The sequence below is a fragment of the Diadema setosum genome, chromosome 14 (assembly GCF_964275005.1).
Source record: "Diadema setosum chromosome 14, eeDiaSeto1, whole genome shotgun sequence".
Lineage (NCBI taxonomy): Eukaryota > Metazoa > Echinodermata > Echinoidea > Diadematoida > Diadematidae > Diadema > Diadema setosum.
Window position 1 is genome coordinate 14,943,392 of NC_092698.1, and position 72,089 is coordinate 15,015,480.

The following is a 72,089-nucleotide window of genomic DNA, read 5'->3' on the forward strand; positions in this document are numbered from 1 at the left end:
TCGACCATGAACGCGAAAAATAAACTTATTTTTCGCGTTCAATCAATCTATTGAACGCGAAAATAAATTTACCTAGAACACCTTGATTAGAGGCTATCATACTGCGTTCGGTGGTGCCACCTTGGCCGCTTGCCAATCGCGAGCGAAGTCCATGTGCAATGCAAGCACTGCATGCTCTGCGCTATATCTAGGGATAAACGACCACAGGCTCGATGCTGTCTCATCTGCGGCATCTCTCCGGCCCAGCGATACTTCGTTGTTTACCTAGACCTCGACTAGCTCCTCCTTTGGCTTCGCATCGAAAAGCTGCACTGTGGTTTAGAAGCCATCCCGTCCCGATATACACCTCCTGTAGAAACAGTGGCATTAATATGGCAACAGCAGCTCCGAAGAAAGTTTGTATCGTAGGCTCCGGTAATTGGTAAGTAACATTTTCAGACACAGTAAACGTTAGAGCTTGTACTCGGAGGATAGAGATGAGAGCTACAAGACTCACTGGCAGTGAGCCGCCAGTATCAGATGCACAGTCGTGCCTTGAGCCACGGGCGGGGGAGTCTACACACCTGCGTGCGCGAGCGGCGCGGCGAATTTGAAGTTTCTTCAGTGATTCTATTATTCAGATGTCATTTTGTAAACTTTGCTGGCCAAAAAAGAAAAAGAAATTCAGATGAATAGGGATAGGCCCCAGTATTTTATTTCCAAGCTAGCTGCCTCTGCAGGACTGTAGTCCATGGTCATGGAACTAGTAGAGACAGTAGACTTGCACAAAATTTATATTCACTTGATAGTCTTGTATGGAAAAGTGAGAGAATGCAGATTCGTTGGATTTATAAAAACTATGATTGTGAAATCTTTCCTGTTTAGTGTAAAAAAGCTGTTTTTGTTTGATTTTGTTCAGCAGTTCAGGTTGAGAACTTGTCTTAGTGCCTGAGTCTGGATCCGTACCCACCCACGTGGCATTTCTTTATTCTTGAGTGCATCTAGATGGCAGTTAGGCCTATGTGATAGACTGTGATATGTGGTGGGACATAGATATGAATTATGATTGTATGATTCATATCTCGAAAAGACTTCCTTGTGTTACTCCCCCCCCCCCCACTAATTTTGCCTTACCACTCTACCCTACCTTACCCTTGCCTTGTTTGATAAATACTCATACAGTTGGTATGCAGGGATGCATTTGCATGCATGCACTTTTGGCAAGTTGTGGGAACAGCACAGTGTGTCCTGTAGTACGCAAGCTAGCAACAATAAGGTAACGTAACTACTGCTATGTAGGCTGGTTCCTGGCAAAATAAGTAGGGGGACATGGAAGTCTTTCTATCTGCTGAAACAAAGAAATTCATCCTGTTTATTTTGTATATTCCAAACTGTAAGGATGTAAGTACTCGTAGTTTGTCCATTCAAGTGAACTCATCTTGTTTAAGATGAAACGCCAAGATGCAGTATTGACGTCCACATTGTCTCTCCAAAGATCTATCTGTGATCAACCGTTCAGTTCAAATAAAGGGGATTTGTGTGTTACATGCATGGTTCATGTCATGATTACCCTCTTCCTCCAGAGAAGATGGCTTTACATTGTCTTATCTTTTTTTTGTGTGTGTTATTGTCGCCAGGGGGTCTGCGATTGCGAGAATCGTCGGAAAAAATGCCAAGAGGCATCCGGAGTTCCAGGACGAGGTCACAATGTGGGTCTTTGAGGAGATGGTGAATGGCAAAAAGCTGACAGAAATCATCAATGAGACACACATCAATGAGAAGTACCTCCCAGGACATGTCATCCCAGACAATGTGGTATGTAGTAACCATCCTACATGAGTATACTCTGCCTGAGAAGGTGTTTTTAACACCTCTGCTAATGACTTTTAAAGTTGGAGTCATACTAATTTACCGAAACAGGTACTTACCCACTGCAGAAACCGCCTGATCCGATGTGCCAGATGCCCACAGATTTCCTCGGTTAGTTAGGAAGTTCGTCCAGGAGTAATTCAGACCAGTCCTTAAGCGTCGTGTCAAGTCCATTGGGGGTCTGTCGTCACCTGACGGGGTCGAATGTTGTCACTTGTCAGTCATGTGACCGCGCAGTCGGGTTAAAGGGATGCATTCATTCGGCGTCCGTCATCTGTCATGTGTCGTGCGTATATGACCGATTTTCACCAAACTTAGCAGGTAGCATCCCTAGGGGGATAGGATCTCAATTTGTTTAAATGGGCTCCATGCCCCCTCCCCCCCCCCCCAAAAAAAAAAAAAATAATAATAATAAATAAATAAATAAATAAATAAAAAAAATAAAAAAAATTAAGGAATCTTAAAAAATCTCCTTCTCTAGGACCAGAAGTGATAGAGCGAAGTTATTGCTATATGAGATAGTACATTGATGACTGTAGTTTCGGGTTTGCTCATGGTGGAATCAGGGGTGCCCCCCCCCCCCCCCCCCCCCCCTTGTCGTTGATTTTTTTTTTGGGGGGGGGGGATGAGTCCAAATGGGGACTTACATTGTACATGCTCATATTCTTCTTGAAAACCCCTTGATGGATTTATACCAAACTTGGCAGGTAGCATGCCTAGGGGGTTAAGATCTCAATTTGTTCAACTGGGTACCATGCTCCCCAAGGGGGGGGGGGGGGGGGAGGGGGAGGGGGAGGGGGAGGGAGAGGGATCTAAATGCCGGCCTAAATTGTACATTTTTATCTTCTACTTGAAAACAAGATGATGGATTTTTTACCAAACTAGGCAAGTGGCATTCCTAAGGGGGTAGAATATCAATTGTTTGAATGGGCACCATGTTCCCCATTGGCCAAACCTCCTAAATTAAGAAATATTATATTTATAAATATTCTTCTCTAGAATCAGAAGTGATTGAGCCTTTTTTTTCCCAAACTGCATGGTCAGACTTTCTAAGTACAGTGTACTTTGTAGACCTGTATTTTTACCAGTGTGATGATATGCAAATTGACACCATGCCCCCAGCTCCTAAAGCTGACCCCCATATCCACCCCCTCCAAGCTTGCAATGTTCTCAGGTAAAAGTGCAAGAATGTGAGGAAGGTGAACTTTCGATAATCAGGTGAGCGCGAGGTCCCCCCCCCCCCCCCTCTTGTTTTGTCTAACCAAGGAGGGTTGAGAAATGGAGTTCCAACTGGCTGTAAACATTCAAACAGCTGTCAGTTTTCTTTTGACGTACAAAAGAATTCCACAGGTGCATTTGTGACTTTGATGATCGGGGTTCGATGCCACCATCTTTCCGAGCAAAGAGATGATTCATTTGGAATGCTAACATAATGTCGGCTAAATTTTGTTTGTTTTTTGTATTAAAGGAAATTAAATTTCAGCTAATGTAAGGCATATGAAAATGTAAGTAACTCCTGTCTAGGATTATGTCAGAAAGTGTAAATCTGAGTCCTACATTATGAAAATATTTGCTCTGCACCCCTACTGGAAAGTTGATTTTATCATCTTTCCAATCACTTTCGACAAATGAAACTGAGGTGGTATAATCTTCAAGTGTAGTTCTTTATTCAGTAAATATGTTAGATTAGTGTAAAAAAGATGTAAAGTCAGGTAATTTTAATTCTTATTTCATCATTTTTTGTGGAATTTTTATTCGCACATCCCTGTGTCTGAACCTTTATGTACCGCTCATGTTTCATAAATAGGGACAGCAAAAAGTAATTACCATCATAAAGATCATCCTTTGAGAGAGACAAGTCATGATGCAATGCCACAAGAATCATTTGTCTTCCTATCTGTGGGTAGCTTCAGTTTAGCACATACTTCAAATGTTTCTTAGTGGCGGCATTAAACATGGGATCAAAGGGAATAACACTGTTGTTACTCCATCTCTTGAACCTCCTTGGTCTAACATTCTAACATAAGTCATTTGTATTTTGATGTGAAAAAGACTTGATTCAAAAAAGACAAACACTCTACATGGTACTCTGTTGATGCATGCAAATTCTAAATTTGATTCCAGGAGTAATATGGCACATCACTGCCTCATAATTGCCTATATCACACAATTATTTAAGAAATATTTAATGCTATTTTGTGAAAGGTAACATGGACAAAGTACAGTAGGACAATGAAATAACCATGATGTGCACGGCATGTGTGCTGATGTAACTGCAAGACATCAGATCAGTTACATTGTGTCTTGATGGTTATGGCACAGTTGAAGATCAAGTTTAAAGATTTTGTCTGGATGCCAAAACAAGGATATCAGTTCATTGAAATATTTACATTGGTGTAGTATGACAGCTGAAGACTGTCGAGATTTGATACAGTGTAGTGAGCAAAGATGGCAGTATGTTGCTCTTTATTTAGTTCATTTCCCCCACTGTGTTAGCAGTTTTAATTGTTATCAACTGCACACAACTTGGATAGAATAGTCCCAAGATTTTTTTTTTTTTTTTTTGTTGGTCAAACTACTGTGTATTGTAGTTTGGAATACTGTCTTGTTTGCCTCATATTTTACTTGATGTCTCTCAAAAGGTAAATTTGAGATAATTTGGAATACATGAAATGTGTTGTGGGTCAAACTGTTTGGTTCTGCAATAGAGAATTTTGCAATGAAGTGTAAATGGTTGTTAACTTTACTAATCTGTATGTTTATGTTTGGGTTAACATGCCAAGGGTAGAATACCAAGTTCATGTGCTTCTGCAGTAATAACAGAATTTCTCTAGAGTGCCCCACAGGATTGTGTGATAATAGTTACGTTCAGACGGCAGGCCCTAACCTCGAGGTTAGGAAACCTTGAGGTTTAGCTCTTGCCCCCTAGCTACGACGTGTGTCCAAACGACGAATCTTAACCTCGAAGTTACGAAACCTCGAGGTTAAGCTTCTGCCCCCCTCCCCCCCCCCCCCCCCGTAACTACGAGTGGGTCCCACTCGATGTTAAAACCACAAAACCGGAAGTTTCAGCCCACACTGCTAACAAGGCGTCTATTTATTCTTTAGTCCAACCCTGTCGAACTCGCTTACAGGTACTCTTTTTCTCTGTCATGGTATGCAGAGATAGCACTACACTGATGACTTTATGCCTTTATGAAGATATTCGTCGAAAACATGTTTTTATCGTCGGAGAAGAATATAGAATACAGTAGCGAGTTTGACGTGTTCAGTTTCAGAAATCAAGCGCATGGGAAGAAAAGATGATGTTGTGTCGTGCGTCATAGGTTTTTCACATGTAGTGTATTTGTGGTGTACGTTTGGGAGGTTGACCCAGAAGCAGAGGGAAATTGTGGGGGCTGGAGTTTACGGCGAGGTCACTCTTAACTTAGAGTTCGTTGTTTTTTGTGTCCACACGGTGCTTAACTACGAGTGGGGACCCCCCGCGGCTCGTGGTTAGAGCGCTAACCATAAGATTTCTCGTGGCTCGAAACATCGAGAAAACCTCGAGGTTTGCTAACTATGAGTGCGTCTTCACGGTCCCTACCTACAAGCTCTAACCTCGAAGTTTCCTAACTTCGAGGTTAAGGGCTTCCGTATGAACGTAACTTATGTTGTAGACACAAGCAGTATCAGGCCATTAATTAAATGCCCTTAGATTAGTGGGTGAGGATGAATAAAGTTATCACTACTTCATTGACTGCTCATATAAACTAGAAAAGCACTCTCTTCCCACCTCCCTGCTGAGAGAGTACAGACCTCCGCCAAGCAGCTGATTTCTACCCATGTACAGTAATGCTAAAAATGGCCCTATTTCCCAATGATATAGAAACCTTTCCGAGTGTCTCTACCTAAGTTAGTTTCCTGCTGCATCTCAAGTGCACTATCAGTGTTCATTATGCACACCTAAAATACGCGCAGCTTGAATTCCCTCATTCGTTGGCCCTATTTCCCGGTGATTAAAAATTGTTCAAAAACTCAACATATTTCCTGAATCTGCAGATGGTGATCCAGATTAACACCCAAATTCCATCTTTTGTTCCTTGTATCATTATCAACTTTTCTCAAAATTTAATTCAAATCTGTTCATAGCATTTGAGTTATTTTGAACACAGAAAAACAAACTAACACCAACAACCCAAAACACTCTTTGGTGGAGGTATTTATATTTCCAATGTCATTTTTAAAAATATACAGTAATTTATGCATATATATATATATATATATATATATTATTCTTTTTATTTTTTGCAATAACTTTGAGAATCTCTTCATGTAGAGATTCTTGCCATTGTATACTGGGCATTAAAAGCATTTTTGTTTACTACTAGTAAAGTTCCTGGCACTTTGGAAAGTTAACTTTGCTGAAGACTTCAAACTTACTTTTGAATAGTCAAGGGTATGTGTACCAGTACCAGTACCAGTACCAGTACCAGTGCATTCCAACCTTCTACCCTGCTCCTGCTTTCTGATGCTGAAAAAGGACATGTTCTGGGTGTGTGTGTGTATGTGCTTGTCAAGGGAAAATTCATATAGCAACCTGCCCCCTAGCTTGACCTCAAATGACAGGGACACCCTACCCTGACAAGGTGATTTATGATGAATCAAGCCTACTGTACGTCACCATCTAGCAGCAAGGTTAGCTGTTGTAGCCCGACCATACCCTGGTTGGAGGGATCTCATGTTGCACAGTTGTGTAGTCAGACTCACTGCATGCTGATTTTTATGGCTGGGCAGGTTTTGACAATTCTTTGCACCCAATCATTTTGCAACTTTCTGAAGATTAAAATGATTTGTAGACTATTATAAAACCTTCAGTTTGTGGGTGACCAGTTTCTAAATGCGACTCTGTTTGGGATGTGCCTTTGATAAATAATCAACAAATTTATTCATGGTGCACAAGGTATTCATGTCTTGGCATCTGCAATTCCAAGTAAGATCACTTTTTCAGCTAGTCCCTTCTAGGCACCCTGAAATTTGGAGGTAAAACAAACATAAGCACACATTAATCAACAGCAAGTTTGTAGTCATAATGCAAAATCTTTTGTCAATTATATTCAAAATAGTAACATGGAAATGTGCAAGTTTTGTTCAGTCTGGGAGCAGGTGAGATTCAACATATGTTTTGAAATTATAGGCCTATTAGTAATTTAACAGTGATAGGCAGTTGATGTGCAATGATAACAAAATCTTGGTTTGGAAGAATTATGTGGGCATAGCCAAGAAATCTGAAGAAAAATAGTACAATATCATTGTAAAACATTCAGTACAAATTTAGATATCTATTTGGCACATTTTGATTTGACCACCTACCGGTACATTGTAAGTGATGTGTTGCTGAGGGTATTATACAAAAGATGCACAGGATTCGCCTCGTGCATGTTTCACAATTGTAAATGCCCTCGAGTGCGCTACGTCTCCACTAACGCGACAAAATAATCGTGTGCATCATTTGTTTTATAAAATGGGTCGAAAACTAACAGCATTTTTCACGTACCTTTGTGAATCAAGATGTCCGAAGATGTTCGTCCCAAACATTTACGCATGTCGCGCTCGGAAATCCCGCACATATGTACTGTGCGTATAAGAGTATACGTGCGCCACACTAAATGCACAAGAAAGGCCGGCCGGCAGCGCGAACTAGAAGTTGTTTACAGGATTGACAGCGCGTATAATAGTGCGCGACGCACTTGTAACAACTGATTGAGTGCGCACTGCTAGTGTAAGCATTGTGACGTCAGGCCGCATGCATGTTAGTGAGAAATTAATACAAGCACACGTGACTCATTTCAGCGCTTCCAATTGGCTACATTCTTGAACCCATTTTATAACATAAATTAACACAAGTGAAGATGCCAGGGCTGCCAACTCTCACTCATTGAGAGTGAGACTCACTCATTTTGGTCCTTTCTCACTCTAAAACTTTATTTCATTTGCATGCACTTCTATTGATCTCACTCATTTTGACTCCTAAATTATAGCATTGGCCTATGGGAGTCTCACTCTCAACTAGTTTCCATTGTTGGCAGCCCTGAGATGCACTGGCATTGCACTGGTTCTTTAAAGGACAAGGTCACCTTCATATACATGTATGTGGATGGAGATAATGCAGCAAAATAAGTGGAACACATCAGTGAAAATTTGAGGAAAATTAGATAAACTGTTCGAAAGTTATGAATTTTTAAAGTTTCTGTGCACTCACTGCTGGATGAGAAGACTACTGCAGTTGATGATGTCACATACATAGAACAATAAAAGGAAAATATAAAGAGAATTCCACAAAATTTAATTTTTTGGAAAAAAGTACACATTCCCTCCACTCGTAACTGACATGTTTTGGGTATTATTACTCCCCCTGCCTTCTGAAAGATGCAGTTCATCTGCTCTTTTATCATGTGAGAAAAGTGAAAATATGTTGAATTGTCTTTATGGGCATTTCCGTGAGTTGTGCGACATGACCACCAAAATTTTGTTTGCATATTTCAGGACAACTGATAATCTTACTTTGTTAGCCATAGTTTGAAGTGTGTGAAACCAACTTTACCTTTAAGAAAAGTTCCCTTTTGTGCATTTTTATACGTTTTGAAACCAGAAAGCATTTTTTGACCTAAAAATCCCTAAAAATGCATTTTTGTTGGTCTTTGTGATTATTTTTAATATTTGAGGCTCAAATCAAAATTTGTTTGGTTTTACAAATCCAAAAAATATATTAATCTAGCAGTAAATAAAGTGGAGACCTCGATAGAAGATATTACTTCGGACACCAGCGTGCTCTTACATAGCTCGAGAAGCTGCTGTAACGTGAGTTACCGAAACATGAACTTTTTAACCTAGCAATTTTACTATGCCCAACTGAGACATGGTATTTTGGATTATCAAATGACTATGCAGCACACATCCAAGAAATATGATGGGACTTATAGTCTTTGCTTCAAATTCTCATAACAGAGGTCTTAAAATTGTAACGTGAGTTACCATGTAACGTGAGTTACCACAATGTAACGTGAGTTACCGACATGATTTTTCTTTAATACCAAGAAATGATATGAAGGTTGTGATTGTAAGTAACCAATAAGTACATGATTACTGAACTCTTGTATTAAGATTCTATTTCCAGTAGATTGTTATTCTCTTGGTCTCTCTCTGTCACCAAACCAACTGGTCTACATGTACGATGTATTAATTACACATCACTTGTTCATCACATGTTAACTTCTGAAAGAAACTGTTCCATATTTACTATTTAATATTACAGTGCATGTATACTGATCTGTTACGAAAGTTGTTAAAAGACATTTCTTCTAAAGCTGCATGGACCTTGTTCCAGCAAATCATCAAAATTTTGTGATAACTATTAATAGCCTCCTGATTGGGATAATCACTGCATGATAACTCTTGAAAAGTTCTTGTTTTTGTAATTCAAGTGATTACTATTTGACATTTCATAGTTTATACCTACCTGTATAGACCAAAGCCATTGTTTATGAGGCTGAAACATTTACATGTATGAACAGAATTTTAAGATTGGAGCTCGCTTCCTGCTGTTTTTTCTGAGATTTTTGAGAACTGAACATTGTGAATTTGACACGCTTATGTGTTTTATACTATTCTACTCTGAGGTTTTAGCTATATTGTTGCAAAATCCTACAATGATACTTTTCCATGTTTACTGTAATTTACTTTACATGCTGATCTATTACCAAAAACTTGTTGAATGTGAACCTCATTATCAGACATTTTCTTTAAGAGCTGGACAGTCATGTACCTTAAAGCAAACTATCAACATTTTGTGATATTAATAGTTAGCCTCCTGATCACAAAATATTTACTATTCATGTTTTTCATTGGGATTTACTGCTTCAGTCTGCTTGATTACTCTAGAAGATACTGGTATACTTTTTACATGTTATGTACAATTTAAATAATGGCTACTTGACATTTCATAGACCAAAACCATTGTTTTTTAAGGCTTAAACATTTATGAACATGTTTTATTAAACTGATCAATACTGGTAGCAGATAACTAAAATTTATCTGCAGTTTCTGTTATTCAATTCTAATTTCTGTACCAGTTTAGTATAAAAATTTGTACATAAATCAAACATTCAAACAATTGATTATTGAGTAATTCAAACAATTACCAAATAATTGGAATATAAATTGCGTTTAAAAGTTAAAAGATTTATTGAAATATTCATTTCTGAACCTTTAAACTCTCCACAGACTACATGTACAGGTCTCTAGTCTCGTGACTCTGTGTATTAAATGGAATAGTTTAGGTATGACTTGTTTTATCTACATGTAGATAGCCTGAAATCCATTTAAATCTAGTAAAATAAAAAAACAATCAAATCAAATTCTCGATTAAATCCTCAATTTCTGATGCATTTGTTAACTGGAAAAGAGTGTAATCTAATGAAATAGACTCCGTTTCATATCATTTTGTTGAATAAAATTTTTGTCTCGGTACAAATGAAAGCTTGGAAAACGACTCAATTAAAAATGAAATTTATCTTCAAGTTGGTATTCTAAATGTAAAGTTTCCTGCCTTTTGGTAATCTCATGGATAAAATGGGATTAATTACTGTCAGATCAATGTTCAAATCAATTTAGATTCTTTGTTTGTGAAAAAAAAAAAGTTGTCTTGGTAAGTTTTCTTTGGATTATTAAGACAAAAAATCGTCTTGTGATCATGCGGACAAACTGTAATGTGAGTTACCATAACGTGAGTTACCACTTCACATGACGATACCTGGAGAATGTAAGACAATTTGAATTTTTACCATACTCGGTGATGTATGTTGTTAGTCCATGACTTTGACACAATAGACTTTAAAGTCTCTCTGTTTCTTGTTTGAGGAAACTTTTGAATGCCAAATTTTTGCATGTCCAAATTATGTAACGTGAGTTACCGACATTTGTAGTGTTTTTTCTCATAGTTCTCATAAGAGTCTGTGGATGTAATGTTGCTGTGAGGTAGGATGGAGGTGCATGATACTCATTCACATATAGTAACTCATATCACTAATTAGGTTTTAAGGATATTGATCTCAACGACCTAATTTTGAGTTTAAAATGTAACGTGAGTTACCGTGGAAATGCCCTTATATTTTCTTTATATCATTCTACACATATGACATCACAAGCTGTAGTTAGTCTTCACATCCAGCAATTGCAGAACTGAAAGTTTAAAAATTCATACCTTTTAGACGGATTGTCCAATTTTACTCATCTCAAACTTTCACGTGTGTGTGGTACTAATATTGTTGCATTCTCTCAATCCAAATGTTTATGAAGGTGGACTTGTCCTTTAAAGGTAGGGAATCCCATTTGCATGCCTTAAATGAAGAGTTGTATAAATACAGTGGTATGTTGAAGAGAGTATCATTTTAGAAACTCCCATAAAGTATTGAAAGTGGAAGGTAACATTTAGTACATTTTTATTGACCGTTAGATTTTGAATTGAATTTTTTTCGGGGCTCACCGTAAATTCCAGTACATTACTAGGCTACCTTTGCAGACCCTTGCACTGCATGTGTGTCCATCATGTATATTTTGTGAAGAAAGTTCATCAAAACTTACAAACATTTCTGTATACATTCTTGCCACACACTCTATATGTTTCTACATCAGCTCTTATACTTTTAGATTTGTGTTTATAGATAAAGAATACAGAAGACTGCAACAAAAAGGCTTAAGTGTGGCTGACACACAGAACTACTGAGTAGTTGAGTTTTGTGCATTATTCAAATTGTAGATAACTGTTGACTTCCAAATTTCTCAGCAGTGGCCTAAACAAGTCCCCTGGGGTTCATATTTAATGTTTTGCTGCATTTTGGGAGGTCTGAAAAAGGTATCCCCTACCTTTAAGGCTGGATAAGCAACGCCCCTTCTCTCCAACTGTCCTCCTTGTACAGCATCTCAAAAACAATAATTGCCTAGACATAGCATTTAGTCTCAACTGTCATAACAATGGAACATCTGTCATAGGAGACTATTCACATGGGCTCGCAGGGGCTTGGATTCTGCGGATGACAAGCATGTTAATTACAACACTGTTCAGTGCACAGTCAATGTGGTATGCCAGACATCCAGCCGGACTGTGGAGAATTGTAAAGTGTAGAGTATGTATACAAATGTCAAGAGAGGACCTCCCAATCACATTATTTTCACCAAGTGATAACAGATAGAACTGTATTTAAATTGCATCTGTGATAAAATTGCAATTTGTAATCACTAGAACTGGAAACAGACCAGATACTAATACAGTTGAACCTCTCGTATCCGGACAAGTCGGACCGGGGCTCATCCGGATAAGGGATTTGCCCAGATACGGGAGACTCAATGCTTTATACATGTACATAATATACATACACATGTACTGAAGTAGCCCATTGTAGTACCACATGTACAGTAATGTGTATACTGCAACCTTTTCATTGTTACACTCAGTAATAGACCCCAAAATAGAGGTTCGTGTTTGCAAGAATGAAATCATTTTCTTTTATAATTTCTTGAGATTATTTACCTAAATAATTATTAAGAAATGTATCAAGTATATGTAATTCATGTGTGTTTGTGTAGGAGTTCTCAAGGAGTTGGGAATCCCCCTTTCCTCCCGTAATTATTTAAAAAAAAATCACGGCGAGATTGCGTCCGTATAATAGAGATATCCGGATAAAGGGAGGCCGGATAAGAGAGGTTCAACTGTACTGATTATACACAGTGCACAAAAAAAGAAATGATGTGTGTATTCAATATTGTCTGTACATTATCCCTCCCAAGTAAATTCAGTGTGTGACAAATCATTATTTCTAGTCATTTTCCTGTCCACTGTGATACCAGATACATGTAGCTGTCCCCCTGTTTGGCTTGTACAATGCCAGGCCTCTTGCACATGCGTTTGTGCCCATTTGCACACAAACACACAAAACATCATTGTGCGTCTGCACAGATTAATATTGATTTTTTGTTGTTCACTACTCCCATAGCAATACATTTGCAATTGATATTACAAGGCTTTATTCTAATATCAGGATGCAGTTGGCAGATGCTTTTATGCCTTAACTGCAATTAGAAATCAGACTGAATGGACAATTCACATTAAATTTTATTTGTGAGAGTGTTATTCAGGTCATTGCTTTCCAGTGCATCTTAACCAGAGACAATGGTGTGAAGGTACAGTATAACTGTATGACAAGGTTCCTTCCCCCCCCCCCCTTATGGAAAACCTGGCAAAGTCATCGGAATTGGACAGCAGATTTGCAGGTGTGGAGAGAGGTCATGAAAGAACTTAACAAGTCGTAAACTTGTTTTTACCAAAATTTACCAATTTGTGATTCCCCAAATTATGATTTGACTTTGTTTCCACCTTAGCTATATAATGTTGTTTTTATGTTGTTGTTTTTGTCTCGCCCGTATAGCGGAAGTGAGACACAGGCATCAATTTTCTGTCGTTGGCATCGTCGGCATATAGTTAACAATTTGGTGTACTCTCTCTAATTTTCCACAGCTTTGATCTATTAGGCCTACCACCAAACTCACACCACAGGTACATAACCCCAAAATGCTGGTCATGTTTGAATATGGGTGAAGTCTGAAAAGGTCAAAAGGTTTATGAACTTGCCATGATCAGCACTGCATGCGCAGTATTGTTTTGTACTCTCAGTTTTCCACAGCTTTGAGCTATGACCACAAAACACACACCACATGTACATCACCTGGTATATCACCTGGAGATGCTGGTCAATGTTTGGACAAGGTCAAATGTCAAAGTTCAATGAACTTACATGAAAAAAAAAACCATTATAATCACAAACTGCAATACAACCATGTGAGACATAGCCTGACATTTGACTTGTTTGAAAGCTGCACTCCCAAGTTTATATGGTGTTTCTGGAAAGTTTTAAAGCCCCTGTTTACCATTGGGAGCAGTAATTCATTTTTTTTTTTTTTCGAGTTATCACATTTGATGCCTGTGTGTAGGTCAACTATATCACAAAACATCCTACCACACAAAAATTTTGCAATAAAGCCTATGATAGAAGGAGATATCACTACTTTTAGCTCACCTGAGCCAAAGGCTCAAGTGAGCTACAACGTTTTGTATTGCCCTTCGTCCGGCGTCCGTCGTCCGTCGTCCGTCGTCCGTCGTGCGTAAACTTTTTACATTTTCATCTTCTTCTTGAAAATCCCAGGACCGATTTTCATCAAACTTGGAAGGTAGCATCCCTAGGGGGCTAGGAACTCAATTTGTTAAAATGGGCACCATGCCCCAACCAGAGGGCCCCCAGGGGGGCCCAAACCCTCCAAAATTAAGGAATCTGTAAAAATCTTCTTCTCTAGTACCAGAAGTGATAGAGCTAAGTTAATACTATGAGTTAGTACATTGATGACTGTAGTTTCAAGTTTGTTCATGGCAGGATCAGGGGTGCCCCCTTGGGACCCAGGGGAGGGGGTTGGGAGGGGTTCTAATGGGGCCTAAATTGTACATTTTCATCTTCTTCTTGAGAACCCCATGACCCATTTTTACCAAACTTGGCAGGTGGCATCCCTAGGGGGTTAGGAACTCAATTTGTTAAAATGGGCACCATGCCCCACCCAGGGGGCCCCCAGGGGGGCAAACCCCCCCCCCCCAAATTAAGGAATCTTTAAAAATGTTCTTCTCTAGAACCAGAAGTGATGGAGCTAAGTTAGTACTATGAGTTAGTACATTGATGACTGTAGTTTCAAGTTTGTTCATGGCAGAATCAGGGGTGCCCCCCTTGGGACCCAGGGGAGGGGGGTGAGGAGGGGTCCTAATGGGGCCTAAATTGTACATTTTTATCTTCTTCTTTAGAACCCCATGACCCATTTTCACCAAACTTGGCAGGTAGCATCCCTAAGGGGTTAGGATCTCAATTTGTTAAAATGGGCACCATGCCCCACCCAGGGGGCCCCCAGGGGGGCCCAAACCCCCAAAATGAAGGAATCTTTAAAAATCTTCTCTAGAATCAGAAGTTATAGAGCTAAGATAATACTATGAGTGAGTACATTAATGACTGTAGTTTTGAGTTTGTTCATAGGAGATCCAGGGGTGCCCCTCTTGGGGGCAGGGGGGGGGGGGGGTGGGGGTGGTTGGGAAGGTCCAAATGGGGGCCTGAATTGTACATTTTCATCTTCTTCTTGAAAACCTCATGATGGATTTTCGTCAAACTTGGCAGGTAGCATCCCTAGGGGGTCAGGATCTAAATTTATCACAATGGGCACCATGCCCCACCCAGAGGGCCCCAGGGGGCCCCAATCCCCAATAATTAAGGAATCTTAAAAAATTTGGGCCCTTATTGTACATTTTCATCTTCTACTTGAGAATGCCTGGTCAAATTTTGGTAGAGCTGTGAATAATTTAGATTAGTGACTGCGTGAAAGGTGAACTTGCGATACTCAGGTGAGCGCTAGACCCGCGGGTCTCTTGTTCTCTATACGCTGTGAATCATAACTGTAGACAGCTTAATCTGTAAACAATTTTAATAAAACTTTTGTTCACATTTTGTATATTTAACAACACTTATTATTGATTATACTGATTAACATTTTTACATTGGTTGTTTCTATCCCTTCACATTTTAGAACTATGTTGAATCACTAAAGCTGGGTTTTTGTTTCATCTGCAAATGGTAAATAGTGCCTTTGACCATATTTTCTTACATCTAATTTGTAGGTGGCCATTCCAGATGTCGCGGAGGCAGCCAAGGGAGCAAACATCCTCGTCTTCGTTCTTCCACATCAGTTTGTTCCAAAGATTTGCGAGACGCTCAAGGGAAAAATTGATGGTGATGTAATGGCTATCTCACTTATCAAGGTACTATTAAACTTCTGTGCATGTCTGTGTGCTTTTCTTTTATTTGTGTTTGTTTGTGTGTGTGTGTGTGTGTGTGTATGTGTTGCTGATCTCAGTTATTTTGTTGGTTGAATGTAGCCTTTCTGATGCAAGACAAAATGTTAATAGTTTATGGTTTGAATAATTCTAAGATACAAACAAGTGAGTTTTATGAGTGAAATATCAAGTATTGTACTCAATCCTGCCATTAGCATGGATACATTATACTTTTTATTGAAATAAAGCTGATTGGCTGGTACTGAAGAATAAAAAAAAAACAAACAAAAAATAATGGGGTAGTTTGATCAAAGCATACCAGAGACTGTGAATGCCCAGTAAGAATGTTTATGTGAAACCATGGACCTAAAGGTCCATGGTGAAACCAACCAAGAAAAGGAAACATTGATCAGATTGAATCAGCTTATAATGTCAGATAAACTGCTGTCAATTTTTTTTTCTTCAGATTTTCATACATATTTGGTGCTAGAATTGAAGGATGCATTTATCGGATTGTTGAGCAAAATTTGTGTTCTGCAGTGCATATTTTATTCATTTTGATTAAGGGGCTATAAATTCTATGTGATTTAATCTAAGTAATTCTTGTGATTTCCTTTTTTTTAATGTCAAATTAAAGAGGCACCTTCCAGCCTTAAAGAACAATTGTATTCTATTATTTCTTATCATCTTTCAGTAGCATGATGTGCTTTCAGCAAAAGAGGGTTAAGTTCACAAGGAGCCTGTCCCATTTTTATGGACCGCATCCATATCCTACGATTTCTTAAACCAGTGGAAAGGACCACTTCAGAGGCTGGGAGCCTTGATGTGGAAAGAAGTGCATTTGCCTTGAATGATTCACACAAGTAAATCTTGTTTTCTTGCAGGGTGCTACAAGTGCACTTGCCCGCTTCCCAAGGGCAACTAAATCCTGTTTGGCAAGTGATATGTGTATATGTGGGTGCTTACCTGGTGATATGCTCTTGCACAAATGTCCATCCGGGCAAGGGAGAGAAATATACTTTTTAGTGCTCCGCTATTGTGCAGCATTTTTTTTTTTTTTTTTTTAAAGAAGATTATGCAAAGGTATTTGATGAATGTTCTTCCATATTCAGTGTCCAAGATGTCTACTGCCATAATCTTTCCAATCAAAATCACCTGGAACCAAGCATCACTATTCATCCAATTGTGATATATTTATTTTTCTACAATTTAGGGTCTTGTTCCCCCTGATATAAACTTAAGTCTTCAGAAAGAGGTAAACTATCTCCAGAATCTAATCTCTGTAGTCATGGATTTTATCCTGATCTCTCTGCTGGGAGTTATTTAATCCAGAGAAATGGGTTACTTTGAAAGAAAGCAGTGAAGTATGAGCAACAGATCGTGTGAGTTTCTACGAATGTCAAGATATTTGGAACCATTCATCTGTGGGCACTTTAGAATTATGTTATTTTTCTCTCTCCAACTACATAGAAAGTGTCTGAATTCTTGCATTCATCTTTAGAGGAGTTACCTCGCCCCTTCTTGGCGATATGCAAAGATTGTAATGTTCTTTACCTGTCTGTTGAAAATTGTTTCAAGGAGATTGACAAGTAGTGATTCTTGATGTTCACAACATGCATTTTGTCCAGTAGATGTACTCACATTTTTTTATCGGAGCAAGATTGCTACCATAAGAGATATCTTCTTGATGTTACGAAAGATGACTTGGTTACATTTTAAATGGTCGTAACCTTTTGTCATCATAGCCATATTTCCCCAAACCTTGCCTCAGATCTGTTGCTGCTCATGTGTTGCTGCTCTCATTCAAAATGGCTCCATTTCTTTCTGCCCTGGGTGAACCTAACAAGGAAGGGAGACTCTATAGAACTTCCAAGTCTCTGATCCTGTCTTTCTGGACGGCTCTGCATGCAAGCGCGTTCTTGCATGTGCAGTTTCTTTTCATGTGGTTCACAATTGAAGATTAACAGCATCAGTCACATTCATGATTGCACACTACCCCCATTATGTATTGACTCAAGTGGGTTTTTTTTTTCAGTATCTACGTGAAATAACTGATCAGATTTAGTACTGACAACCACATGGTATTTACTTATGTGAGACCATTATTCAGTGGCATGATATCCCCCGTTACGCTCTGAATGTACTGTATATGTTTGACTGCTTGTCACATGCAGTGTGAGTGAAAGTCTTTGTTGTGTGGTCACAACAAATATGCCGTGTGCAAATCAGACCATTCGTTTGTGATTATGTGTGTCTTTGAAAGTATGTTTGCATCTGTGTGACTACATCAAAGCATGTGTGTGTGGTGCCAAAATATCAATATTTTCAGGATTGACGTTGAGCGTTTTCTGAGCAGTAAACCTGCTACATGTGTGTTTGTGTGTGTGTGTGTGTGCAAATTCAGACTGCTTTGATATCAAAGTATTACAAGGACTATGTAAACAAGTTGTCATAAGTAGGCATTTTTACTCACATCTCTACCACATCCTGATGTTAGAGGCACAGTACGAGACCTTGTGTTCTTGGTCAGCAGAATGAAATTTGCACCCTTATACCCCGTTTATACTGCTAGCGGGTTTCAGAGCCTCCTCGAGGAGGTTCGAAAGCCCACTCTGAAAAAGCAGCCTCTTGTCTGTTCATACTGCTCGCCAAAAGCTGACCCTAGCAGGCCCTCGCAGGCCCAACCTTCTCCTCTCCTCTGATTTATGGCGCGAGCTTTTGAGTGACAGTGTGCAAGTTGAAAGGCTTTCTGCAGCGGGGATTGGTCGAGATGGCTGGGTTGTTTATGTAAGCAGGTGATGACCTTCAGCAATTACCTCCGGTCGGCCAAAAAGCGGCTTCTCAAACCCCCTTTGCGTTTATACTGCAGTCGAACCTCCTCGAGCCTGCTATAGCGGGTTCTGAAACCTCCCCCCATAGGAGGTTTCAGAACCCGACCCGACCCGACCCGATCAGATCGCCTTTTCTGAATTCTGTCTGTTTATACTGAGCTGAAAGCCTGCTCGAAGCGGCTACAGGGGGTTTCAGAACCCCCTTTTCCCTTAGTATAAACGGGGTATTAGTGTTGCTAGCATTCTGCTCCTTTGGGGCCTTCCAGCCAAGCTAGCACTCGCCAGGACACACATACTAGACCCAAATATGATAGCATTTAATCGGGTACCCATAATTCATCGTCGCTTGGGTGACAAGACCACGTATCTGCAAAATTTCAAATGTTCAGGAGAGCAAACAAACATGGCAGCCAAAGCTCTGTATCAAATGGGAGAGCCTTTCCTTTGACATGCTGTGGTGGCTTCATTTTTTTTTTTTGTGGTAAGACAGTCAGGATTTGGACAGAACATCACATTATCTGACCATTAATCCAAAAAGTCATTTTCACCAAAATTTCAGATACCTGATACGAGGTCTTGTCGCCCAAGTGACGTTATAATTCTTAGTAGAGAAGTGTATTGTGGTCGGAGTGCCTTGCTCAATAGAAAGATTCCCATGACAACAGGGCCTTGAAAACTGGACATACAATGTACAGATTGAAAGTGCAGTGCACAATCCACAAACCACAGCGCCCATAGCCTTACATAAGAGCCTGCCGTTTATCTCGAATGGCAGATTTGGCATTTCCTTATTTTCTTTCCCTCTTTGTGCCTAATTAAAGCAAACATACAATGTATATTTTATGAATGTCACGCTGAGATCTTCCTGTGTTCGATAATTAACCAGACGGACTTGAATTTTGACCAGTCTATCACAATTTTCAGTCATTTGTGATTTTCTAGCCATTGTAGTCAGGAAGTTAATCATTTGATGGTAAGCAGATCACTAACAGGCATTCAGATGCAAAAACTTTATACCAGAACGGTATAGGGCTCAGTTACAATGAATTTATACATCAGAACGCTGACTGACGAAACGACGTATGACGTTTATAGCGAAACGACGGTCAGAGTATCGTTTTGAACTAGAACTGGATAACGAATTAGCATTCCAATGTGTCCATTGCGCGTCTGAACGAATGGCGACCATAGAACGGTATAACTGGGCGGGGCTTGATAGGAGCAAGCACGAAAGGTGACCTTATACCCGTCACTCATAACCATAACAACATGTGCAGTGAGAAACTGCACATCTATATAGACATTTTTCCGGAATGGTCGAAATTAGCGTCTGAACGGTCTGTCAGCTGTCCGATGATTCTTTATATGCCATTTCTTTATCAAGTTTTGGTATAAACGGGCTTGCATCTGAAAAGGGGGTAACTCGTGTCAAATTCCAAACTACTGCAGATGATGAAGAAGAATAACTACAGTGAACCTTGAAACTAGCATCCCTGGGATATTTTTATGGCTTTATATTTGACTGAGATTTACTGTTGTGGGGGGGGGGGGGCTGAGATTAGAGTGGAATGAAGAGCTATTGTCTGCTCACAAATTGAACATGTGTATGCTTTACTTATAGATCTTTGTGGGTAGAATTTATGTTTGGCTTAGCGTGCGGATATTTCTTGGGAGCAATTGTTTCATGAGCAAATGCCATGAAACAGTTTCAGATGCTGAAATGACTCTCCTTGATAAGTGAGGACCGTGACACAAACTTACTGGCCTTTAAAACAAAATGTAACTTTTGAAATGCTAACATTAAGCGTAAAGAAGGCACCATAGTGGAAGTGAACACAGGATCAAGCTGAACGTCATTTTTGGAATTAGCTTTTGGAGGTCAAACCATTCAGATTCCAAGTATGCACCCCAAATTTAGTAAATATATGCTTAATTCAAAAAGACCTCAAAATCGAATTATGATTGGCACAAATGTTATAAAAGAAGGTGTTTGGGAGAAACATGACTCATGATTGCTTTCAAATTTACAATTGCAACTTATTTGCCAACAATTAAGATCTTTTGTAAACATGAAAGCAGTCACATTTTCATCTGGATGCTGCAATATTTAGGTAAAGTTCCAAATCCCTTCTTTGCATTCTGAGTGTAAATGAAAATGAAATTTGTGTCATGCAATTTCATATGCATTTTACAATTAGAACCTAAATCAACCTAACCATGCAGTATCTATGAGGAGTAACAGATTTTTCCTGAATTTGCAGTTTAGTCTTCGGAAGTACCGGTCACCTTTTGGTCATCTTTTGGTCACTTGTAATGTATATTTCAGCCACTCACTCATGAGATCAGCACTTTAACACACCATTGACATCGTATGGAGTGATGTTTCTAGTGGCAACGACAGTTGAATCAGTTTTCTATGATCCAGGTAGTCACACACTCCCCCTGCATCCCACAGTTTGAGACTTTTGGGATCTGTCTGACCACTTGTACTGTTGATATTATGTATTATATAGTATGGAGCTTAGAGTTGTTGAAGGTTTACCTGTCCCCTCCCCCGCCATTCCCCTCCCCCACACATACACACATAATCTCCAGTAAATTATGAGGGTTCGTACCATTCACATTCATTAGGGTATTGGTACCAGCATATAACCTCATTATATTATACCCAGCATGTGTGCAGTAAGAAGAAAGTACAGCACAGTGAGGATAAAAAACAAATCAAAAATGTAAGAAGTCAGCACTACCACAAGAGTATTTGTGTGATGGTCACAGGTGGTGTGATCTTAGTCTTTACACAAGTATGGACTTTGTGTTTATGTGAGAACAACAATAGATCAGAACTTTCGTCGATATGATTTTTTGCATGCATACACCGAATGTACATATGACATTGATAGTGGCCAAGATTGTATTGAGTGGAGGGTTCATACAGAAAAAAATGGGATGAGATCAAATATTTGCAGTGCCGTCGTACCATTGCCTTGTCTCTCCCTCAGTGAACCACCCCTCGAGCCATTGTCGCTGGGGGCTTTCTGGAGTTTTTAGGTGGTTATCATTGGGGCTTTGAGTTTAAAAATAGGGAGGGAGTCATTATAAATTGCACTACTTTAGTGCGCTGCTTCTTCAGTGATAGTACTGGTACCATGTTTAATTTGTTCTTTGCAGGGAAAAAAAAAGCTGAAGTACTGAACTTTACAATATTGTGTTGTGGATTAGTTTTCTGTCCTAAATACAGGATATTTCCAATACCAGTTGTACTTTGATTCCATGGTGCAGCATTAATTAGTTTGCTGAGCAAGAGTCTGTCATTTCCTGTCACTGCTTGCAATTTGCAACCACTGTATGATTTGGTAGGGATTAATTTGAGTCTTAAGTCGTAATAGATGTTGTAGGTTTTACTTAAAGACCCAGTGGTATGGTATGGGGATACCATAGTGGGAAGGCTGGTCCGGTTTGGATTATTCGAGAATTCCCATTACAAATTGTGTATAGCTTGATTGGAATCAGCTGTTAACAATGAGCATAGGCTTAGATACATTCGATGCATATATGTGCAGACAGGGAATGGAATAGGGAATGGATCAAGCCACCCATGAGTTTAGACCCCGTTTTCAGTGAGTGAAAAGGCCGGGCTCAGGCCGGGCTCAGCCCGGCCTTCTTTCACTGTAAATGCTCAAAAGGCCAGATGCGGTACCAAAAATGGCCGCGCATTTGGCCAAGCTCTGGAGGTAAACAATGTAGTCTCGGCCTGGCCTTTTCTCACTGTAAACGCAAACTTGGCCAAATGCAGTACCAAATTGCGACCGGCGCGCTCCCAATAGTAGTCGTTTGTTTACAAGCAGAGCGCCACTATGACAAAATATTGAAAGCCCGGGCCGAGCCCTCCACTGTAAACGGACAGAATTGCGGGGCTGAGTACTGAAATTGAGGCAGGGCTCAGCCCAGCCCTGCACTGTAAAGTGGGTCTAACATGCTAACTGGGTCTTTAAAACCTTTAGCATGCTCTTTTCACACCTTAGTTTAAATTAGGGGGCAGTGAAATTGTCATCATACTTCATAATATTTCATTCACTACGTGGCCGTAATGATTGTATAGCTCTTTACTTTGTTCAGCTGTGTTCATAGTATCAACGTGTGGTACATTTCATTGATAGCAATATCTTCATACTATTAATCCTGGCTGATGTGGTATAGACTAGTAGGTTGCCTACTGTGGGAATGAAACACCTGTTGATGACTACCCTTTCTCTCACAGGAAGAAAGGCCTGCATATATTGGACATCTTGAAACATACACCAAACGGGGTGACATACACCAAATGGGGTAATATCGAGTCATGCTGTTTTAAACAGTACTTTGAGATTGTATCACATGAAGTTGAAGGTACATGTACAGTAATTTACATTGGAGGTATTGAATGGGACAGATGCCATATTCAATGACTAATGAATTCTTTGCTAACAGCATTCATGATATGACTTAAATTGTTCAAGGTTTGTCATCATTATCATGGCTCAACTAATATTATATTGTGTAGTATTATACATATATTTATAATATATCACAGTCATTACAGTTCATTCTTTTTGTGAATAAATTTGTACACCATTGGTTGAAGTGAGGTTAAAGGGGCATTCCGGACGATTTTCATAATTTCACATCATGTAGTACATAAATCAACAGCTTCATGTATAGATTTGTAGAATTTATTGTGGTTCTTGAGCAGAGAAACAGTAATTTCAAAAACCTTAAACAAATTACACTGAACAAAGATGATGACATAGGAGCCTCACATATCTCAGAAATGTAGCAGTGTCATTCCATTACAATACCCCATGCTTGCAAGCTCACCTGTGTGTAATCTATGCATGCCTTCTTCTTTTGTGCTGCTTCCTTGAGCCACATCTCATGCATTCTTATGGTGAGGCTGCCATGTCATCATCCTTGTTCATTGCAATTTGTTATAAACTTCGAAAACATTCTTATTTTTCATCCCAATCATTATAAATCCTGAAACTCTGTACCCAGTATAACTAATTTATACATGTTCAAATGTAAAAATTTGAAAATCATGCGGAGGTCTCCTTTAAAAAGAAATGTCTTCTGGGGCATTTGATGACATAAATGGTATCCCGGGGTACCAAATAAAAATCAGCCATTTTGTTGAATTATTTATTTTTTTAAAAAGGTTGTACCCTGGGTGCCAAAAAGAGGAAATTATTTTGGCGCTGGAGCTATCGCGCGCTAGCCACTCCACTGCACTGCACTAAAGCACACGCTAGTAGTATAAACATGCAGTGGCATGGGAATGACTATGTACACACACACTCAGTGCATGCATTTTTCTCTGGCTGTCCTCGAGTGGACGTGAGGTGGCGCTACACAACGCGGTAACCCCAGTTACTACAGTACCCCGGGGTAACGCGTGATGCATCATTTATTGAACTCATATTATCCTCAGTGGTGCATAATAAAAACACTGTTTTCCATTATGTCATTGTCCCTGTATCCTGGATATAAGGGTACTGGAATTTTAATAACAACAACAATAACTTATTCAGTAAACTTCAATTTCATTTATGTGGGTGAATGGTGCATTTATTTCTGACATGTATGAAGTAAATTCCTTGTTAAGTAACCACCATAATGTATACATTTAAGATATACTCATCAAATTACTACTGTTTTACACTGCAATGAATATTCAGTCTTGTTGCACAAACAGCCACATTTTTTCTAGCAGGAGTTAGAGGTGTAATCTTTAAATTTTGCATGAGAAAAATTTGTTGTGCATCAGTGGCTGATGATACCCCCCCCCCAAGGAAAAATACCACACACACCAAGAAACAGATAAACAGTACCTTCTTCTTTGTCTTGTCTAAAGCTAATTGTGTGCATCATCAGCAATATTTCCTTAAAGGTCCAGTTTACCTTTGGGAGCACTGATTTCAAAACTGTTCAAGATATCACATTTGATGCATATGTGTAGGTCTGTTGTATCACAAAACATCCTACCATATAAAATTTTTGCAATAAAGCCTAAAATATGAGGAGATATCAGCATTTTTCTCAATAAACCATAACTGTATACGGTTTAGTCTGAAAGTGTTCTTATTATAACTATTGTTCACATTTTCTGTATTTAACGATACTTAACATCGATTATACGGATTCAAATTTTTACAGTGGTTGTTTTTATCCCTAACTCTCATTTTAAAACTATTTTAAAGCACTAATGTTGGGTTTTTGTTTCATCTGCAAATGGTAAATTATGCCTTTAATATACTAACCTCCAAACCTTCACATTTATAAAGGTATATCATTTGGCAGGGCAGGGATTTGAACAGATACAAGTTTTAAATAGGCCATTGTTCATCTATCAGTGGTGAAAATGCAACAATCCACAAAGTTTCTTTATATAATGCCATGGAAGGACAGTGATTTCTTACATGTGCCTGTATGAGTACAATAGCTAGTTATAAGATACAGATATTGTCGCTCCTTTTGTCCTCAGGGGTATGATTTACATTGCCACACCTTTGATTGGCCCTGACTGACTCTAAAGTGAAGATTGATTGGTCTGTCTGGGCACTGTAAAGATACATAGGCTTTGTAATTCTATAACAACATACATAATTGATAGGTTTGTCATCGACTAATAAGTGCCACAGATGTATAGCAATGTATGTCTAATACCCCGCTTATAGTCCCCCACAATACAGCACAACTTCCGGAGGTTGTGCCATGTTTATCTCAGCTGCCTGGGACTCTAAACAGACATGACACAAAAGTACATGTCTGGAATGAGTCTGGAGTGAGTCTGAGGTAAAAGTGCAGCTTAGTACCAGCAATGCTCGACACTAACTTATTTTTTGGTTGCCCGACAATGCTCACCAAAACACAGTTTTTAAACAGTGGTGACAAGGCATCTATTTCTACTGGACCACTGCTATTGTCGAGCCTGGATGAGTCTGAGCTAACATCGATCCTGAGGTTGTGCTGTGTTTATCACAGACAAGGGGACTCTAAACAGTCACAGGGTAAACATGGCACTCACTTCAAGTGACCTGCACTGTCTGTGGCACGAGCGGGCATATGCACATACTGAGAATGCTCGCCTCTCTTCAGGATAAATGCGCGGCCACCGCCATAAAAACATATGCCGACTTCATGCTAGACAGCGGGGAACTCTGAACAGAGGGTCTCTTTCACCTTGATGTATACAAGGTTGGGATCCTTGCAGCTTGTTCATTGTGAAGCATTTAGATGATTCCTCTTTTTTTTTTTTTTTTTTTAGTGGTCAAGTTATAGAACAAATAATCCAAATGCAAATGCATCACTTACGTTACAACTCTTGGGAGTATGAGGCCCCCTACAGGCCATTGAGTGCTACCTCCTTGTTTGATATCTCCACTGCCTCGGGTTATCAACCTCTTGGAAGTATATTTTTAGGGAAATAATACATCACAATTGTGCTTGATGTCTTCGTAACCACAGGGCGTGCACATCAAAGACAATGGGCTGGAGTTGATATCGGAGCTGATCTCAGGCTACCTTGGGGGAATTCCCTGCCACGTGCTGATGGGGGCCAACCTCGCGCCAGAAGTAGCCGCGGAGAAGTTTTGCGAGACTACCATTGGTGAGTGCGGGGGCTGTCTTTACACAAGATGCCCGAAGTTGCACTGAAAGCTACATATCATCAGGGGATCCACTTCATATTTTGATGACAATATGGCATGTATGGTGATTACATGATAGTGATAGATTCTAACAGTTCTTGTAAAGGTCACATGTTCAGTTTTATGAAGAGTATGCATGAACCAGCTTTCTCTTGCTATATCTCACTTATTTTGTCTAGATGTCTCATACAATTTGGTAGATATGAAAATGAGCATGGTTACCATGAGGGACTAGTCTTTGCAAAATTAAACATCAGAAGTATACTGTTTCATCTGTATTTCGTGTGTGTGTGTGTGTGTGTGTTTGTTTGTTTGTTTGTTTGTTTTATTTTTTTTTATTTATTTATTTATTTATTTATTTTATTATTATTATTTTTTTTTTTTTGGGGGGGGGGGGGGGGGGGACTAGCAGGTCCTTTATGGTCTGATGCATTCAACATATCATGACCCGCCACGTCAAAACGATCCGAAAGTCGCTGACGGCTGAGCCGAGAAAATCGAGTTTGAAGTCAGATCATCAAAATTGGTCAAAACCATTGACTTTCTGTTTTTTGACATAATTTTGTATTCTAATGTTTCATCTATCATCTGCCAAAATTAAGGAGGTAAATGATCAAAGGAAATGGAAGAAATTAGCATTTTTGTGGGCCATTATTTCCAAAGTTGAAACGGAGCAGAATGTGTCCGAAGATTTGGATTTAGCGCTGCAGATAGACTCTGCCCCTTACAACGAGGGAGTAATTTTATTGGTGAGTGTATAGCATCCTGGTTACTGATTGGTTGTGCATAAACCGCTGGTGCTAAGCTTGAAAGAACATCGCGGAGGTTGCTAGGGGCATACTTTTTATTGTCAACAGGTGAAAACTGTCTTACCTCCCCCTTGATCACGATAGCGTCGGAAGGAAAACTTTGAAGGCGGTTTTCTCAAAATGCTGATCACTCGACATGCTCTCTTAAAATCATCGATATCTCCGCAACCGAGTACTTTCGTGAGTTATGTTATGTATGCAATTAAAGCAGAAGAGGAAGGGCATAATGTCATGTCATTTTCAGAAAGTCGACCTCCCCCGACTTTCGGGCCCTTTTGTTGTAGTGGGTCACATATATTCAACCAGTGTCAGGTGTGAAGTGAGGTTCTCCAGTGTCCCTCCCCCTCTGTTCCCATGCATAGCTGTTAGTGGCTGCTCTGAAATAACATTCATATTTCTTGTTTGTTTTCATCACAAATATCTTGTGTTATTCTCAGGATGTAAGGACAAAGAGAAGGGAAAGCTCCTCAAGCTGCTGTTTGAGGTCGATTACTTCAGGATTGTTGTCGTGGAAGACAAAGACACCGTCGAGCTGTGTGGTGCTCTAAAGGTTGGTCCTTGCTTGCATGCTCAGCCTTTTAATATTGTATGTGCGTTTAAAGGTGCATGGTCCCGGTGTTTTAGTCAAATGTGTACGCGGGCGCACGGCGCAAGTTTCCTATAGAGACCTACGCTATCGCCTTCTCTTTGGCGCTTACGCTTTGGCCCACTTTCCCCGAGTGCGAAGAAGTCCGATTCACTGTAGTCAGTGGTCCGATCACAGTTCAGCTCATGATTCGGCTGAGGAGGATGACAGCTTAAGCAAACTTCTTTTGTGATGTCATAATAACAAGCACATATGCACGCACCCTGGCATTACTACAGACTGCGCGATGCGCAAAGAAGACAACAAAGGCAACGTTACTTAGCAACACCTACGCACTTTATTCTTGATGACAGCTCAACTTCGGTAACCTTCGTATCAATGCTAACGGTGATCGGCAGTATCATCAACAGCGCCATCTATACTACCGGGACTATGCCCCTTTAACTTCCATGCTACTGTGTATTGTCTTTTAAGTTACAGATTTCCCCTTAACGAGAACTGCAGATCAGTCCTTGTGGACCCTTTGCTGTTTAGAAAAATGCATTTTCTTCAAGGAAGAGCTGCGGTAATTTGCTGTGTAAACTTTATTTTTACTGTTCATTGGAGCATGATTTAAGTAGTTTATGTAAAGTACTCACCTATATCTGAAGCAGGAATGTAGTTTTATTGACATATGTGTGAGTTGTTTCATTGTACAATAGAGACTATGAAGCCTTGTTAGTATTACCAAAAAGAAAGGGATAGGATGTATCCACAAGTCAGGCTGAGTCTGACTCTCAGTCAGAGGACTTGAGCTAGAATCCAGTCCAGTGCATATGTCCTTGGACAAAATGTTTTTACGCACCGTGTACCTCTCAACCCAGGTGTATGAATAGATACCTGGCAATTCTAGGGTAATCATGACATCAGGGCCCTCTGGTAGAACAGTAGCAATACCGAAGAGGCTACCCTGGATAAAGACGATCATATTATCATTGTTGTTATTATATTGAAGTGTGCTAATCAAAGTAGTACTTGATGGTAAATAATGCCGATATATTCCTGCCTGTGTTCATCTGTGCTCATAGAATATTGTGGCAGTCGGTGCAGGTATCATCGACGGACTCAAACTTGGCGACAACACAAAGGCGGCCATCATCCGCCTCGGCCTGATGGAGATGGTGTCCTTTGCCGAGACGTTCTACAAGAACGTTCAGAAGTCGACATTCCTGGAGAGCTGCGGCGTGGCCGATCTCATCACAACCTGCTACGGCGGGAGGAATCGTCGTGTCGCAGAGGCCTTCGTACTTACTGGGAAGGTACCGTGAAAAATTGTAATTTAGTGTTTCCTGTCATCTATACCTGTACACAGATGGACTCTCTAGGAAAGTAGCTACATAATGATTGGGTGGTTTGCCAATGAGGAAAGAGTGACGGTTGGCACAGACAATTTATTGGAAATGAAAGCTTGAAAATATCCTGAAACCAGTGTTCATTTCATAAAGCCACTTTATCCTTGCTTGGAAAAACTTGCAAATTCAGCATTATGGACCAAAACTCTCCATTGTGTATTCAATACTTATTATGAGGACACATTGCAAGGTAACAATCCTGTAGCAATTTCATGACAATATTTGCCATAATTCATTAATGTATATAAATTGAAAGTAAAAAAAAAAAAATGGAAAAAAAATCAGGTTTGTACTGCAAATGAATTGTTTTGATGCACAGAGCTGCTTGGAACATTGATGTCTATAAAACTTCTTGGGACTCTGTTTATTCATGTCTTTAATGTAACTTCATTGTTCTACAAAGATGAAATGATGTTGTTGTTGTTCGTTTTTTGTGTCTTACCAGACCATTGAGGAGCTGGAACAAGAAATGTTAAATGGTCAGAAACTCCAAGGACCGCAGACGGCGTACGAGGTCCACCAGATGCTCAAGTCAAAGAACCTGACAAATAGGTAAGGAACAGTTCACTTGTTGTACTTTACCCTGCCCCGCCCCTATCCCTTCTCCTTTCCCATCTCCATTCCCCTCCCCTCCATTTTACCCCTCTCCCCTACACTCCCCTCTTCCCTTTCTTGTCCCCTCCTCTCTCCCATCACCTCATCTCTTCCCTGCACACTCTTCTTCCCTCCTCTCTCCTTTTCCCCTCGTCTGTCCCCTGCCTTCATCCCTGTCCTATCCCTTTACACTCCACTCCCCTCCCTTCTCCCTTCCCTTTTCACCTCTTCTGTCACCTCCCCTTGTCCCCATTTCCCCTCTCCCCTACACTCCCCTCTTCTCTCCCCTCTCCCGTCTTCTTTCCCCTCCACTTGTTCCTTCTCATGCCCACTTCTTTTCCCTTCACCCCCTCTCCTACCTCTCCTATCCCTTTACCCCTCTCCTGTCCCCCCTCCCTCATCCCTTCCCTATCCTTTCCCCTCCCACCTACACTTCTTTTTCCCCTTCCCTCTTCCATTCCCTTCACCCCCTCTCCTACCTCTCCTATCCCTTTACCCCTCTCCTGTCCCCCCTCCCTCATCCCTTCCCTATCCTTTCCCCTCCCACCTACACTTCTTTTTCCCCTTCCCTCTTCCATTCCCTTCACCCCCTCTCCTACCTCTCCTATCCCTTTACCCCTCTCCTGTCCCCCCTCCCTCATCCCTTCCCTATCCTTTCCCCTCCCACCTACACTTCTTTTTCCCCTTCCCCCTTCCATTCCCTTCACCCCCTCTCCTACCTCTCCTATCCCTTTACCCCTCTCCTGTCCCCCCTCCCTCATCCCTTCCCTATCCTTCCCCTCCCACCTACACTTCTTTTTCCCCTTCCCTCTTCCATTCCCTTCACCCCCTCTCCTACCTCTCCTATCCCTTTACCCCTCTCCTGTCCCCCCTCCCTCATCCCTTCCCTATCCTTCCCCTCCCACCTACACTTCTTTTTCCCCTTCCCTCTTCCATTCCCTTCACCCCCTCTCCTACCTCTCCCATCCCTTTACCCCTCTCCTGTCCCCCCTCCCTCATCCCTTCCCTATCCTTTCCCCTCCCACCTACACTTCTTTTTCCCCTTCCCTCTTCCATTCCCTTCACCCCCTCTCCTACCTCTCCTATCCCTTTACCCCTCTCCTGTCCCCCCTCCCTCATCCCTTCCCTATCCTTCCCCTCCCACCTACACTTCTTTTTCCCCTTCCCTCTTCCATTCCCTTCACCCCCTCTCCTGCCTCTCCCATCCCATCCCTATCCTTTCCCCTCCCACCTACACTTCTTTTTCCCCTTCCTTCTTCCCTCCCCTTCCCTCCCCCCTCCTCCCTCTCCCATCCCCTTTCCCCTCTCGCCTAAACTTTTCCCTTTCAAACCCTCCCAGCCCACTCCCTTCTCTCCTTCGTCCTTCCTTCTGTCCACTAAACTGTACTCTAAAATATGCTAACTTACGACACTGCAGGTATTGCTACTTTGATGTAGTTGTCAACTCGGCACTGACATTACATTATCAATGAATTAAAGCCATATTTTTGCCAACTGAGCTGATGTACTTGTAATGATTAAATGTATTTCACTGCTTTTGAGCATGTATCTTTTGTAAGTGCTGTGATAGAGTTGAACTGTGATACAGTTGAACTGTGTATAGGGTATTTGAATGCCCAGTAGTAATAGTAATAATAACATACTTTGGTTAAACTTTGGACAGCAACTTCCAACTGATATCATTGTCACTGAGTACTGTAAAACACGATATATTCACAGCATGAAAATTTCGCGAATTGGAGCTGACGGCCTTTCTCGCAGCATGAAACTTTCACGACTTGCCACTGGCATCCAATGCATATTGTGTGGGCAAGAACTTTCGCGTGCATTTTAATTTCGCAAATGTTGCCGCTCGCGAAATTCGCGAAATTAAAATGCATCCGAAAATTCCTCATTTCACAGTAAAGTGTTGCTGATACCCTTGATTTCCTTGCAATCTCCAGGTACCCGCTCTTCACGGCCATCTACAATATTTGCTACGAGGGCCTGGCACCGTCGAAGCTCATCGAGTCTCTCCATGACCATCCAGAGCACATGTAAATCCGTAAAACTACCCCCTCATCACTACCACCGTTGCCATTCTCTTCCATGGAGTGTTTACCATTGCTGGCACTCATCCATTTCAGCTTCTACGACTTCTTCCTCTGTGAGGAGGAGACTTATTCAATAGGACCAGGAAATAAGATGATTTTTGTACCAATCGGGACAAGGGAATGAGCTGTAATGAGAAGGGTTATTTCCTGATAAAGTAGTGGCCCATGAGCCCTATAGAGTATAGGAATTTGCAATGGTCTGTAATGCATGATGATTGCTACCAAACATGATAGCAACACAGAAGGTGCTTAGAGCCGATTAATTTTCTACTGGTCATGAATTCTCATAAATCCTTCCTGAAACACGTCTAGATGTAGATGTGTGGATGATCTGTTTCTTGGCACAAGCCGGAGCTCTAACAGTGCAGGCTTTTGTACTCTCTACTTTCATGCATCGCACAAAGTTGTTGTGACTCCCAAGCATATAACAACATCCCATTTCCACCACTAACGTTTGGCCGTTACATACACCTCTTCAGTACAGATGTGTGATTTGATGTGTGTGTTCATGTGTATAATGTGTGTGCATAGTCTGAATTCCAGACTCATTTGTTTCACTTGCCTAACTCATGTAATTGCTAGTCAGATATTATTACAGTGTCAGGCAGTAATAGCATTTCTTCCAACAGCTGTTTGACCACTTGTGCCAAGGGTCAAACAGCTGTTGAAGGTCAAGGACTCAGTTGGTCCACCTTGCAGTGGTAGAGGGAATCAGGTTTAGAAGATGATCTACCTCACAGCAATGAAGAGGGACAGGTCTGAGATCCCAAGACTAATGCACAAATATCTGATAAAGAATGGACAGTAACTGAATGTACTACATTTATCCACTGACCCCATATTGTGACGTTGATGTGACACCAGTTTCCGGTGGAGATTTTCTTCTTCTTCTTCTTCTTCTTCTTCTTCTTTTTTTCAATTCCATTGCTGTAGCAGAACAATAAGCAAATCTATCTATCTATCTATCAATCTATCAATCTATCAATCTATCAATCTATCAATCTATCAATCAATAAATCAATCTATCTATCTATCTATCTATCTATCTATCTATCTATCTATCTATTTATCTATCTATCTATCTATCTAAGTTATCTAAAGCTTGATAAGCAGAGTCTTTTTCTATTCTGATTGCTCCACGTTGCATGAAACTCAGGGGATGATGATGGTCTGGCAGTAGTGAACCCTGACCTTTATTGAAGCTTCATTCAACCCAATACATTAAAGAGAATACAATGATCAAGTTGTTTTTGTTGTGTTGTTTATAGAGCATGGCTTGATATCTGAGCCATGATGTATTCATAACACGTTGTCATGTTCACTTCATGTTTATATGCTCTGAGGTAATGTTTTATAATGGGTACGTATGCTGAAAAGGGTCTTCAACCCAACCAGCTTTATCCATTTAATCTTCAACAGAAGAGTGGCTTGCATTTAATGGGTGGAGTCTTTCAGGATAAGATTAGATGCTGCGGTAGCAAAGTGACAGGGAATATATTACGTCTCAGCCTCTAAAAGATGCCATGTATATAATCCCTTGAGCAAAGAATATACCCCAGATTTACATATCTGTAACTTTATAGTTTACATGCCAAAATTTTACAGTAGCAATAGAATTAATTGTAATGCACATAAAATGGATTGATATGTTACATTTATCTCTTCTTCTTTTTTCCACAACGGATGATTTCTTTCATGCAATGTTTATAAAAATATGGACAGACTTTGTAATGGAAAATGTAGACATGGAGAATGGACTTTCTGGAAAATTTAGTTTTGTATCTTGTGTTATCCATCACCATATTGCTCATAGAGAGTTGCCAACATATATTTACAGACCTTTACCCCAGAAAATCGACAAAATGGGTGATGTGAATGAACAATAGGAAATATGACATCTGTTCTTAAATTAAAGTGCAATCCTTAAGCATATTATGTCTGGACATCAAAGCTTATTGAAGAATATTTAAAGATTCAAAACTTGTTAGTTTTCAGAAAGGAGATTAATTGGGGCATTCTAATTTGACTACCACATGGAAATACCAAGTCTAATGTATACCTAATCTAAACTTAAGAGATTTTTTCAAAACTATCAAGTTTATCTAATTGCGAGCTTTCGTACCATTTCTGTGGTAAGGATTTGGGGTTAGAATGGGACAAATCACATATCTGAAAATATCATAGTCTGGAGAGTTTTGAAACAGCAAAATTAGGAAATCAGTTTGCAGTGACAGCTTCATTAAGTTTCCATGCTGCTGGGCAACGTATGCCATTATTTGTCATGTGTTTAAATCCTATTCAAGATGATAATGGGTACTGTATAAGCTATTATTTTATGCAAGGGTTTAATTTCTGTGAATTTTGGGAATCACAGTTGCGTCTTGAATTTAACAATACGTGAAAATGTTGCCTTGCGCTAGGGTAATAAAGCAGGTGTGTTAGCGTTGGCGTCAGCTGGAGAAAACATCTCGCAAAAATGTCTATGACTTCCTCATTCGCAAAAATATCTGTAGGCCCTATGCCAAAATAACAGCTTAAATAGTAGACTCAGTGGTATCACGAAAAGTACTTATAAAGTATACCCCATCTAAAAATAAATTCAAGATCTCCCCCCACCACATTCATTTTCAAAGGGTACTGTAAAAGTGGGGGAAAAGTCAGTCTACCAGGGTGAATTTGTGTGATTTTGACTGTTATGTCCACTTTTTGCTAGTCGTAGTATAATTTCACATGGGCAGAACAGAGTAAGCAAAACGTTTTTGCATTTTTCCGCTAATGCCAGTATCACAGAATGAGAAATGCCGCAAAATGTCTGCTTCATGAAATACAAGGTACATAATGTTTACCTACAGTTGATGGTTACCTTATAGCTGGTTATAAGGGATGATGCTCATAGCCAATACTGTAAAAGTGGATATTTTCGTGCAACTAAGAAGAATTTCGCGTGTTTTTAATTCCGCAGAATCAAGACATGAACTACTTGAACATATGGCAAGCAAAAATATTCACATGCTTTTATTTTCGCGCTAGTTTCTGGTTGCGCGAAATGCGCGAAAATTTCAACACCATGAAAATTTCCACATTTACAGTAGAAGATGCTGTAGAGAATTGATAAGAAACTGAGAAGTACTGTACTCTTCCCTCTATCTCTCTCTCTCTCTCTGTCTCTTTCTCAGGAATGTGAAATTTCTATGTCTGTTTCACCAGTGTAGTCAAGGAATGTTTGCATGATATTCAAATACACAATGTCAGGGTTCGAGAGAATGTAATGTCAAGTGTGTATTTAATAAAGAAATAGATACACATGATATAAGGAGGACTTTGTGTACTTTGTTGATCTTTTCTGTCTAACATCGGTTCTGTGGTTGAATTAATGCAAATTTGTTCTCTATTATTGCCTGTTTCTCTCACTGCTAAAGCTTATTCTGCATAACAGTGATAGTGCATGAGGAAGTGCATAGCAAAGACAAAGAGTTAAAGAGTATGAGTAAACATCTTATGGTGTACCATATGAGCTGAAATGAGCTGAAATTTTCTAGGTGGTTTTATTTTCGCAAATTTCGAAAATCACCTATAAACTGCCAAAATAACAAGTGAATAATAAAAAATTCACTGAAACAACAACATGTAAGAAAAAACAGATAAAGCCATGCCAGTGTTGGATCACATGCAATTACAGTGTAGTCACTAAAGTCTAGCATGCTGTGGGGGCCATGATATAACAATATCTTGGACATGACAACAGGCTAGTACAGTACAAGTACAGTACAAGTATTGTTGCTTGTTACTCAAGTTTATTTCGTGCTGGGTGAAGTAACTAGACCCTTGCAACTGCAAAATTAGCACACGAAAATGTCAGACAAGTAGCAATTCACGAAAATATCTGTACGCGAAGATTTCAGCTCGTACAGTATTATTTCAATGATCCAGAAGAGAAAATAGGAATAGATTATGGGTTGTGATGTCGTATTTGTCTGAAATCCTGCTGTGCCAGGAATCTTACTGCATGTATGGTTCAGCAGAATCACAAATCGTGTGTATTATGTTGCAGTGCTACTCGGCAGTCAAAATCCTCAGCTAAGGGGTTTGAATTCTCGTCAGAATGCACATGACATGTCTGCTTCTTAATCAAGATGACCATTTGATGAAAGAGCGGGCAGATCGTTTTCTTCTTCTGTTTCCTTGTGTTCTTGTGGAATTTCAACTGCCATGAAGAGGGATATATGGCAGACCTTTGTATATAGTGCATTACCTCCACCAAGCACTCTTTTGACTGTACTGTTCAGAACTTTATGCAGGTACCGTACAGACTTTATCATCGTCATCATCAATATACACTGTCGTGATGTTTTCAAAGCCTACTGACTTCAAGCATGTATCACCCAATCAAGAAGGCTGGTAATGCTAACACAGGTCTAGAAATGATTAGACATAATATCGTCGGCTAAGAACTAGAAGGGCGCTATCGCTTTCTAAGATTTGAGCATGGATAAAAACGAAACAATCAATTGTCGTGAAATATATAGCTTATTAAATCAAAAGCGGGTAGAATTATAAGCATTGTTTCAAATACAATGTATTGGGTAAACAAGCACCCTTGTTCCATTGATTTTTAACATTTTACCAAAAATGAAAATAATTAAAATCGACACCGTTAATGTAAAGAAGATCGAGCTCTACAATGTGATACCAATAACTGCATACTCCCCCCCCCCCCCGCAAAAAAAGAAAAAAAGAAAAATTGCAATAGCTCCCTTATGGTTCTCAGCCGACAATATGGTGGATGCCAGGATGATTACTGGCTGCCTTTGAACATACAAGTTACATCTTCTGATCTCCAACTGTCAGCAGCTCTGTAACTTTGGCCCACCTGTATAGCCTTACATCAAATGATATCAGATGTCTAGATGCTACTGTTTTTCAGTTTACCTGTCATTCTGTCTGCTAGTTCATATGTGTCTTTAGTTTGTCATCCATAAGAAAGAATAGTACATCACACTTTATCTTAATTTTACCAAGTTCTTGGCCATTAACATGACAGATGAATCACTTGATTAGACAGTGGAAAAATTAATATTCAGAAGATGAGAGGTCAAAGATAAAAGTCAAATTATTAATTGTGACTGTATATGCAAAAGCTCAAATGGACATAATTTCAACTGTTGAGGATGCAGGATGACATTATTTAGAAAAAAAAAGAACTAAAGAAGTTTTGGCAAAATGAAGAAAAAAATCAACAAACATTGGGCTTTTTTATCCACAACATGATGGAATGTCACTGCTTGGTAAAGATACAACCCAGTGTTCTTATTACAGGGTCAAAGGTCAGGATCAGTGTATTGGCATTGTTCTCAAGAGTACTGCCTTGATAAATTGACAGTATACAGAAACTGGTTGCCAATGGTTACAATAGTGAGAGGAGTATTTTTTTTTCCTGAATATCATCCATCTGTGTATGTGGATGCAATGTATGAATTATATTGTACTAATAAAGTATCATTGTAAGTTAATCACAAAAATTAGGATAAAATGAAATGTAGATGACTGAAGAGATAAGAATGGAATAATAACATGCTACAATTTGAGGTCATACAGTGATCCGCTTCATCCCACATACTCTGTTACTCGCACCTTAGCCGGTGATAGGACATTTACTGTGTCTGCTTCAAAGCACTGGAACAATTTACCACTTACCGTTAGACAGTCTCCATCAGTCAGTGTTTTCAAAAAAGCCTTGAAAACACATCTTTTTAGTAGCAACTAGTTCGTAGCTGTAACATATATCCAATTACATATACTGTCGTACGTGCTTTGAATTGATTGTAAGCGCTTTTGGCCTTGTGGGAAAAGCGCATTATAAATAATAGTAATAATGATAATAATAATACATCAAGGCATATTGATCAATGTTGCAATATTATAATTTTCAGTTGATACTTCTTCCTTTCATTTGTTTTTTCTTGTGGGGGTCGGTAAGATCGTGGGTGGACTTCTGAGATGGTCCTTCATGCATCCCGAAACCTCATAAATAGCTCCTTACATTTTCTCTCAGTTGTTCCTGTTGTTAGAAACCACATGCCCAGAGGAAAACAGGAAAGCTATTCGCATTACAAGGATGTGAATGCTTCTTTAGAATATAGTAAGAGAAACTGAACATCGATATCTTTTATCAAATTTTCGTACCTCCACCAAATTTTGATTACAGTGTGCTTGTGACAAGTTTTAACAGAAAGTGTCAAGCCCTTATTCCTGCTTTCCTTTTGCAGTGGTTTCCCTTGTTCGTATCTTCTTGAAATGTTTAAGCAGGTATTCACATTTGTCACCACATGGTAGTCATATTGTGCATTTATTTTACATTGTTGCAGTATTTGAAGCTACTTTGTAGAGGACCAGTTTCCCCTTTTATACAACCTAAGGTTAGATGAAAGTGTACCTGAAATATGCATTTTGAAAATCAGTGAAATTGATTTTTATGTTATATATTAAAACTTTTGCAGAATGATTTGATGTGTATAATTAAGTAAAACAGTTTTATAGCTGAGTATATTGGACATTTGCTGTGTACCATATTCACTGTTTTGTTATGTCCCTGCCTTATTCCTATCGTACTGTCAAACAGACTAGGATCATGAGAAGAGCTAACCAGGATGGCTGGTGTTTCCTTTCATAGTTTGCTTCATTAAACAATGATCAATGACCTGTTGAATTTGTGTTTATAAAACCTCTGGCATTCTCAAAGAGAGTGCATGTGCTTGATTGGATGTGGTTGGTAAAAATGCTTCACTATTTAATAGATAATAAAAAAGGAACACTTGCATTTTTTAATTTTTCTTGTGATACCGTGCAAGCAGTGGTATCATGGTTTTTTATTAGTGTTGGTTATATCGTACCCCACTTTTTTTTTTGTGCATACCACAAACTATTGACAAAAATTAAATTATTTAGTTTGTTGATTTTGACACAATTTTTTAATGAAATTCTCATTTATGTTCTATTTCTTAGTTGCTTCAAATAAGAGATTTGCCTTTGTCCAAAACTTTTTTAAAAAATGCATACATCATTGGTGAATTCCTCTCAGTTACTTTACATGACATGTGTATGCTAATGTTTGTCCACTTGCATAGTGTCTACTAGTGGGAAAGATTGAGGTGTTGCACAATGAAGTATCCTTTCAATTCGGTTGTTTTATTTTTTCATACTACTAGTGCTCTTTTGAAAGTAATTTCCATTTTCCATAGCTATAGAGCAAGCATGAGGCTAAAGTGATATAAAATCCCTTTGTGCAGTGTTTTAACACTTGGTCATCCTTTTATATATCATTCATGTTGGCATATCCTCCAGTCAGTTGCATCTCTGCCTGTTCAAACTAAAATAGTGTTGTTGTCTTTTTAATCTTCTTTGGCATGGGTGGAGAGTGTGTTTTGTTTCAATTCCCCTTTGAAGCCTATAAATTGCAGTTCAAAGGTTAGGGAACAACAGTTGCTGTTTTAGGAGGAACAGCTCAATAGTACTGCCTGAAACATGAGAGATGAAACATTTAGACAAAGATTGATGTGTATTGGCAGTGGGGTAGTAGAGCAGGTGCTGAAAGGAATCCTTTTATTCCACTTCTGAGTAGAACAGGAAATACTGGAAGAGCAAACTGCCCTGTGCTTAAGAAAACAACGGTGGCTACTATGTGATAGCTAAGCCGTGTGACCAACAGACCTCTCTGTAGTTGTGGGCAACTTTTCTTGTACACTTGATTTAAGTCTCGAGAGACCAATATTCTTCAAGTTCTGAAGGTTTTTATCAGACATGACTTTTCCTGGTTCTAAACATTCGCTTTGCATTTCAAACCGATGCTGGTGTAAACCAGGTACCTAAATACGAAACCACTGTTGATCGAATGAGCCAGCAAAAAAAAAAAAATATTGAATATGACTTTTGTATTTAAATGTATGTTGGATCAGACATAACAAAAGTTGTGGTGCACACAGTAAAATAAAGTAAATTTTACCACAAGTCACAGTGATTATACTTTGTCTCTTTCATTATTGAAATCATTCTATGAATAATTGTTTTTCTCTATGAGTGTCAGTGAGGGTGTCTTGTAAGTTGTGTATTCCTTGTGTCTAGCCTTCACTCAAGATAATGAACATTATTTCTCATAGACGTTGGACAAATTTGTCAAATGAAGTTTTCATTTGAGTTCATCAGGGCTGTATTTTGATGAAATGTAAATTGCAATTATCAGCCCACTATAACCAATCAAAGTCATTGACTGGGTAATGGCAGAAATTTATGCGTGCAGGATTTTGTGATGTGGTTTTATTTACTTTGTATTTCCATTTTAATAATCAATCTTTCAGAGAAATTATTAATACACAAAATTCATTTTCCAAGTTTTGAAGATGACAAATGATGCGTGCAGATTTGAAAAGTCCCAATTTCTATCCCAATAAGATTACATCTATTTTTCATAATTTCTGCATTGTTGATGTGATTGCATGGATGTGCAGCATTTTCAGACACTGCTAAGCATGTCATCATTCCCACAGCACAGTTGATGCAGTCTGCACAAGTCATGTATCATTTTAGGGCACATGATTATCATTTTGCTCTTTTTTTTTTTTGGTATCTTTGTTCATTTTTCTTTCTGTGAAGTTGATTATATACTATCTGTTGAGAAAGCAGGGCTTAGGATGTCCAAAACTTGGGGGAAAGTTTTGTGTGGATACATCTAAAAAAAACAGATGGAAACAGAATGACATTAAAAGGGTTACTTTCATTATGCACAGAGCCTGCTGCTTGAGCAATGTTATTAAAGCCTTATTCATGCCTTTCACACCCCCTTTGTGCCTTTGATTGTTTTGTGTTCTAGTGCATCTATTGTACATTCCGAGAGAGAGATATTCGAGATATAGAGGGAGATAGGAAAAAAAAAATAAGGGGGGGGGGGGGGAAGAGAGGAGGAGGAGGAGGAGAGAGAGTTTGACATTGCATGACTTCATTCAGTGTAGACAATTTATGTCTTGGAATGCGTACAAACATTTTAGCACATTGATGATGGTTATCTTTCAACATGAATCAAAAGTTGTCCTCATTGATGACAAGCCCAAGAGGTGTAGATTGCGTAGGACATTGTTTCTTACCAAAAAGGATTTTGTTTTGGTACTGTGTGCTGTTTTCTTAGGTCTTTCTTAGCTCACTCTTAATTAACTATTAACACGTGCTTTATCATTATGTAAGCATCAAACCATAATGACCAATAGTGACATTTCATTTTTCTTTTTTGTTCAATATGTGTAGATGAAAAAATGTTGTGATATACTTAAATGTGTGTTGTGACTCTTTTACCAAGAGTTGTTTTTCTTTGCTTTCTGCTTTGTCTCCCTCTATAGTTACGGCTTCAAGTTTGGCCAACCCAACACCATCTCTCACTTGTAAACAGACTACCAAAGAGGAGACAAGAATCTTGCAAAACATTTTTTTTTTTAATTTAAGTCAGCAGACATTATGCACAACACTACAATTTGTAAAACTGTATCCTGTGTGGCTGCAGGCATTTGATGGGTCTAGGGCAATTACGCCCTGGACAAATACCCCAGACCCTTCCCCTGACCGTAACCCTAATTCTAATTCTGAACCTAATCCCAACCCTGAAACCCAAACTCTAACCCTAAACCTAACCCTAAAATTGCCCTGACATGCATAGCTACATCATTAGTCAGAAATAAGTATATATACCTTCAGAAGCTGGGATGATAGAGGGAATAAAAGTTACCAACTAGAGGAGCTCTCCAATATAGCAGACCTCCACTGCACAACATGGTTAAAATATTGCCATTTCTTAGGCAGTATCTTCACACAAACATTGACTTACAGGGACATTTACTTGTTCATTACATTTATGGCGAAAATCCTCCACTGCGCAACATGGTTAAAATATTGCCATTTCTTAGGCAGTATCTTCACACAAACCTTGGCTTACAGGGACATTTACTTGTTCATTACATTTATGGTGAAAATCGGATTATTCATTGTTGAGTTTATTTGATGTCCTTTATGACTCCCTTGACCTCAAGACCCCTAATTTAATTGTTTCTTCCTTACCTCACACTCAATTTATCATGGACGCAAACAGACAAGCAGACAGACAAACATTCAGAATTGAAAGCATAACCTCTGACGGCCATGGGTTTCACCTACTAGCGTACTAGGTAAATATGGCTACTTGGGGGGAAACCCAACCACCATTCTCAAGAACACTCAATGTTGCAACGAAATTATCCAGGCACAGTTGATGGGCCAGTGGCAGATCCAGAGGGGGGCACATTGGGCGCGTGCCCCCTTTATCTTTTTGCTAAAGTAAAAGAAATAAGAAAAATGGGGGAGGGGGCATGCGCCCCCTTTGATATTGAAAAGGTGCCTCCCCTTTACAGAATTCCTGGATCTGCCCCTGTGTACCAAGAAGAAGAAGAATGGATGAGAAGCAAAGAAGAAAGACGATGAAGAAGAGGAGGAAACAAAGACGGAGGAATAGGAAGAGGAAGAAAAGGTCAAGAAGGAAGACAAGAAGAAGGAAGAGAGGGATGGTATAATGTTTGTGCTTGGTATTTTCGTGAATGCAAAATTCTGTGATCACATTGATATTTCTTATTAGTTTGCAGCCTGGAATGTTATTAGTGAGAGTATATGGATGAGCAATATTTCTGATTGTATAGCAAACCATTCTGGCAGTTCTTCAGTTGAGCTACCTGTTTGGGTGTTAATTGTCACTGGTCATTGACCTTAAAATCCAAGAAATGATGTCAAAAAGAATGGACCTTAATTCCTTAGAGTTGCTAAGAGTTTGTAATTATTAGACCAATGGTAAGCTTGTGTCAATATGGAAATGTAATCACTTTGTGAGGATCACTGAATTTATATATCATATCTTAGTGTGTACTACATACAATCAGAGAAGTTCGCATTATAATTTCATTCTGGGTTTTGTGGGGTTTTTTTTTTTTTTTGCTCTTTTTTATAGACAATCTTTTTAATGATGTTATTTTTACTCTCATGTAATGATATGAAGTCAAAAAAGTTTTCAATGAAAGTGCAAATAAATGGCATGAAAACAAGAGAACGAGGCCATGATTCAAAATTTCTAAGCTATGCCAAATCATGTTCCATAGTGGAATATCTTTGTATTTTGTTGTTGTTCTTGTTTTTTCATTTCAGAATGATTTCTTGTTGTCATTTAAATCTAAATATGCACTTGCTGAAAATTAATGTTTGCCCTCATCAGATTAAAAAAACAAAAAACAAAAACACTTTGCCAAGCATAGTCTAATGTGGTTCATCTGTTCACCAACCACACAAGTATGTATACATGGTCATGAAAAGGGTGTGTGGTAGGCTTTCAGTAAGGGGGTAGGAGAGACAGCGTTTCAACATGATTTTTAATTGTTTACCGGTATTTGTTTATTTGTTTTTGTTTTTAGATGATTCCAGCACTCTTCCCTGATGTAGCACATTTTTTTTTTTTTATATTGAAGTGTAATACTGAAGGTACTTATCAGGGGCAGATACAGGAATTCCGTAAAGAGAGGGCACCTATACAAAATTAAAGGGGACTTGCACGCACCCCTTCCCCATTTTATCTGTTTATTTCTTTCATTTGAACAAAAAAAAAAAAATAAAGGGGGCCGCCCGGTGCGCTCCCCCTTAGATCCGCACTGCTTTAGTATGTGAAGAGAATGCCCTAAAAGGTGTTTGGAAGGATAATAAAGATGATTATATACTTCCATTAAGGTAATATAGATAGTTTTTTTTTTTTCTCTGTGTTCCAAATGTGCAATAAAGCTGTAGAAATAACACTGTCCTGCTAAAGCATGTTGAAATATATGAAGGAGTAGCTCAAGCCAAGGACATGTAATCTACAAAAACCTGCTTCCAGTGCAAAAGACTTTATTCCTAAAGTATACTCTCAATTTTGGAATTGATATTTAAATGAGTGAATTCTAAGAAATTGATATAGATTTTGGTGCAAGTACTCCATGTTGAATGATGATGCGCCTTTGAATTGTAACAACAACCTGGCATTATTTGATACATTAATGTACTATTAATAATTGTATACCACAATGTGATCAGTTTGTGTCTTGAGTCTTATACTTGTACAATTTGCTGTTTGTGTTTTGGGGAGTGAGGATGTCTGGGTTTTGTGGAACTTGATGTTTGTGGAGGACAGTGTAGTCCTAATGGTGTCAGAGTAGAATGATGGATAACCATTGATAGGTATAAGATAGACAGATAGAGGAGAGAGAGAGAGAAAGAATATAAAGAGGAATGTATATCAAATATATGATGGATTTTAATGCACCATGCATATCAGTCATCAGTATCAGCTTGATTATTTTGTAACATATAGGCTACATTATTCTTTCTATTTAATTAAACTACCACAATGTACTGAAAACAAGAATAAGAAAAGTTTAGAAGTGCATATTCCCATAATACTTATTTTGATTTAAAACATATATGCACATGAAAAATCTGATTACACAACTAGAAATGATAGATTATTAATAACCTGTTTTAATCCATTATTGAATCTATCTATTTGATGAGCAATCTTTCTACCAGGTATATAAGAGTTGGTCACTGACTATTTTATTTGTTCCATCATGAATAGACTTTTCACTTACTAGTACACATGTATTTATTTAAGATTTTGTTGTTGAAGGTCGATCAGCAGGGTATTTTATTGACATTTTTATATCTTTTTGGTTATTCATCAATTTGTTTTAGGTTTTTTCCTATCAATTTGGTTTGCACATTCTGCTTTTAAAATCTCTTTCCACTGAGATGTGTTATTCATTGCTTTAAAGAATTACATAGCATTAGGCCTATGATTGATTATATCGCTGGAAACACTCGGTTGGTATGCAGCTACATAAAGCCACCTAGCAGAGAAAATGATGCTCCCTATGGCCCTGCCGATCGAAGAAGAGTGGTTGTGTGGTTCGCTACGAGCCTACGTACTCGTGAGCTAGATACCTTTTGCTCGTGATCATAGCGTACATACAATAATAACGCAACGTTGCGCCAATCAATGTCACAGCTGTTCAAGGAAAATGGCGACACCTGGAACGGAACCGAGGTCCCCGCTGGACAGCATGCTACATTTCGTGCCCCAGGGACACGAAAAGCATTTAAAGCAAGCATTCTATAATGCTGCTACATTCATCATTATTGGTCTGTGCTGTGCAGCCGGAATATCTGTTTATTTTGTCTTCGAGATCTTTTTGAAGCCTCTTATGTGGGCTACGCTATGCGGCACCGTGCTCTACCCGTTCAAGTACACGCTGCAAAGCTCGATGTACGGGTGGCTTCAGGGCTTGGAAGACTCGAGCACCCCGCTGGTCGTCGGGGCGGTGGCTATCCCGCTCACTCTGTTGAATTTCGCTTCGGAGCAGCTGGGAAGCTTGATTGCTCGGCGGTACAAGATTCTTATAACAGTAGCAGCTGGTCTACCCGCTGCGTACATTGTTTACTGGTTGCTTGATTATATTTTCCCAGCTGTCAAACTACTTTTCACCACGCTTTATGATGGTTTGAGTATCTTCAGTTCACTTTGGGTAAGTAACGTTAGACTAACACTAACAGTTAGAAAATATGTAGGCCTACCGGGTATAAAAATGTAATTTAGAACCCGGTCCCTAGCTAGATCTCAATAAATCACCATCATTGGTGTGTTAGTTGCTAGTTGATATCTAAGTTCTGTTTGTATGCATTTCATCAAGCAACATTTTGTCAATTTCTTTTTTCTGTTAATGTTATGAACAGCATATAAACACAATTTAGATTGTTTTTATAAAAATAAAATTGTTCAAGAGGGAGCGAGCATGTGGATGTATATGATAAGTAGTCTCAAGATACCTAATCTTCATAAACCATCCATGTAAGAGAAAATCTTTAGTCCAAGGATCTTGTGAGATTTCCTGCATAAATCTGGAGATGTATGTAAATGGTCTGGTGATTCTTAACCACAGCACAACACAGGCTGGCCAATAGTGGAAATGGGTTAGTCACTAGAGTTGTTCCAATGCATGCTCGCAAAGAAAGGGCTTTAGGTCTACTGTGAACTTTATTGATTTGTTGTTCATTCAGGCGCATACATCTCATCTGCTATCTCCCTGCCCTTCCCATCCCTCCAGCTCTCTCTTTTTTTCTTTTTTTTTAAATCTTTCTCTACTGATCATTCTGCTAGTAGCAGTTAATGAATGACTTGCCCGGGGCTCATACAAATTACCATCCACATTTTTAAACCGCTGAAGACGAGTCCTAAGTATACTCAGGCAGGTGTCTTTGGGAAATAAGTGTTGTAGCAAAATCAGCCCATCCTCAGTGGGTTTAAAAAGAGCCATGTCTTCCCATGGAGATTTTGCATCCCCTCTGCTATACATTCTGATGCGTGTTGTGATGTGTGTAAGCATTCAGAAGGTCTTCATTTATGTCCCAAAGTGTCTTTATCACAGTCTTGCACAAATGTATCGTTCCTATCCAATAAATAACTTGTCCATGGAAAAACAACAACTTATAGGAGTACTTTCCACTCCCATTAGGTGTGGACCATAATCATCGCGTATGTTATTGCCCTCATCTTCTGGTGGACGCCTCAGTCTAGCTCCATCCTCACTACGCTGTCCGTACCCATCTGGATCCTGCTCCTCCTCCACCTCTCGACTGTTGCTGGCTGGTACCGCATTCCCATCTTCTTTCTCGTCATCATCCTCGTGGCTCTCGGCTATACCTCGCATCGGAGAGATGCAAGCTCCAGGGGTAATGATATCCACTGGAACTGACCCATTTTTCATCCGTCCTTGATGCTTCTTCTCCAAAATTTGTGTCAAGTTGATCTGTTAGAACCCACTGACTATTGTAGCAGCAAAAATAAAAACCTGTCGTCTCTTTTCTTTCAAGAAATTTAGAGTATTTCTTGAAATTCCCTGTCATTTGTGTGCATGCATCTTCCAATAACCATATCATGATGACCAAAGTACTCACCAGGGTCCCGTTTCATAAAACTTGTTATCAGTAACACCTGCCACATTTCTGTGACAAATTTGCTCTTACCCAATCAGATGCAAGGATTTTAGTAGCTTATAACAATTATGACAACTTGTCACTGATAACAAGTTTTATGAAATGGGGCCTGGGATGATAAATGATTTGACTGTGAATTTATTAGTTTGTTATAGTTACCACATTAGCAGTTGCATTCCACTCTGTGAGCTAATCTTAATTTTGAACCATCCTCTCTTTTCACAGGGGTTCCTATTTTAAATTATCAAACATTTTCATCAACCAGTTCTCGCATTGTGTGTCATTATGTAGTCATAAGGTGGAAGTCATTTCATGGTCAGTTCTCTGTACAACTTTGTCCCCACCTTACAGAGGACTTGTCAATCAGTGACTTCACTGAAAGCTTTGAAGCATCATCCCCGCCAGCTGACCAGCCAGACGCCGCCCAGCCCGCAGACGGTGCGAGCCCCACCGTGGAAACCAAGGCAGCAGACGACATCGACCTCAGCCGGCCCACTCACCTCCGCATCCCCACATCCACGTCCACCCCGAAGATGACTCCGGGGGCCAAGCCCGACGAAGGTCACCGGAGGTCGGCACGGAAACGGCGGGCAGAGGTGGATGACGTCATGGGCGGTCAGAGCGTGCGGTTCATCTACGGCCTGGTGTGGGCGTGTGTAGTGGTCAGGTTGTGGATGCACATGGGTGTTATTCTCAAGCTGGCCCCAATCCTTCTGGCATTCTGGTTCCTCAAGAAGATTGCTCAGAACCTTGGCGCATGGGACGTGGTTAGTTCAATTTTTAGGCTGTCACAGCACAGTTCAGCTATTGTTGGTTTAACCCCTCTGAAACAGAAATCGTTCAAAATCTCAGGATCTTAAAAATCACAAATTATCAGGCAGCAAGACTACAAGTCTAATGTAAAGGTGAAAGTTACTAATTTACACTTCATTAATCATTCTCAGAGAAAACTTATCAAAAACATTAAGCTTCCCAAAACATGCTCTGTCAGGGTTAGTGTGTTGATGTAGGGAGTTGGGAATGTCTGTATGTGATTAATTTACCCAAGTACTACTTGTGATATGAAGCAACAGTTGATGAAGTTTAAAAGGTATGTATTCTTTTATCAGCATTTTTTTTTTCTTTCTATGTGTGCCCTCACAAATAAAGTTTTAATGGTGACATTATTTGTTAAGGACTTTACAACAAGTGTGTAAATCTGTGTATTCTCATTCTGCAGGTGAAAGCAAAATGCAGCAGCGTGCATGAGGCCATTGGTGGCAGGCGAGATGCTCTAACTCCACCATACATCAGGGAGCTTGTCAGTCTCTTTCTTAGAGGTGATCGCAAGGTATATTGCTGTCTGTCGCCACTCGGTGTCAGCTTTTGTTTATTTATTTTCAGTGTTGCAGTAGCTGTAACCCTGTAATGCATATCAAAGATTAAAACTTTCTTGGCAGTGTCACCGAGAAAATAAATGATAGAATTTGGCCTTTGTTTTCTTAACCCTTTGAGGACGAGTCCCGAGTATACTCGGGCAGGTGTCTAAGGGAAATGCGTGTTGTAGCAAAATCAGTCCGTCCTCAGCAGGTTAACGAGCAAAGCCAGTCTTGCTGAGCAGTGTTGTGGGCTATCATGCCGTCTCCTCTAATAGAAGCAAAACACACTGTCCCCTCGGATAGGACATATAACAGAGGTCCCCTGTGTGAGAGAGTCTCAATGCATGTGTGTGTAAAGAATCCAATTTCATTCATTCTTCGAAAGAGCACGGTGCGTAACCTTGTGAAGTGGTCCTTCCCAGTTACATATAATTGGACTCCATGGAAAACCAATGAGTGCAGCTGAACATGGGCTATCCAGTCATTTTGGCAAATGGAAAATGAAGTCAAACAAAGGGGGGGGGGGGGAGCAAAACAGATGACACAGCAGATGTGTGGGTGATTTTGAGATTAGAAAGATCTGTAGTTCTGTGACAGAAGTTCTGTAACAGAAATGTTGCTACATAGAGTAATATGACACGTTTCCTGATAAAGAAAATATACAAATCCTGACATGAATTCTAACCTGACATTACTATTTCTTCACTTTTGTCCTTCTATCCATCATTCATTAGGTGATTGGTTGGCTGAAGAACTCCCTCGATAGTGTGATCAGTGTCCTCATCATCCTGGCCATGTTTGTAGTCATCATTTTCCTCACCGTCATGATGGCTGTGCAGGTACGTGGACATCCAGATCTTTTCCTTGTTTGAAAAGCTGCCAGTGGTGAATAGCATGGTCAACGTCTGTGTAAACAGGTTTCCAGATTAGAAAGAAAACTATGCTGGAGACTCAAATACAGAGCCCTTCTTTTCCCTATACGGTATCAAGAATACCACACTTCCCATTCCTTCCCTCCCCCCTCTAGTCAAATGTCAGTCACAATTAGTTGGATTAAAATGAAACTTTGTTCATATTTCATGTATTATGGTTATTGCTACCTTGCAGGTAAACCTCTTTTCAACTGACTTGTCAATCCTCTATGTGCCCAAGCACCAAGTCATTACCTTCCATTCAATTTTGACAGCGTATTTTAGATTTAATAGAAAGTAGAAGAAAAAAAAAGCAAGCAAACTTAGCTGTTGTTTGAGTATTTAAAGAACTCCTCTTAGCTGTCACAAAGTAATGGTCCCTCATAAACAGTCCTGATACATTGTGATGCACGAAGAGATTTGCAGGAGTTATGATGCTTGCTCATTGACAGATTACTTCCAGACATCACTGTGTGTGTGAATGAACAAAGCGGAGCAAGGTTTGGAGGAATGTAGGACCAAATTATCATTTTCTTCAAGAGGAGCAAGGTCACCATAAAGTCGAGATGATGCTGAATGGATTTGACTTGCCAATTGTAGATTCAATGTTTGCTGTGTGCCAAGTGAACTGCAAAACCTGAGGATCTGCATTAATGAATGGTTAAAGATATTAGCATGAAAAGTCAAGATGTGAGGAGATCCATCTGCAAACTAGACAAGAAAACAAACTAATGACTCTATGTTTGTGGTGCAAAATGGCCTTTGAAACTGTGATTAGAAGAATAAAAAAAAAAGCATGAAAAGAAGGCGATGACTGTGCACCCTCTTCATCAAGATTATTGTGGAACTCAAGATTATGTTATTTGCAGCAATTGGCAGACTATACAATAGAGTTTACATCTTTTCAAATTACACCTGTGCTCGTGACTTACATCCACACAGATCCAATCAGAGAGCATGACACTGATTCAGGTGACCGGTGACCTCATCAACGACACCGTATCACAGCATCCAGAGTTGCAGGAGTAAGATTTGTGATGATATTTAGTTGTTGGTTGTTTATTCTTGTTGTTGCTGATACTGTCTTTTGCTGTTACTGTGTTGTATAATTATTATTGGTCTCTTTTCTTATTAGTAGTTGGTGTTCATGATGATTTGTTATGATTTTATCAATCTGTATGAGGGAACATACTATGGACGGTCATATTCTGAAGCATAACGTGTGCAACTCATGCCATGGAAAGGCCATTACATATTTTTTGGTACAGCTCTCAATTATGCAACTTGGCAGTTTGATACAAGATTTTTTGTATGTAATATTTTATAAAAAAATTTCATATTATATTTAAAACAATTAATGTACAAATCCTGAGGTATCTTTTTGATACTACAGACAGCCGCTGGGGTTTGCTCAAGAACCCATGCAAAAGTAGCTTGGTCGTTCAAAGCACCTTTTTCAGGAAGGGATATGATCTAGATGCTCATGTGAACTGTAGCTGCACTGTCAAATCAAAACAGATGAAGCATACTCTTGAAGTCTTATGTTGCATTGGCACATATTAAGATAATGTGTACACTCTAATTTTTTATAGATATGGTTGCATGTATTCTCATACCTTCTGAACTACATTGCACGATTAGTACCTAACTGTTTTCATGGTCCATGTATTGCTGGTGTCACGTTTACAAGTCTGGCTTGACTGACATGCATGACCTTTTGAAGAAAGACAGAGACTGAACAAACTAAACCAAACTTCATTTTTCCAGGTGGCTCCCAGAGACAAGCCAGATGAATGAAGCCATGGATTCAATGCTGAACAATGCGTATCTCTACGGAAGAGATTGGCTTGCAGAAAAGGTAATGTTCATTCCTCCCATTCGACCTTTTTATTTCATATAGGACATTACTGGTATCTCATAGACATTACTGGCGTCCTTCTCATAGACTGTAATGATTAATTCTTCATTGCTTGGCAATTCATACTTTATGTGTATTCTGTCTTTTATACTTGATATTGTCTTCAGTATTCTAGCAATCACTTCTGTGAATATTTCTTTGTGCCATAATTGTAGCAGAAGAAAAATGCTTTCATATAGAATCACAGTGTTACAATTGCACTAAGATTAATTAACATGAATTCCCCTCAGACAAAGACTAAGGTACAGCGGTCACATATTAAATGCATAATATTGACCCTGTATGCAGTAAAAGATGGAAATTTGATATATTGTGTATGTGTTACCCTGCTTTGTTTTGTTCACTTGTTATTTGTTTGTTTGGCTGGTGATGGTTTCAGAAAGTTGCACCCTAGCATTTGAATTGCTCTGTGTAGCTGAGATGTCTGTCCTTGACAATGCCCATAAACATTTACCAGTTGTTTCAAGCTGAGCCTAATACCATGTTAAGATGCAGGACTGCATTCAGAGTTGAGAGATGACCAAATTTCTCCTCTCTCTTGGCTTACAAGGTGAGAAGTACCATTGGAGGAGACAATGAGAATGTGGAGAAGCAGGTTCTAGAAATCTGGGACCAGCTTTATGTCCAGTGGGTGGCCAAGGTAAGATTTGTCAGGATTCTTTTATAAATTGTACCTTCTTCTTGTGTCATACCATGATGAGTGTCCGTTTTTTGGTTTAATTTTTTTTCTTTTTTAAGTACACTTTCATGATTACAACAATGATTCACCCCCAAAATGCTCTATTTTTTATAAAAAAGAGTAAAACAGAAGCATAAGATAGATGAAAGTTCGTGTAAAATTTGATAACGTTGAGAAAATGTGAATAATTTTAACTGTCTTAATTTACCTTCAAGTGAGCAAGTACTAGTATGAGATAACCTTGTTGGTTTAGTTTTGATTTTGTCATAAGTTGTAGTTGTCCACAAATATTTGGATGCAAAACGCCACTTACAATAAACCTCACATTTATAAGCCAACATTGCACAATGTGAACAATTTGTGAAGTTGAAAGAAAATTCTACCCCAGATAGATGTAGATGTACCAATTTTATTTGTGTAAGAGTCAAAATTCACTTAAATCAATAAATTTTCTCTTGTACCTTGTACATTCAACTTTAATAGTCATGGTTGGCTGTATTTCTCTCAAATATTTGAAGATTTGGGCATTTTAACTATCTCCTGTTATGGACATGGCCATTGGGTTTTTCAAAATGGAAATTTTGTCATGTGTTTTGCATAGATAAGTTTAACCTGCTTTTGCATTGCATCACTGTGCTTGAAACAGAATGGCACCGAGGAGGAAAGCCATCTCGACTCCCACGATTCCCTGTCGCTGAGGTCAAAGGTCAACCTGTCCATGGACAGCATCTACAGCACCCTGGGACAGTTTGACGACATAGATCTGTCGGGATTCATGACGGCCTTCCAGGACAACATAGACACAGTCAAGTCTGTGAGTAGACACGAGCGTCACCGAAGTCATATCATCGCCATCCGAATAAAAGAGTTTACTCCCATGAAAGGAAAAAAACTAAATCACACAGATGAAAAGCGACAGATCAGTCACAAGTTTGAGTGTACAGTGCACTCCCGTTAAAATGAACAAGGTTGTATCAAAATTCTCATTACAGTGAAGTAAAAATTCAAGTCCCAAAATTATTATCTGTATATCTTTATATACTGTATTATTTGGTTATTACAAAATTTCAATAAAACAGAAAAAAACAAGAAAAAAACTGCTGGTCGTGAGGAATTTGTTATAATGGGAGTCGCCTGTATGAGAGTGTCTTCTAGCCTGTTATTTATCAGATGTGACAAACTGCCAAATTTATACAATGAATGATTTTTTTTTTTTTTTGATTGATGTGTTCTTTTTATTTGAATGAATTTGCTAATATCACTTTACACAAAAATATGAAGATTGGAACCTCCAGAGGAGAAATGAAACTAGTGCCAAACAACACGATGATGAGACTCAGAGGACTTCTTGGTCACATGATGTGACTAAACATCTTCACAAGGAGATAACTTGTAGAGACTTTCCTTTCATTAGACGGCATGATGAATGTATTAGTCACCTGCAAAACAAAAACGTGACATCAGCTTCGATTTGAAAAAAACAAAAACAAACAAAACAAACAAACTGGAAAAGCACTTGGAGAGTGCAAGACCTCCACCAAGCCAACAACTCATATCCACCCATAGTCACTAGGCATTTTCACATCAGCCCGATGTTTCGAAATAGCGCGCTATTTTCTGACTTGGGAAATTAACCCGATCACGAAATAGCCCGCTATTTGATAATATGAATACAAATTAGCGCCCTAGTTTATCGCTCTGATCGAGAAAATTTCTCGAGTTCAACTCAGGAAATGTCTGAAATAGCAGGATAATTAATGCGAACTAGCGCGCTATTTGATAATGTTCGGGCTGATGTGAATAGGAAATGAAATAGCGCGCTAATTTGCGATCACGAAAAATATCTCGAGCTTGGATTTTTATTAGGCTGATGTGAAAATGCCTACTCATAAAATTTCCCAATATAGTGCATGCATGTAAACCTCTAGTACACATAGCTAGAATTATAAAGTTCATTGACCTTATAGGCAAAACAATTAAAAACTTATCCATGAAAATTCCTGGATCACTACAAAAAATTCATCATCCGTTCCTTGTGTCATCGACTTTTCCTGCAAGTTTCGTTCAAATCTGTTCACAACTTTTTGAGTTATTTTGCAAAGAGACAAACCAATGCCGATGATCACCTAACTCCCTTTCTTGGCAGAGGTAACAAAAGAAATCCTAAGAAAAAAAGAGGAGATCTTAGAAGAAAGTGTTCAAACTGCGGGTTTTGCCATTTTCATCTCTTGTGTTTCAGGTTCTGGAGTCTGTGTGGCTGGTCTTAAAGGGGAACATGAACCTGATTGCATCCCTCCTCACCACCATCCTCACTGTGCTCCTAGAGGGAGGAACGGCCATCCTCAACTTCCTCCTCTCTCTGGTACGTGTTCTATCGGCATATCAAGGTTCCCTCTGTCTTGCAACCATCCTTCCCCCATCCCATCTCTTTTCCACAATATCCTTTTTCTCCACTTCGATGCAACATTTTTTTTTTTTTTATTTATATATTTATTTATTTATTTATTTATTTATCTATGTATGTATGTATGTATCTATCTATCTATCTATTTATCTATCTATCTACCTAGTTAGTTACTTAGTTAGTAATCTATATTTTTGCAGGGAGGACAGTTTATGTCATAAGTAGACGTACATTTGCTGCATGGTTACTGGGAAACTCTTCACATTGTTAGCAATCTGGTCATTGCAAATCAACCATTTGTACTTTTTGTTGTCATTTTGACAAATTGGGCACAAAAGAGGTGGGATCGGGAATACGTCAAACAGTAGTTGAAGGATGCAGCATTTATACCAATGAGCATGAAAAGCGTGACTTGAGGGGGCGATGTGCACAGCTCAAATCAAGCATACCTGCATGTTAATGTGTGTAAAACCTTGACTGTATGTCTGTATCATTCTTGATCTACATGTATACATATTACTGAGTGGAACAAGCATGGCTAGACAACAAACTCACAGGGTAACTGGTCTGCAAGTTTGGCAAAAAATCATTAATGTGGCCTGATCAGACTTAGCGAGTGTTATGGAAATCACCATCTAAACCGTGAGGATAGGCAAATTCATGTCCAAGTATCAGAGTTGGAAGTAATTCTGAATGTTTAGTTTCAGTCTAATGTAGACATTGTCATGTAGGACACCAAAACTCCATAGCATATGAAATTTAGTGATGTGTTATAAACCAAATACTACTCCATGGTATTCCATATTGACCTATCAATATCAAGAAGTACCTGATAGTAAAATCAGATTTCTCTGATTATTTCTGAGGTTTACGTGATAAGCGACCTCCGATGCCTCATATAGTGCAGGTATTATATGCGTGCTCCTGAAATCTAATTCATATGAGGTTCGTAACCAGTACTTCCTATTTCATTTTTCTTGTGCCAGGTGGTCTTTCTGACCACTCTGTTCTACCTACTGAGTTTCAGCGACAAGCAGTACCTCCCCATGAAGTGGATTTCGGGTCTCTCGCCGGTCAACGACTCCACGTCGAGCAAGTACGGATCTGCTGTGGAGACCGCCATCAGGTAGGAGTTGGGTCACTTAGTGTGATCAAGCCATAGAAATCGAGGTCATGTCTCTACCGAATGCATAAACTACGTGGGAGACCATGCGTTGTGTAGAGAATATGTGTTCCATGCAAAACTCTGCATAAAATACTCAATGCCGCAGAGTATGCGTTGCACTGCAAACTCTTTGGCATGGGATATTTGGCCCTGTTGTAAGCCAGCAGGCCACCTAAGCCATTCCATACCAGTTTGCACAATCATAAAATGCAGGGTGTGGCAACTACATGTTTATTAGCCGAAATTCAGAGATAGGCCTCCTCAGTAACCAGCACAACAATGTAACGAGATTCCATAAAGGCCACCGCACACTACACGATCAGACTGGTCTTAAAGTCTTAAGCAAAGCTGGGTCTTAAGGCCAGTCGTACGACCGGACACCGCACACTATACGACCCGACTGTACAGCGCGCGCAGTGCGCACTGCGTGAGCTTGCATTTTACTGCATTGTGAATGGCTGAAAGCTCCCGACTGGTCGTAGAAATTCAACATGTCAAATCTCTACGACTGGCGCTAAGACCCAGTCGTACGACTAGAAAATGGCAAGACTGTGACGTCACACTTCTAGTCTTAAGGTCTTAAGACCGGTGAATCGGGGCAAAATCGTGTAGTGTGCGGCGGGCTTAAGTCATCCTTCTGTATCTGTGTGGGAAAGGGTTACGAAGAGATTATGGAAAGCTACGTAATATTTTCCCATTGGTTTGTCGGTTATGTTGATCAGCAAGAGTAAAAGAAGATGTAGGGAGATTCCTTTTCTCTTTCTTGCGAATCTAGTTCACCCATTATACAGATCCATTAAAAAATGACCCTGCAAATTTTTATACAGGCGAAGGCTGTTATAATAGGGTCGCTTGTCTGCATGAGGTACCGCTTTTAACAAGGTGAATGCGGCAAGCACGATCCTCCATTACTTTAGTTGGGGTCATTTTTGGTATGTTTACAACGAGGTACCAGTTACAATATGGCAAAGTTGGCAGTCTCAGCAACCTTGTCATATCAGGGTTTCCCCTGTACATGCAAATGATAGAGTTGTGTGGATAAATCAATGTGCTTTTTTTGAGCTGTTGTCTCACATTGTCTGATAGAATGCCATTCATGAGACATCTACTGTCTATTATCTTTCCATAGGGGTGTGTTTGGTGCATCTATCAAGATGTCCACATTCTACGGCCTGTACACCTGGCTAACACACACCGTCTTTGGTCTGCAGATTGTGTATATACCATCAGGTGAGAACAAAATCCTCATTACCAACATCCTTACATGTGCACACTCGTGCATACACTCCCACATAGATTTCTTCTTGCATCTTCAAATAGAAGTTATGAATAAAGGAAAAGTCTGATATGGATTTTGATGTTCTTCCACTTCGCTATATGTTGTGCATTTTTTATTTTTGTAAAATAAAGTTAGATCATCAGAAGCCTTTAACAAATTATTTGTAAGTAGTGACAATTACCAGGAATGTTTACAAGCCCCCCCCCCAAAAAAAAAAAACCCAAACTAAAAAAAACAAACAACAAAACAAAAAACTACAAGAACATTATACAAAGACTATGAATTCTGAACGCTCTCAGGTAAATGTAGGCTGACATAAGTATGCTGAAACATAAATGCAGCATGTACTGTGTCCAGTCTCAGAATATATGCTTAGATGGAGTGTGTGTGTGCACTTGTGTGTTCTGTCCCTCCATTATGTGTGACAGATGTTAGTACCCAGTATGTGTCTGTGGCTGTGTTTAAAAGATTTTGCATACCAAGAAGAATGATTTTAGAACATAGTTTGACAGAGGAGCATTTATGAGAGTTTCTCCCGAGCCTTTGTATGGCTAGGCTTGCTTAGACTTTGCCATTGTACCTCTCATTATGCCCTGCTTGTCCCTGGGCAGTTGGGTCGTACAGGGGCACGGAACTGTGACGCCAATTTAACTGTTTGAGATCGTGGTTGTGCTTATAAGATTATCAAAATCTTGTTCCTAGCGAAACAGGGTTTTGAATCGCATCCCTGCAGTGTATTTCAAAACAATGCGTCAAAACTGTGTACATACGTCATGATGATTGCCATTTATGGTATACAAATATAAAATACCTTTTGAGGGTCTCGCAAAAAGTATGAGTTAATGGAGAGGCATAAATAGTAACTTTCCTGAGGGCAAATTTATGATATGTATTTTTAAAATTGAAGTGATTTATTGATTAATAAAAAAAAACAAAACAATAAAGCATAGCAACTAGTGGGCTGCATTACTGTTTACTTTACAATGACGTAAAGAAGGAAAAAAGAGAAATGCCAATGTAAATAATGTTCTTCTATGACATTAATATCATAATAAGTATTTTTTTTTAATATATAGCACTATATCTAGTGAGTGAACTAAAAGTTGAAAAAATTAACTCACATAATCCTGATGCTTGCCATCCTGTATTCCATTTAATGTGTAAAAAAATAAATAAATAAAGTAGTCTGGCATGGAGAGAAATGAAAATGATGAAGAGAGTGCTTGAAAATGAATATAAAGATTGGAAATAAAACTCAACATAGTTTAATATAAACTCAACATAGTTTAATATAAACTCAACATAGTATGTAATATCCTTGCAGTAGTTGTGAAAGCTGTCATGCTGATGTCAAATACTGATGTCATTTTCGGGAAAGGAGAGGGAAATGTAAACACATTATGAAAGTCTGAGAAAAGAGAGGGAGAGTGAAGCAGGAGAAAAGTGATGAGGGACAGAGGGAGAAGGAGTTTGATTGCAAGAAAGGGTTAATCCTGGCTATTTGCGCAAACAAGCAATTGTAGCCAGTTGAAATACAGTCAAACCTGTCTAAGCGACCACCTGTCTATAGCGACCACCTGCCATATATGACCTCAAAAAAAAACAATTCCCTCCTAGAGAAAAAGCATGTCAAAGCAGAAACACAAAGATTTTTTTTTGTGTGTGTGTGGATGACTTCTCTTTGTTTGACTTGTTGAAAATATTGACCATACAGCCATGAAAGTGATATTCTGGCTGTCAAATCTTCGTGATGTTCATCATGTAGTTCATTATGTAGGAGGCTCTGGTACCTTTGCTCCCAGTCGTGACCGTGGTGGCAGTCTGCTCGTGTGGAATAAGTGGGTTTGCATAAGGTATTTTTTTTTTTTTTTTTTTTTTTTTTTTTATTCAAGTTCCATATTCCACATTCCATATTCAGGCTTCATATTCCATTTGATTTCAGAGTAAAATATGTATAACACAACATTCAATTGTAGACATAATTTCACAAATGTATAAGGACATGTAATAAAATGATGTGTAAATATGAGGAACCTACTAAAAAGCAATGCTTGTAGGATGTAGGTTCCAAAGAAACAATATAAGCGTTTAGTACAACATGCTAAATTACGAAAGATGACGAAACACAAGCGAAAATCGGTATGTCGAGATGATAATAAACTCTACACAATGTACAAAATAGTTTATGATGGTCAAGGTAAAACTCAGGGATTCAATGCTCCATAAAATTGCACTATTGGTCAAAGAAATATAGTCAAATGAAGTCAAATGAAGACACCCGAGCGAGGCATCATTGAGAATAAGAACAGATATATCAAAATGGTCACAGCAAGTAACTATACATAAGATTGTAAAAAATTGGCTTTTAGATTTTGCTTAAAGGAACTTAGAGAACTTGATTGCAGCCGAACAGAATCTAACTCATTCCAGAAAGAAGGACCGGTAGAAGTAATTGTCTTAAGGGCTAGAACTGTACGAACGGGAGAAAAGTGATATGATCCACTTTGTCTTGTAGGGTAATTATGAATTTCACTGTTTTTAACAAACATTGAGGAAAATAAACTAGGAAGATCGCCAATGCTCAACTTATACATAAAAATTCCAACGTGATACAAATACAAATCAGAAACTTTTAGTAATTTACTGGAAACAAACAATTCATCTGTATGATCCAAAAAATGTGCACGATTTATAATCCGCAAGGCCTTTTTCTGAATAAAAAATAACGAATCTATTTTAGTCTTAGAGCAATTACCCCAGGCCAATATTCCGTAATTTAAGTAAGGTAATAATAGAGTTGAATAGAGGGAATGCAATATTGGCTTGGGGAAGAGGTACTTCAATTTGTGAACAACTCCAACGTTTTTACACAACAACTTACATAAATAATCAACATGAACCTTCCAAGAAAGATTACTATCAATATAAATACCTAAAAATTTTGTTGAATCTATTTGATTTAACTGCAAACCATTCACTAATACTGAACCTGGAAGAAACTTTATTGTATTACTAAAAACCATATAATTAGTCTTGTTTATATTGAGCGATAATTTATTCGCCTGTATCCATTCAAATACCAGTTGCAGTTCGTTATTCACAGAATCAAGCAACACATAAGGATCTGAGTGAGAATAAAAAAGACTTGTGTCATCCGCAAACAGAAGAAAAGACAGCAGAGAGGATGAGTTGCGGAAGTCATTAATATAAAGAATAAATAAAAGAGGACCTAAGAGGGAGCCCTGTGGAACGCCACAGCAAATCGAACCTATTTCTGAGTCGTGGTTATTCACAGTAACAAACTGAGTTCTTTCGGTAAGATAACTTCTGAACCACTCCAAGGCCTTTCCACGAATGCCGTAATGATTTAATTTGTACAAAAGTATTTCGTGGTCTATTGTGTCAAAGGCCTTGGAGTAGTCCAGAAACAAGCCGACTGTATGCGACTTTGAGTCTATAGCTTTCGCAACTTTCTCTACAAATAATAATATAGCACGAGTGGTTGCATGTTTTTTCCGGAATCCGAATTGATTATCAGCTAAAATATCACATTCATTTAAGAATTTAAGTAAACGATTATAAACCACCTTCTCAAGTATTTTAGAAAAAGAAGACAGTAATGATATTGGTCGATAATTTCCCAACTCATCCTCTCTACCCTTCTTATAGATTGGTAAAACTTTGGCAATTTTCATTTGAGCGGGCACAATGCCGGTAAGTAAAGACAAATTCAAAATGTGGACTAATGGTGAAAGAATTTCATTTATAATACATTTTATGAGATGATTAGAAAATCCATCGTGACCTGCACTGTATTTGATCGAAAACTCGCTCCAGCTGACTATCGGTTAAAGGTGGCATGTTTTCAGTCTCAGGTTCAGTATTCATGTGCTCAATGAGAGTTATATTAGATGTAGATGGATGTTCCCCAACATTTGCAGTGCCGCTGGTCTTCGGGTGTGTGGGGTAGATTTCTGAAAGTGTTTCTGGCATCTTCTTTTTCTTGGCTTCACTCGTATGTGCGTAGTTTTTAATAGAACTTTCAGCTCTATGGCCAGACACTGTCATTATGTCTTAGGATGGATGCCCTGCTTCGTACAGAACCGAGATGCTAGTAGCTCACAGGTAGTGATTTGTGTATATTTAGCAGCCTGCTTCTGTGCAGATTCTCTTAGCCATGGAGCCCAATGTAGTCTTCCCAAGCAATACATTTGCATTCTGTGAATAATCAGTTAGCTTTGCCTTCAATTTCGGCCTCATGCCACGTCCATTTACAGTCATTATTCAGTTTGGACAGATGCATTTTGAGGCTGGTTGCAGGGCAAAGTGGATTTCTGAGCAAAGGAGCTATATCCTCCCTGGCTCTTGTTATCGTAGAACTCTCAGTCATTTCTGTCAACTTCATGGAAGAGAAGATCTCCTGGCATGATGTTCCTTAAATTCTCCATACCACTGTTTACAAAATGCAGCATTGTGTCAAGAAAAACCTTTTGAAGGCCAGCGGCTGAGGATAAATCTAGACTTTGCAGAATTGCTGTCATATTATCCTGTGGAATGGCAGAGGGGTGTTTTATAGCAGCTTCTGCTACTGTTTGCTTTCGATTTTTCATGAAAACTTTGAACATTTTTCCACTTCTCAGAAACGATTTGTCTTTGCCATTGTCCACATTTCTTGACTCCAAGAATACCCTTGAAGGCTTGATCACAAAGCTTGCTTTGTCTTCTTACTGTAGTATTCATTGTTTTGATGCCGAGCTCCAGTGTAAGACTTTGAGAAAAGGAGATCGAAATCTTCATTATCCAAATCATCATCAAAATTGGCTTTCAGTTTGATCCTGACAATAAAAAATTCCAGAACATAGAAAATCTGAAGCTGATCTGTTTCTTCATAGTTTTTCTGTCATTCCTTCATTAGATTTTAACAATTCTTCTATGTTTTACAGTCACCACTGGAAGCAGCCATTTTGTCAATTGAGCTGGATTGCATTGCTTGCACGCTGGCATGCACTCATCACAGAATCGGTGATGATGGGGTGATTGTGGATTCTGAAATGTTCTATATCATGCCAAACAGTAGATCATTTCCTGCTCTCATAAGTGTCTAGTGAAACTGCCCCCTTTTTCATGCTCTGTACTATCATAACACAAACAACTATACCTGAGGGAGATGATATAATACTTCAAACCACAAAGCATGGTTTGAAAACCATGTTTCTACACAGGAAACTTACTGCAAACATGCTCTGTCTCTTATTTTTCCTGCTCTAGCTTTGGCGGCGCTATTTGGTGCTATCCCCTTTGTGGGCACCTACTGGGCAGCTGTGCCAGGGGTCATTGAGCTCCTTGTGCATGGCGAGAAAGTTCTGGCCGTGATGCTCTTTGTTGTCCAGCTGCTGCCCATGTTCATAGTGGACACCACTATCTACAGTGACATCAAAGGGTAAGTTCTCTCCCTCCTTCCTATTACCTAGTCCTCCCACCACCACTCCTCCCCCATTTTTAGCTGTTTATTCTTTCCTTAAAAACCACTAAGTTTACATGGATGATATGAAAACTGCATCTAGGTGCTTTTGCTCCATCCCACCCACACCACCAACAACAACAACAAACAAAATGCAGTCTTTGATGAACAAAGACATGATTGACAACAAATACGCAGTCCTTGCTGCATATCTACCTTTAGTTAGACCTGATTTGGATATCTGTACTTTCAAGTTATAGGTTCATTTGACATTTACTGTACATGTGTGACAGCAGTTTACTATACAACGGTCGATTTGATATTCTTCTCCTTTTTTTTTTTTTTCAATTCTTCATTATTGGTCATCGCCCCCCCCCTCCCCGACTTTTTAAATTGCAGTGGTGGTCACCCCTATCTGACGGGTCTGGCTGTGGCGGGAGGTATTTACTACTATGGGCTGGAGGGGGCCATCATTGGACCCATCCTGCTGTGCGTGCTTCTCGTCGCTGTCAACGTGTACAGCACCCTGATGCAGGGGGCACGGGTGCTGCCTCCCACCCCGCACAGGGACCGCAGGCTCAGGTTTGAGAGGTGAGCTTTCAGAGCTGCTGGTGCTCTTTTTACCAGGGAAATTAGCTCAGTTTTAGTTAATGCTAATGCATAGCAAATGGTGATGTTGATGATGATGATAACAGAGTATGACATTGCAGTCATCAAAGAAAACAATAAATCAACAGATTAGATGATTACTGTAGCTATAACACAGAGGAATTGAAGATAATGTCAATTAAAACAAAACAAGAGAAGTGAATAAACCAACAGACCCAAAGTCCCCATTGTGAAGTGAATATCCAGTATATGAAATAATCAGAGAGATGTAGTTTTGTGAGAATCTCAACATCTAGCAATGCACACACAAACACATGCCTATCACCTGTAACTTGTATTACACTGGCTCCCTTCAGTTTTCCCCATGAGACAAATGTATAGCAAAGTATTAGTATTAGAGTATCAGTTGGCACTCATCAGGGATGTTCAACAAATTACCTTTAGACCAGATGTTATACTGTAAAAGTGAATATTTTCGCGCGACAAATTTTTCGCGCTCGGCGGGGTAAGAAGAGTTTTTAATTTCGCGGAATCAAGACATCAACTACTGGAACATAAGGCAAGCAAAAATATTTGCATCCTTTTATTTTTGTGCTAGTTACGGGTTGCGCGAAATACGCGAAGATTTCAACACCCCGAAAATGTCCACTTTTACAGTAGTTGATAAAGTACAGAGGCCTTTTGTAGCACCATCAGAGATGATAAAAGACAGGTGGCTGTAGAGAAAAGCCCCAAAATGTCTTGTTTGGAAGCAAATACTCCTTTGAAGAAATTGTCACTCTGATAGAATTTCTTGAAGATCTAAACCTACAAGTCATGCATGAACACTTGTAATAGGTACTTCCTTATACCAGCTTTTGTAGATAGTTGCTAACCTATTATGGCAAATCTATTTATTGAAAGGTTGTATGAAGTGGAGCATTATGATATAGGGACTGTACAGTACTGGTTGAGGTGAGGATTCAGGTTTATAACATTCCTAAGTGAGATAATGAGAAACCTCTGATGAAATATGAAAGAGCATGTAATTTTTAAAAAGGATTCAATGTTAATTTGATGAAAATTGGTTTTGAAATGGCTGAGATATCCAAAAAAGTGATAATAATAAAAGGCAACAGGCCACACCTTTTATTAGGATCTCTTTGTTCACCTTGTTTTTAGATATCAGCCATTTCAAAACCAATTTTCATCGAATAAACTTTTGATTCCCCTTAGAATTGCTTGCTCTTTGACATTTCACAGAGTGGTTTCTGAATATCTCACACAATGTTAAAAGCTAAATCCTCACCTCAACCAGAACTGTACAGTCTCTTTATAACATGTTATAATATATTTTTATCTTTTCTTTTTACCTTGTAAAAAACAAATAAGATAATCAGGTTTAAAAAAAAAAAAAGGAGAGGGGAAAGAGTTCTAGAAGTACTTTGCACTAAAGTGCTGTTACTGCTTTTGATGGTAATATCAATGGAATTACCAGTGGAGATATGATAATCATGATGATAACAGCATTTTGTCTCTTTGACAAATTCACTTTTGTTTGTATGATAATTTGTGGTGATGTTCTAATATTGTCATTATTCAATTTTGTGTCTCTTGCCAGGTCCGACTCTGGATAGACGAAACAATGGTGCTATTACCTAACTCAGCATGGTGTAAATCAACTCTACATCGGCTTTTTTTTTTTAAGCTTGTCTTACTTTCAAAATAGGGTACTGTGCATTTTAAATACTGATACTTGTGTGTGTTTGTGTGTGTGTGTGTGTTTAATGATCACAAGATGTACAGTGCATGTGAGAGGTAGGATGTAGATTACAAAGCCTTTTTATTTGTTGATAAAAATTATACCAATCTTTTGTGTCATCAACTCTGTTTTTGAAAGATGACAAACTTTTCGTCATTGAGAATGGGGTTTCGCTATCAGAACCAATAATCATAACTTTCGTGCAATATCACACAAACTCTACTCTTTGTAATACCTAACGTGAAGATTGCCTTGGCTGATATGCCAAAACTATAGGTGCCTACAAAGTGAAAAGATGTTATACAGGTCTGTCAAGGGGAACTGGTGTGTTATGTGGATGATAATTAACATTAAAGTCATCATCAGGAATGTTCTGCCGCTGTACAAAGACTAAATGCCAAACTGACAGAATGAATAAAAAGTTTAACAACTCATTCATGGGTACAATGTAATCCACATACATGTCATATGATCAGGGAGGTGTTATAGAAGGAGTGGCAACTCTTTGTAATCCATGCGGACACATGTTTGGGTTCTAAAGCATCACAGTGGAATGTCTAACATTCCCCTCTGCTTTGTTGCCACGCTTAGTACCACTCTAGCTCCAAGACAAAATTTGGAGATGAAGAAAACATTTCACATTTCATTGAATTACAAGCTGTATTGCAATGTAGAAATTTTCAATGAAATACAAAATTGTTTTATAAATGTCTAGAAAAGAGTTTGAAGTTATATGCATGTATTTCTCTTCGTGTAATGTGTATTAAAATCGAAATGAAATTAAAAATATTCTTATTTGTCCACGATGAGCGCATTTGGGCGTATTAATTTCTTATTGTTTAATCTGGCATATTCGATTGTTCAAATATAGTACTCTCCTACAGCGGGTTCCAACATGTTTTTCTACTCGTTAGAAGTGTAATACAGAGCATTTTGATTTGCTGCTCCAATTCAAAGCATACACATTCATTGTTGCCAGCACTTTGAAAGAGCGAGCAAACTGCAGCAGCAAAGGCCTTTCTGATGTGGGAGTGATTGTCCTGATTATTGATGCGCTCTATTGTCAAAGCACTTTTCTACCACTTGTAGTTTAGCGCATAACTTCTTGGCCGATGACTTCAAAGTAGAGTAATTTCATTATTCTTATCTCCATCTATAACACCTCCCTGGTATGATTTGCATAGACATAAATTGTGACAGCCGTTGGTTCACATATTATGTAATGTCACAGTAGAGTAAGCTATTTCGCTTGTGGCAGTAAACACAACCGCAAAACTCTGAGGATTTGCAGATGTGTGCTCCTCAAATATCTTACTTCCTCCATTTAGTAACTACACATTTACAGAGGTGACACAGAGACTGTCTTAAAGGAATGGTATGTGTTGCAGAGTTTGCCATTATTGTGATATTGAAACGGTCATATTTTTTTTTGTTGCTATGTGGTATGTGTTATTAAACTGTGTGTGTGGTTGTGTTATGTGTTATTAAACAGTGTCTATCAGATGTTTGTTCTCTCTTCTTTTTTTTTTTTGGGGGGGGGGGGGGTGGGGTCTAATGGTCTTTATCCTTCTCTTTTTCATTACAGTTCATTGAATATATTTCCCCTTAGTCTTTCAGCTTTTAATTGCAGAGTAAAACTGCATCCAAGTTGAACTTTAGCAATTCACGAGTTGATAAACATGCAAACCTGTCTTTGGCTTGTCTGTAGTGAAGCATAAAACTCATGAAACCACTATAAAGATATTTTCCATTTTCAAATAATTATGTATAATGCACAAGAAATGAAGTTCCTGTGGTTTGTCATAGGCATTATGCAAGGGTACCCATGTTATAATAGAAAAGAAAACCAAAATATTACAGTGAGTAAGATGATACCTTCTCAATATTTCAGTGGTCCTAAAGTTGTCACATATTACTGAAAGCATTGTTTCTATAAATGAATTTTGAAATGTATTGGGGAGTTGTCATGGTTCAGTGAGTAAGATTGTGTTCTATCAATCATAAGGCCCTCAGTTCACATCCCCCTGGCTGTAGTGGGTGTTCCCCCAGGCAAGGCACTCAACGATCCTCATAGCCTAGTTCTTCAAAGGGGATTTTAAGCTGTCAGTCCCTTGATTACATACTTACAAGCAGTCGTTACTTTTCTAGGGACTACCTTAAATCATGATACACATACTACTTGAAAATTATATATTCTATATATACGTGTTCAGATTGTGTTAGATTGCTTTAGCAGAGACCTCTTTATTTTTAGAAAATAGTGTGTAAGGATGAAATAGATGCTCTACTTGGAAACAGGGTGTCGATCTGCCTTTCATGTTGTAACAGATAATGATTCAACATGTTATGTATTCTATGAAGTTATTTCTGTGTTCAGGTAAAGACGATCAGTTCCAAGAAGTGCAGTGACATACAAGTTTCTAGAACAGCAAAAATTTCAAGGAACTTTGGCAAATGACAAGATGGTAATAGTTGCCATTATGGGCTTTACCAAAACGGCTGTTTTGGATATGTGACTTTGCTGTCGTTTGTGCAACATGACCCATATTTGATGTGTGTTTCGATACAGGATGAATTAATACAGGATGAATTAATTTTCAGTTGTTGAATCAAAATATTATTGTAATATTATTATTACGTGCTGATTCTACTCACATTACATTTCATGGAAAAACAACTTAAAAATTACAACTCTGCTTGTAAGTATTTGATATTACTGCCATTGCTAACTGTGATATATGCTTAGTGAGAGTGCTATAGTTTATGAAGTGTGTTGTATAATTGTACAGGTGGTGAATGGAAGTTGTGTTACTCATTGCCAAATGTTGATATAATGTATTTTAGCCATTGATTAAAGCAATGTAGGGTTCCTGTGTAGTATCAGAGTATAAACATGAGTTTTTCAATTCAATTATGCTTTATTTTCTTCCAATGATAGGTAATTTGTGATACAAAGTCTACATTTGATAAATAACATTTTTTTTTACAATTTGTGAGAAGTACAAGTCATTAAGTATATTACTAAATACATGTTTGAATGAATGTATAATGCACACTGTGCAAGGATGACAAAAACGTGAATACAGCGATGGAAAGGAGTGATATACTGAAAAGCAGCGCTTGTAAGACGTGTCATCCTTCTGATATAGATATGTAGAATCACTTTACTTCTTTAAAGGGACTGTACAGTAGTGGTTGAGGTGGTAATTCATGTTTTGAACATTTCTAAGTGAAATAATGAGAAACCTCTTATGAAATATGAAAGAGCATGTGATTTTAAGAAGGATTCAACATTTATTTGATGAAAATTGGTTTTCAAATGGCTGAGATATCCCCCAAAGTGATAATAATAAAAGGCGACATGCCCCACCTTTATTAGGATCTCTTTGTTTCACCTTGTTTTTGGATATCTTAGCCATTTCAAAACCGATTTTCACCAAATAAACTTTTGATACCCCCTAGAATTGCATGCTCTTTGACATCTCATAGAGTGGTTTCTGAATATCTCGCAAAACGTTAAAAGCTAAATCCTCACCCCGACCAGAACTGTACACACCCTTTAAAAAGCAAAATTGATATTTGCTATTTCACTCATCCTCATTCATCACAGCACTGCTGTTATCTTTTTTTTTTTTTTGTAGGTTTGTGTAAATTGATGATTGGTTGACAGAGATGTGGGGGAAATAGGAAATGTTGGGCTTCCTCAAATCTGTTGAAAGCACACATCGTAGCTGACATAACTGTAGTGTGTAGATACACTGGTTAATAGCTACATTGTTTTAAACAGATACATCATGTTGTACACTGTATACTGTGTGTATATGTGTCAGGATGGATCAACACAGATGTAGTGCATCTGCCACAGACATACTTTTTAAAGTTCAAATCCTGTGCAGGTTTGTTAATTTGTTTGTGTCATGTTTACTAGTCTCATATCCTCCCATTTTACCAGTTTAGTAAAGGCAAAATAGTCTTACATCAGAACACTTTTTAAAACAGGAAATGCCAGCTTTTTAGACAGGCATACCAGGGACATGGAAGGTTCTTTTCTAGGCCCAATTTCATTAAAAAAAAAAAAAAAAAAGTTGACATGATAGCAACTCTTGCTGGAATGACATTTGTTAGGGTAATGACAAGAATCCAGCTTTCTGATTGGTTGTCACTGTGTGAAGTTGCCATTCCAGTGAGAGTTGCTATCCTAACATCTTTTATGAAATGGGGTCTTTTCTGCCACCCTGGGCAACACATGTATAGACCAGCTTCAGAACAGCTTGTTGCCGAAAAGGGTCCAATGCTGAAATAAAATGTCACTGCCCAGCTCGAAACCCTCAAAAAGTAGGCCAAACTGAATTTCCACTTCTCTGCATACTTTGAAAGAGTATGCTCTAAGCTTTAAAATGATACGTAATTTGTTCAAATTAGACCATCCTCACCCTTTCAAAAAGTGATTGAAATAAGAGAGAGGTAGGAAGTGCAGTTTCATGGAAAAGGGAGAATAGAAGATTCAGTGATTAGGGTCACTTTAAAGGACAAGTTCACCTTCATTAACATAAGAATTGAGAGAATGTAGCAATATTACAGTAGAAAACATCATTGAAAGTTTGAGGGAAATCGGACAATCCGTTCAAAAGTTCTGAATTTTTGAAGTTTATGTGCAGTCACCGCTAGATGAGAAGACTACTGCAGTGTATGATGTCGCATGCGTACAACAATATAAGGAAAATATAAAGAGAATTTCACAAAATTTCATCTTTTGAAAAAGGTACATATTCCCTTGACTCGTTACTGACATATGTTATGGGTAATATTATTCCCATTGCCTTTAGAAAGAGGCAAGTCAAATGCTCTTTTATTATGCAAAAAAAGTGAAAATATGTTGAATTTTCTTTACATTTTCTTTATACTGTTGTACTCATATGACATCACGAGCCTTACTAGTCTCCTCATCCAGCGGTTCAAACACAAAAATTTTAAAAATTCATAACTTTTGCATCGATTGTCCAAATTCCTCAAACTTTCACTGATGTGTTCTACTAATATTTGCTTCATTCTCTCTATCCTTATGTTTATGAAGGTGAACTTGTTCTTTAAGCATCCTTTGCACAAGTATCAATTTCCCAGTGAATCAGCGCCTGTCCCCAACAATAATATGGTCTAGAAAAACTGCTGATATCTCAATTTCCCTTTTGTTTTAAGCTGCCAAATTTCGACAGTAGGTAGAGGAAAGATATTGCTCTCCCACATATCATGACAAACTAACAAAATTTGAGTCGCTCAACCCTCATGATATATTTTGGTCTACTACAGAGAATACTGCTCTGTGAGTCTTTGTGGGTTTTGAGCTGGGTGGCCACAAATGCAGTGAAATGGAAAGATTACGGTCCCTGATATGCTTGGAGGAATATGGTGACTAACCAGTGCATACAGATGGATGAGCACACCCAAGCTGAGATTGTTATGATAGGAACCTACTGCACTTCACTGGCATTAGTATAGCATGTAACTTTGTTATTGCCATCCTGCAATTTCTCTAAATCCAATGTCAGGCAAGGTCAAAGTAGATATACTATAGGTAGATTTACAAGTGGTTTACTTTATTATTCATTTCCCTGTGTGCAGTATTTGTACAGGTGTTGCAATACTGTCGATATTCAATGTATTGAGCAATCATGATTTCCTATCACATTTTTAAACATAATTCCTCCTAACAGTGTCCGTGGAAATTCATTATTAAATTGGCAGTTTGGTTGGTCACGTAGGGCCTGCGTAGTTCTTGTGTTTCTGGTATGCCAACAGCTCAATTGTCTATTGGACACTCACTTTAAAACCTTTGATGACTGATCATGAAGCATATGCTTGTACAAAAAAGTTTTGCCCTTCTGTGCATGCTTTCAGCAGTAATAGGGATTTTATTGTAACTTTACATATGTGTTTGTGTCAGTTTTGTTGTTTTTTTATTTCTGCATTTTTTTATGTATACGTTTGTTTTGTATGGGTGTTGCTAGTCTGTATTTCAGTCTTTGAATAACTTATATTACTCTGTGTGAACACATGTACCGGTACCTGAAATAATGATCTATTAACTCATTTTATAGGAGAGAAAAATACACGTGTAGGCCTACTGTTGTTTACAGTACTTCTAAAGTGCTTCAGCATTTTGAATGCAGTTTGCAATGCGTCATTTTCTTCATATTCTTTAAAGAATGTTTCCTGCCTTTGAGGCACGCCTATCTCAACTTGCCACCATATGCCACTCACCAGATTATCAATTTGTGATGTCATGGATGGGAGTGGATGTCCAGGAACATACTGTAGATTTGACATTTAGAAATAATGGTTGGCAGTGTTTGTAGTTGCATTTTCTCTTTTATAATATACAAATGTATTTAATTATATTGTATAGAGTGGGTTTAGAAAGAGTAGAGCTCTTGTAAGAATTATGCAACTCTTAATTGTGGCGCTTGTACACGTGCGTGTATTGAATTGGAATGTTGAATAAATTAACATGATGAAATAACAGTGTTTGTTGGGTGTTTACCATTTGCTAAAGAAAAGTTGAATTCAGTCAACTTCGCCAAAATAGAATCCAGGGGACCAGAGAAAGTCCTCCACCTTGATGTATGCATTACAATCAACATATGTTTATATATATGTGGGGTAGAAACACTTTTCTTGTTTGGAAAATACTTTGGGTGTAAAACAATTGGATCAAAAATAAATGCATTTTCACAATCATGTTTCTTATAGAAGACTTTATTAAAAACCAATAGATTGTATGTCAAATTAAAGGAAATTTACTTGTCTTGAAACATAATAGCTACACACAAACTTAAACATTTCACAAGAGAGAACACATTCCTAAATTTGTTCCAATGTGCAAAAGTCAACATGGCAAAATTGCACAAAATACAAAGTATATATATATATCTTTAAATCTAGAAGTAATCTTTCTTTCCCTAAAATCAGTATCAGGCTTTCCTTACCATTTTTCTTACAATATTTTGTTGCTGCACCATAACTGTCAATCAGTGCAACACAGAATAGAATCTTTTTTGTTTTTTTCATTTTGGGAGAGAGAGTCTGCCTCTCGCTCAGTGATAAAGCCATTGTGTAAACTTGATAATTTGTTTCCATTTTTATGCGAAAGAGCACATTAATACAGCAATGCGGCAGATTGTCCATTTTCATAATTTTTGCTTTTGCACCTTGCCAGTTTAAGTGTGTTCATGCATAAAAATGAGTTATATGTTACTATAACAGGCTAAAGAAGTATGGAATTTGTTTTAATTTCATATAGTCTTCTCATTACAGTCATATACTCCTACACACACAGACACAAATCTGAACCTGAAAAAAAAAAAAATGATTTTTGTGTGCGAGTATGTTGAGTGTATGCAGGATCTTAGGATGGGACAAAAGGAAACATTGGTCATTGCATTTTTTCCCTCTACGCGTAAATTATTTTATACAGGTGTATATATAAAGTAGTATAGTGCGATGAACATGTAATTTAATGGGACATCAAAGACAGCATGAACCTGCCTACAATGATCAGACCAACATTTTGTTTCCCTCAAGCAGTTCTAGATAGGTTTGACTGAAGTGCTTGATGCTTGACAAGGTTGGTTTGTTTTCATTTTTATTGGTGAGCCTACATGTAGGCCTATTAATACATAGTCTTGTGTGTTCTGTGTAGTATTGATGTGTGTGTGTGTGTGTGGATGTATGTGTATTTGTGTATTTATGGTATTCATTTTTCAT

At 38.7% G+C, this 72,089-nt stretch overlaps 2 protein-coding genes across 2 annotated transcripts; both read left to right on the forward strand.

Moving 5' to 3' along the window:
* Positions 1-210: 210 nt before the first annotated feature.
* On the forward strand, positions 211-31,750 carry LOC140238138 (glycerol-3-phosphate dehydrogenase [NAD(+)], cytoplasmic-like). Its single transcript, XM_072318073.1, has 8 exons — positions 211-421; positions 1,617-1,794; positions 15,587-15,727; positions 26,074-26,215; positions 27,502-27,614; positions 28,718-28,948; positions 29,487-29,593; positions 31,579-31,750. Exons 1-8 carry the CDS (start codon positions 213-215, stop codon positions 31,673-31,675), a joined length of 1,218 nt encoding a protein of 405 aa, XP_072174174.1. The 5' UTR covers positions 211-212; the 3' UTR covers positions 31,676-31,750.
* Positions 31,751-44,831: 13,081 nt separating this feature from the next.
* On the forward strand, positions 44,832-64,203 carry LOC140237956 (transmembrane protein 245-like). Its single transcript, XM_072317886.1, has 15 exons — positions 44,832-45,335; positions 46,323-46,539; positions 47,155-47,570; positions 48,023-48,133; positions 48,896-49,000; positions 50,015-50,097; positions 50,840-50,930; positions 51,541-51,630; positions 52,316-52,483; positions 53,909-54,031; positions 55,060-55,199; positions 56,368-56,468; positions 61,786-61,957; positions 62,378-62,569; positions 64,188-64,203. The coding sequence occupies exons 1-15, from the start codon at positions 44,832-44,834 to the stop codon at positions 64,201-64,203; spliced, it is 2,529 nt and encodes an 842-aa protein (XP_072173987.1).
* Positions 64,204-72,089: the final 7,886 nt, after the last annotated feature.

Coding starts and splice junctions, on each gene's coding strand:
- LOC140237956 (XM_072317886.1), top strand. CDS start 44,832: ATGGCGACACCTGGAACGGAACCGAGGTCCCCGCTGGACAGCATGCTA. Junction 45,336..46,322: donor GTATCTTCAGTTCACTTTGG/GTAAGTAACGTT, acceptor CACTCCCATTAG/GTGTGGACCATAATCATCGC. Junction 46,540..47,154: donor GAGAGATGCAAGCTCCAGGG/GTAATGATATCC, acceptor CCCACCTTACAG/AGGACTTGTCAATCAGTGAC.
- LOC140238138 (XM_072318073.1), top strand. CDS start 213: ATGCTGTCTCATCTGCGGCATCTCTCCGGCCCAGCGATACTTCGTTGT. Junction 27,615..28,717: donor AGCTGTGTGGTGCTCTAAAG/GTTGGTCCTTGC, acceptor CTGTGCTCATAG/AATATTGTGGCAGTCGGTGC. Junction 29,594..31,578: donor TCAAAGAACCTGACAAATAG/GTAAGGAACAGT, acceptor TGCAATCTCCAG/GTACCCGCTCTTCACGGCCA.